The sequence below is a fragment of the Callorhinus ursinus genome, unplaced genomic scaffold (assembly GCF_003265705.2).
Source record: "Callorhinus ursinus isolate GAN/ISIS: 27379988/994484 unplaced genomic scaffold, GSC_fseal_2.0 scaffold10, whole genome shotgun sequence".
In the NCBI taxonomy this organism is placed as follows: domain Eukaryota; kingdom Metazoa; phylum Chordata; class Mammalia; order Carnivora; family Otariidae; genus Callorhinus; species Callorhinus ursinus.
In genome coordinates, this window is record NW_027397072.1 from 34,411,126 (window position 1) to 34,483,214 (window position 72,089).

General features: G+C 37.7%; 2 pseudogenes; both read left to right on the forward strand.

Moving 5' to 3' along the window:
• The first annotated feature begins 7,818 nt into the window (after positions 1 to 7,818).
• LOC112820627 (small ribosomal subunit protein eS8 pseudogene) lies at positions 7,819 to 8,532 on the forward strand (annotated as a pseudogene).
• A 5,290-nt stretch (positions 8,533 to 13,822) lies between these two features.
• Positions 13,823 to 42,145, forward strand: LOC112821290 (peptidyl-prolyl cis-trans isomerase H pseudogene; annotated as a pseudogene).
• Positions 42,146 to 72,089: the final 29,944 nt, after the last annotated feature.

The window sequence follows — 72,089 nt, forward strand, 5'->3', positions numbered from 1 at the left end:
CTGGGTCCTGGAATGGGAAGATAGATGGAGCTCATCTCAGCTGAGCCCAGCCAAGACAGCTCAGCCACCCTTCAGCCCTCTTGCAATATAAGTTAAAAATAAATGTTTGTTCCTGTGGAAAGAGCCAAGATGCCCATCGACAGATGAATGGATAAAGAAGAGGTGGTATATATACACAATGGAATATTATGCAGCCAGCAAAAGGAATGAGATCTTGCCATTTGCAACGACGTGGATGGAACTGGAGGGTGTTATGCTGAGTGAAATAAGTCAATCAGAGAAAGACATGTATCACATGACCTCACTGATATGAGGAATTCTTAATCTCAGGAAACAAACTGAGTGTTACTGGAGTGGTTGGGGGTGGCAGGGATGGGGTGGCTGGGTGATAGACATTGGGGAGGGTATGTGCTACGGTGAGCGCTGTGAATTGTGCAAGACTGTTGAATCACAGATCTGTACTTCTGAAACAAATAACGCAACATATTTTAAGAAAAAAGGAAAAGAAGAAGATAACAGGAGAGGAAGAAAAGGGGAGTATGTCAGAGGGGGAGACGAACCATGAGAGATGATGGACTCTGAAAAACAAACTGAGGGTTCTAGAGGGGAGGGGGGAGGGGGATGGGTTATCCTGGTGATGGGTATTGAGGAGGGCACGTTCTGCATGGAGCACTGGGTGTTATGAACAAACAATGAATCATGGAACACTGCACCAAAAACTAATGATGTAATATATGGTGATTAACATAACAATAAAATTTTAAATAAATAAATAAATGTTTGTTCTTGTAAACCACTGAGTTATTGCGATTATTTGTTATCACAGCAAAAGATATGTCACCTTTAGAAAACAGATAAGACTGTTTAAAATTTCTAGAATCTTTGGAAATGTTGCTATTTGAAGTTCCTTGAGGCATACAAATTAAAAATGATTTACACTGGGGCGCCTGGGTGGCTCAGTCGTTAAGCGTCTGCCTTCGGCTCAGGTCATGATCCCAGGGTCCTGGGATCGAGCCCCGCATTGGGCTCCCTGCTCAGCAGGAAGCCTGCTTCTCCCTCTCCCCCTGCTTGTGTTCCCTCTCTCGCTGTCTCTCTCTGTCAAATAAATAAAATCTTTTTAAAAATAAATAAATAAAAATAAAAATGATTTACATTAATCATTGTCATAAACCTGCATCAATGTTTGAAAAACATTGCCTATTAGCCCTTGGCCACTAAGTAATTTGTAGACATACATGAGCCTTTGTAAAGTCCTTCTAATAATGTGCTATACAAGATATAAAGCATACTTTCTTTTTATTTGTCTCCATGGGCTATTTAATAGCCATACAGCCACAGTCTCCCAGTACTTGGATTTACCGTGGAAAGTACTTTTCCTCCCTGTTATTGTTGGCAAAAGCTGCATCATTCTGGTCTGTTCAGAACTCAACCATCTGTACTGCCAATTGTGCTATTACAGTGTCTCTTAAGATTTCCACCACTGTTCCTTTATTCTTGGTACTTCCTTTGTGATTTATGAGTTGTTTTATGGCATTGTAATGTGGCTCTTGACATATACTTGCAAAACACTAAATTACCCCAATTTAAATAAACAACTTAACATGTGAATGTATTGAAGCATTTTTAAATGTGGTATTTTTTCCCCTTGATTTGGCCTGAAAAGCCAATGGCATAAAAGTTTAAAAACACCCTGTCCTAGCTTATAATGTGCACAATGTTTCCATTGCTTCTTCTATTCATGATGTTGCTGGAGACTAAAATTGTGTGTTTTTGAGGAAACATAGTATATTGCTTTACAACATGAGGATGTCTTTCATTTACATCACAGTGTTTCCAAAATCATATGCATGCTTATGCTTGTATAAGCACACTTGTATAAAAATATTGATACTTGCATAAAATATTGATAATTCAGTCTTTAATGGCGTTTCATATCAAATAATAAAGATGCAAAAGGTCAATAATGAACAAGTGTACACTATTTTCCTCATAAATATTACTATCCCCGCTCTCAGTGGCCAGAAGCGTGTTGCTGATAATAATCTGTTACATCCGAAAAAAGAATGAGATTGAAGACATGCCCCCAAATGTGCTAGTATCTTGAGTGCAAAAGTCGCATTTGTTACCACTGTTGACTCAGGTAAGGAGGCAGCAAATGGCACAATGGGGGCAGCCGTAACGTCCAGCAAGATACAAAGAGCCTAGTATGGAAATGGTAGTGAGAAGATGAAAGGGATTCTTAAAAAATGAAAACTCACCAGCTTTCAAGACAAGACAAACTGAGGAGGGAAGGTTGTCAGTGGGAAATACATCAGATCTGCTTCAAAAAATACTTTAATAAAAGGAAATCTGGATTCTTAGAAAACAGTACCTGTCCAAATATTCTTTTCCCTGCTTTTATTACTTGGAAGTGTTTAGTTCTCATTCCTCATTAAATAACAGTACTACCTGTCTAATTGTGTTCTCAAGAGTGTATTTAATTACAGTTTCTACATTCAGTGGTTTGGTCATTAAATCAATACACTCTGACATCATGTTTCTACTAGAGCACACTCAAAAAGCATAACCCACTCAACCCTTGGATTTTCCTTTTTTTCTCCTGAAAACATTCCCTTTCTATACATATGGGAAAATATGGCATTTTTTTAAAAGATTTTATTTATTCATTTGAGACACAGAGATACAGAGAGAGAGCACACGTAGGGGGAGAGGCAGGGGGAGAGGGAAAAGCAGGCTCCTGCAGAGCAGAGAGCCCAACATGGGGCTCGATCCCAGCACCCTGAGATCATGACCTGAGCCAAAGGCAGATGCTTAACAACTGAGCCACCCAGGCACCCGAAAATACAGCATTTCAATTCCACTGTAATTTCTTCCTTCAGCAATGAAGCACCTGTAAAATTGCCTTGAACTATGAGCCTACTCACTCTTTGAGCCTTCACAGAGAGGCAGCCCTGAGCTCTGAATCCCATAAGATTGAGTGGGAGTCGTACTTGAGCATCTACCTCAATTCAACCTCCATATTCAGTTCTTAGTTCCATTGTGGAGGCTGAGAAAAACGGGAAATTTTTGACCTTAGCAATTCATTTTCTCAAGTATCTCCACACATCAATAAAGCTAATGATTTATTTCTCTCAAGTGTTTTTTTTCCCCTTTCATAGTCTAGAAACCCTAAGAGACCAAAAATTAAATTTCCTACTAGAAACTATCAAATGTAACAATGCAAGCTATTTTCTGGTATAGTTCTCCAACAAAATTTTGGAAACCATGAACAGACAACACCAAAAGCACTCATCTTGTAAAATTCACAAAGGACCTATTTCAAGAATTAGTAAGGTAAACAGGAGAACAAGTTAAAGGTGCCAACCCATATCATGAGGTTAGGTAAAATTCTACTTATTAATTTCAGCACACCATCCTTAGCAACTTTTGCACTCGAGATAGTAGCACATTTGAGGGCATGTCTTCAATCTCATTCTTTTCTCAGAAACTAAAATGTGTACTAACATTTCCCCTCTTCTTAACGAGTTTAGATGTTTAAGCTCAAATACTAAGTATAGTCATATTTAAATAATCAAATTATCAGTATAAAAAATAAAATTGAAAAGATTTTATTTCTTTAACTGTCAGAATTAGAACTACTTACATGACAGCTTAGGTTCTCATATCCTTTCTTCTGCTTCTATTATTTCCTAAGATCCACAATTTTCTTTCTTGTCGGCATAGCTTCAGTGTTTATAAGATTTTATATAAAGTACTAATACTGCTTCTGAATAAAGACATATGTTATATTTTCAGATTCCTAAAGATACTGGTAAGTTCTAGGTTTATTTAACATCAATATTTTAATAAATGTATAAGCAAAGCACATACACAGGCTTAATTGAAAGTCAACAAGGTAGCTTGTGTGTTAGGTGCTGTCATCACCATTTTACAGATGAGAAATTGTAATTCAGTGAATTTTTTTTAAATTTTGCTTTAGGTTAAAATTAGTAGGTGAAAGCACCACCCAGATTTGGCTCTTTTTGCCTCATCACCTTTCCTTCCAGATCTGTTCTGTCTAAAGATCCACTGTCATCCCCTGATGCTTCTCACTGCCTACCTCACCTCTACCCTCCAAACTCATGACCATCAGGCCATATTAAACTGCTTTGCACCTCTGAGCCTTTTACCTCACTGTTCTGGAATTTCTCACTCTGCTTATGCCCGCCTGAAAACGAAATAGTTTTGGAAAAAATCACAGCTCAGAAGTCACCATCTCTCAGGAGAGCTTCCATGAACTCCCTCTTATATTCTGCACCTACTACACCACATTGTAATCTTCCTCCCCCCACCTCTTTATCCCTTCTCTTCCTTGTCCTGAATCTCCTCCCAGATTGTGAGCAATATGAGGACAGGGACTAAGATTATTCATCTCTGAATCCACAACACTTAACTGTTGAAGACATCACTGGCCCTAACTGAAATTTGTTAATTTAGGCCCTCAACTGTGGACAACAACCATTAGTGGCCACACTAGCGTTAACCTTAACAACCAGCTAGTGATTCAGTCCCATTCTGAAGCAGGGTCTATATAAACAGTGGTGGATGTGACAGAAGATGGTGTTTCCAGAAGAAGTAAAAGAGACTTGTATTTTGTATCCTTAATGATTTGATAATATTTTTTAATGTGCTATTCTCCATTCATAAGTAAGAGAAAAACTTACATCCCCTTAAACATTTCTTGTCTCACAAAATAAGAATGGTGTCAATAGATAAGTGGTCCTACTATCTAATGACTGTCAGAAAGTATTACAGATCAGTTACTTCAAACAAACGCATTTTACTCAGTTTACAGCATATACTTTCATATGGCAAGGAATCTTATTTGTTTACCTATGTGTTCATATTTGTACTAATTATCTACTGCTGTATAACAAATTACCCAAAATTTAGTGGCTTAAAACAAAGTTTCTGAGAGTCAAGAGTCTAGGAACAGCTGACTTGGGTGAATGTGGTCTCTCATTAGGTAGTAGTCAAGCTGTTGACCTGGGTTGTAGTTATCTCAAGTCTCAACTACCACTGGAGGATTAATTTCCAAACTCATTTCCAGGGTTATTGGCAGGCCTCTTAGTTCCTAACTGACAATTGGCTGGGGGCTTCAGTTCCTTGCCATGTGGGCCTCTCCACAGGGCTGCTGAAAACAGGGCAGCTTCTTGCCCCCAGAGCAAGAGAAATGAGAAGGAGGGAGGGAGAAATGGAAGGAGAGAAAGAGAGAGGGAAACAGAGAAAAAAGAAAGAGAAGAGAACACTCAAGCTGGAAGCCACAGTCTTTTTTATAACCTAATCTTGAAAGTGACATCTATAATTTCCACCATTTCCAGTCAGTTAGAACTGAATAAGTCCAGTACATACTCAGTAGGGAGGAATTGAACAAAGACATGAATACATGGAGTGAGGGGATCCTTGGGGGCCATCTTAGAGGTTATAATGTTACAAGTTTATCCTGGAGTAGTCACCTGGAGGATACACTGCTTAAAGCTAGATGTATTTTGGAGATAAAGATATTTATGGCCAAGTTGGACTTCTGGTTACACCTATTTTAATTTTGTTTAGCCTAAAATTACTGCAGTCATACTTTATATTATTGAAACTTGAGTTCTAAGTTATTAGTTGATGCATGTTTTTAGACTAAGTCCCAAATTAATTTTTTTAAAAGCTCTTAGTACTGACTCTAAGGGCTTTGATTTGAATACAGTCTTGTTTCATTTTGTCTTGTAAATATTAAATAACTTCTTTAACCTTGAACTTGGCTAAATTATTAAAGATATGGCTCCATAATTAACTGGCAATACAGACCAGCCAGCCAAACTCCAAATACTGGCTAGGAAATAACAATCTCCAATTGTATGCACGAAACATTTTAGCCCAGCTGAGAGAAACCAAATTTTTGGATGACTGACTGAAGTATATGGAATCCATTTGTTCCTCTAAAGATTCTAAAACAGTGTTTTTCAACTGTGGTTCATAGACCTCTTGTACCATCAAAGACGCCCAAGGTGATTATCCAAACACAAATTCTAGGAATCCACTTCCAAACTACTGAGTCAGAATCTCTAAGCGGCAATAAGGATGGGAGAGATCCATGATACTATACTTAAATGAACTACCCATGACCTTTGCTACATTAGGCCAGATCATTAAAGAATGATCATATTGGTCCCCTAGAAAACAGATTCTACTGAATTATATTCTAGCATCAGTGCTACTTTCCAACACTGATGAACCTTATGAGAAATAAATCTACAAGACTCGATATGTTGCATATCTAAGAATCCATAGGATAATTTCCTCAATGGTCTCAGTAGATTTAACTCCCAAATGAATGACTTGATTCTATGTTATTGCCATTATGAATCTTGTCACCAAACCTTTTCTTCTTCTGACTGATCACTAGAAAGGTCAAAGTCAATCTGTAGCCCACTTCTGGCCCGCCCATAAAACTTCACAGCTTGAACTTGATGTACTATTTTCATTCCTGCCTTCATTTTACTTGGCTGGCTTTATCCTCCTTTACCTCGCTTTTCCTAAAATAATTTTAATCTACTTAACCTTTCTATATTTTATGCTTCATTGTAAGTTTATTTAAAGACTTACTGGAACCAGGAGGATTAAATGATTTAAAGACATGACTATTTTGAATGAATGAATGAGAAAAGCATATATAATTTTTTTTATTTTACCTTTCTAAACTCATTATTTTATCTATCTATCTATCTATCTATCTATCTATCTATCTATCTATCTTTTACCAAGTCTCTGAGCCAAGGTCTAAGTTACTTATGTATCCTGAGCCTTCCTTGAGAAATGTTAGCTTGGAAGTACATTTATTATGTGGTTTCCCATCTATATTATTTCCCTTTAAATTTGTACTGCTTTTCCTTATAAAATAATTTTACCAACTTATAGAATATACAGGAATTCTTTATGCTTTAATTTTAGAGACCTAATTGGTTTTATTAAACAATTCATGAATCAGGCAGCATCCCAGCTAGCAGAGGGGCGCTATCAAGGAATTGTTTTTAAGTCACTCAAGATCTTATCATTTGAACATAGCTATTATTTTTGTTTTGGTGTATTTACTTCGAGTCACATTTTGTTAACCTATAACACTTTTCAATTTTACTCAGCAAATGTTTTCTGAGTGCGATGTGCCAGTCAGTATGTTACATACTGGGATGCAAAGATGAAGACAAAGTAATGACCTTCAGACAGCTCCCAGTCTGGCAAATTATGTCAACATGTAAATAAGTAATGCAATGCAATGTGACAAGTGTGTGGAGATCTAGAACCCTCCACAAACCAATAATCCTTAAGTCAGGACCTAAAAGATGATGAAGACTTCTGTTGGTAACCATCGGAAAGAAAGGCATTTCACACTGTCACAGTTTGATGGTTTGAGTGGAGCAGTTACAGGGAATGAGGCCAGAGAGGTAGAGAGGGAGGGACCAGGATTGAAGGGTATTTACATGCCAGGAAAAGGAATTTGGATATTCATTCTAGAGACAATTGCAAAACCAGAAAGAGTTCTAAGTGGAAGAGTAACATGATCAGATTTGCATTTCAGAAGTCATTTTGGTAACACCAGAAAGGACTATTTGGAAGAAGGGCTGCCATTAAGACAGATAAGCCATCCGGGAGGTCATGGCAATGGTGGCAAGAGACAGTCTGAACTGTGTCAAAATAGTAAAAGTGAAGAGTCAAGGGACAAAACTGAGAAATGTTTAAAGAGAATCAACATGACTCAGTGACTATACAACAGGAACCATACAGCTCTTTCGCAGCCAGCACCAGGAAAGATGGGCATCTCTCAGGATAACTGGCACAAGCGCCGCAAGACCGGGGGCAAGAGAAAGCCCTACCACAAGAAGCGGAAGTATGAGCTGGGACGCCCCGCTGCCAACACTAAGATTGGCCCCCGCCGCATACACACAGTCCGAGTCCAGGGAGGCAATAAGAAGTACCGTGCCTTGAGGCTAGACGTGGGGAACTTCTCCTGGGGCTCTGAGTGTTGTACACGAAAAACAAGGATTATTGATGTTGTCTACAACACATCCAACAACGAACTGGTCCGCACCAAGACCCTGGTGAAGAACTGTATTGTGCTCATTGACAGCACACCGTACCGACAATGGTACGAGTCCCACTATGCACTGCCTCTGGGCTGCAAGAAGGGGGCCAAGCTGACGCCCAAGGAGGAAGAGATTTTAAACCAAAAACGATCAAAGAAAATTCAGAAGAAATACGATGAAAGGAAAAAGAATGCCAAAATCAGCAGTCTTCTGGAGGAGCAATTCCAGCAGGGAAAGCTTCTTGCGTGCATTGCTTCAAGACCAGGCCAATGTGGCCGAGCAGATGGCTACGTGCCAGAGGGCAAGGAGCTAGAGTTCTATCTGAGGAAAATCAAAGCCCGGAAAGGCAAATAAATCTCCTTCCTATCTTCGGTCATGTAATAAAGGTGTTTATTGTCCTGAAAAAAAAAAACAAAAAACAAAACAGGAACTATACAATAGGGGGCCAGGTGGGAGCAAGGTAGGAAAACTGAATCTTAAGTGATTTCAAAGTTTCTAGTTTAGGCTGCTGGAATGACAACATTGCCATTAACTCAGAAAGGAAACATCTGTTAAAAAGAGTAGAAACAGGATTGTGGGGGAAGGGTAGAGACTAGTGAGAAGATGAGAATTATCTGAGACATCATCCAATTTGAAGTGCTAATGGGGCTCAGAGAGACAGCCTTTGTGGCACTTGCATATACAGAGTTGGTAGAGATTTGGAGAAAGAAATTTGGGAGCATTCCATAAACAGCTGGTAATTAAAACTTGCTAAGCCTTTGTTAGGGCTGATTTAATGTGTACTGGAGGGAGGAGGGGAGGAGGCAGTAAAAACCTGATGGAAATGGATGGAATGGTTAACGAGGCACAAGGAAACAGAACCAGCACAGACTGGAGCCAAGATTTGGCTATAACTACAAAGACATACAAAGCCACAGGAGAGACTTCTTTAATTCAAGATGAGAGAGGCTAGAGTATATTTTTAGTTCACAGAACAAGCACTTACACTTACAGCAGACAAGGATGAGAGAAAGGAGAGAGGAATTAACCAGTGGAGTAAGAGCACAAGGGGGGAAAGGGATGGGATCAAGAGACAGATGCAGAAATCACCCTGGAATTGGGGAGGAAATGCTTCTCATAAGAGGAAAGGGAAGAAAGAGAAAATGGGTAGTGACAGAAATAATATTACAAGCGTGGAGTGGAGGTTTAAGGACCTTCAGATACATTAGCTTCTTGATGCTCAGGAGATGATGTCACCTGCTGGTCATGGACAGGGTGGGCAAGGTTCTCAGAAGAATCATAGAGTGTGGGGCACCTGGGTGGCTCAGTTGTTAAGCGACTGCCTTCGGCTCAGGTCATGATCCCAGGGTCCTGGGATCGAGCCCCACATTGGGCTATCTGCTCGGTGGGAAGCCTGCTTCTCCCTCTCCCACTCCCCCTGCTTGTGTTCCCTCTCTCACTCCCTCTCTTTCTCTCTCTGTCAAATAAATAAATAAAATCTTTAAAAAAAAAAAAAAAGAATCATAGAGTGTGAGTGGAGCTACCACAGGAAGGGAAGAAAGCACCCACCAATGGCAAGGGAAAGATCGCCCAGCACCATCCAGGCATCATTGCAAATTTACAATAGCAGTGAATTGATTTATGATTTGCTTCTAGCCATACTTGGTCAACTGAGTAAAAAGGAAGAGAACCCATATGTAAGCAATGATTCAGAGTTGGGAACTATTTTTAATTTTTGGTAAGACAGGGAACAATACATAACAACCTTTAATGATAAAAGCTAGTTTGCAGGATGGCCGAAAATTTAGGGAGTGCTAAACAATGTGAGGCCTCCCCCTTCACTTCAAGGAGTGCAGCAGAATGTGTGCTCTCCATAGGCAGGCAGAGTTCAGAAACAAGGAGTGCAAGCTGTCTCTGCAAGCAGGCAAATCTGAAAAAGGATCTAGAAGAAGTTAAGCATGCTTAGATCTTCTTCCAAAATTCATCATCTAGGTAAGTCATTCCTTGTCTCCTAAAACGAATCCATGCAGGAACAGAAGCCAGGAAATTTTATTCTAGTGGAGGTCTGGCCACAGGGAGGAAGAAGAGGAGAGAAAGTGTCCCTTGTGCCTTAACAGAAGCTAGAGAAAAACAGGGGATAGAAACTGAACATGCTAGTGAGAGTGATTCTAGTGACTGTCCAGCCTAGAATAGGAAGGAAGCACAGACAAGAGAGGCTGATGGACATAAAAAAGAGAACTGCAAAGGGTGATGATATATAAGAACAGGTTTGATAGGAGTGAGGTAGATTTGGTGGAAAAGAGGGAGTTTGATAGTCCAATTTTTCTCAGCAAGTAAAGGAGCTCAGAACTTCAGAAAGCAAACAGTTCTGATGACAGAAACAGGAGGGTGAAGTGGGCGTGGCTGCAGGTCACACTGCAGTTGAAAACATCAAGAAACTAAGAGGTGAGGTACTGGATAGGCTGACTACATGGACACTCAGATAACTCCCAATGTTGGCAAGACTCAGTGTAGAGAAGAAGACAGTCAAATACCAGAGTCCTTAAAGAATGTGAAGCAATGAACTACACTAGGTAAGCAGATGACACTAGCTGCTGGGATGATCCTAGCAACAAGTACAGGGATAGGTAACATAAATGTTGGATAAGCCTGGAGAAGACTTTGTTTCTAGTCTGCAAAAAAAATGCCTTAGTAACAACAGGAGAGCATTAAGAGAATGCATTCATTGCCTCTCTCCCCTGTTATCACTGGACCAAAAAGAATGAGCAACTTTAACTCAGGGCCTACGAATGTGAAACCTCCACTCTTCCATACTGTCTTCTTGAGTGTCCAGGATAAAACAGAATGATAGAGGAGTGGTAAAGGACCATGGATATCTTTCCAAATCATCTTCCCTTACAGTATACCAGGTCATGTTCCTACATAGTACATCCACTCTAAGGCAGTCTCGATAGCCAGAGAAGAAGACCTACAACACAAAAACCTGTTTAATTTGCATAAACCAAGAGTTTCCTAATGATGTGATTAAAAGAGTTGCCCAATGGTTATTAGTGAGTTAGTAATACAATCCAGGTCCTTCTGAATGTGAATCCAGGGGTCTTTCCAAGCATCCAGCTGTGCTTTACCTGTGTTCCTTGGAGTCAGGTGCTGAGAAGATACCTCAGAAGCCACCAGATGAGATAAAGAGGAGACCGGGTAGGTGGAGCTCCAGGTATACCCTGCCATTTCACTCAAAACAGCTTTGCCTTTGTCTGTTTTATATATCGGTGTTCCATTTAAAGTTTGAAATTATTTAATGTTTTAAAATACTCTACTAGGCAGATGCATGTTTAAGATGGAAAATCATACTTTGATATAGCTAGTTGGGTGATTTTGTTTGGATCAAAAGCTCTAACCACCCAAACAAATTAGAGGCTCCTTAAAGGTCAGAATTTTGTCTTAAACTTCTTTGAATCTACTGTTACCCCTCTTACCAAGGGGTTTACACAAAATAGATGACCAGAAAAAATATTTATGAATGACAAGTTTGATGCCTAGACACTTTATTACTTAGTGGCCTCTTCCCAAATGTCTCCATTAATAAACAGAAGACATAGGGAAAAGTCTTGTGCTAACAAAGGATCTTCATTTCCTCTAAGTGTGAGTGTAAGGTGGGGCCCTTGAGAACAAAGCAAGTCTTGTTTATCAGCCAACGTGTTCCAACACCTGAGCAAGACAGGAAGCATGCGATGGGACCTGTGGTTGGAAGGTCAGAGCTCAGCCCCTTCAGTGGCCCAGAAACTAGACCCCATGAATATAAACAGAGAAAAATTAGTTCAGAGTGCCTAAGGAATTTCTCCTTTATTTTTACAAGAATCAGTACCACATGGTAGAAGGGAATGAGATAGACATAGATATAAAACCTGTTCCATGACTTAATAACTATGTGACTTTGGTTAAGTTCCTTAAACTGCCCCATCTTCAGTTTATTCATCCGTAAAATGGGGTGAACACTACATGCCTCACAGAGATGCTGAAGATTAAACAAGGTAATGTGTTTAACATGCATTGCACTATATAGTATCTCTACATAGTGCACGTAGTTATTTCTCAATAAGCAGTAGCATTATGTAAGAAACAGCGCAAGGTATAGTAGGAAAGATTGGTTTTCGGTGCCAGGGAGGATGGGAGGGACACACTGAATCTGATCTCTATCTTTGGCTCTACCACACTGATGGTGGGTCCCCTGTTCTTTATATGTATAGTAAGTTGGCGACACCTAATTCCCTCACCAAGTGATAGATCCCTGAGAAGGATTAGAGATCTGGAATCTTTTCTTTCATTTTTTTCATCTTTCCACAACAATGCAATGCTCATAAACCCATAACCCATGTAGTCTAGGTTGTAAATCATGCAGCATTTAAGAAAGCAATTGCTAAATCTAATTTCCAGCTTTATTTTCTTCTTTCAAAATTAGCCATTATTTCATATCTTCCAGCACTGCATCATCATCCCTGAGAGCCTCATATTCTTCCCTGTGAACTGGTCCCCGCCATCTTGTCTCCTCCATCATATCTCCCCCTCTGTCCTCTCAACCCAGCACATCCTCCGTTGCACGCAGTCCCCCAGGTGGACAGTGTATCCTTTGAATTTCCTCAAAGCTGGAAAGGAAGAAGCCGAGTGGTACTGTCTAAGGCTTTTCTGTTCTTGTCACATGGGGTATGGGAAAGGCTGTTTACCCCTACATGGAAATGATTCTTTCTTCTTTTTTAAGATTTTTTATTTTTATTTATTCATGAGAGGCAGAGGGAGAAGCAGGCTTCCCGCGGAGCAGGGAGCCTGATGCGGGACTCAATCCCAGGACCCTGGGATTGTGACCTGAGCCAAAGGGACGCTTAACCATCTGAGCCACCCAGGCACCCCAGAAATGATTCTGTACTATCACCAAGAGATGATATTATCTTGTCTTCTCTACCCAGGGTCTATGAATTTGTAATTTTGTGCCTGTGTGAACTCAAAGCATAACAACACTTGGCTTACGAGCTCACACTCTGCTCCCTAAACATATACCATGGCATGGGCTGAGAAACAGGCATGTTTTTACTAATTCTTCCACTTACTAGGTTTTGTTTTGTTTTGTTTTTTTGTAATTCACAGAGACACCGTTTGTGTTAGGGACAGCTCTGGCATTGCTGAAGAGTTCATTCTAGGGCAGTGGTTCTCAAACTTTGATTCACTTTTATCTTTAGAGGAACCATATGCCAAATCAAATCAGAATCTCTGGAGGTAAGATTGAAGCATCAGTATTTAAAAATCAAAACCAAAAAAAAACCCAAAAACAAACAAACAAAAACATCTCATGTGATTACACTGCATACCCAAGTTTAAGGAACAGTGTTCTAGGGCAGTGCATCTCAAACTTGAACTATATAAGAATCCCCTAAAGAGGTTTGAAAAATTCTAATTCCTAGTCCCTATACTAATTATATCATAATCTATGGGGCCAAAGAGTCAATATCTTTTAAAACACTCTGTGTGATTCTATGTGGCCCATTTAAGAAGTACTGTTCTGTCAAGAGAATAACAAACCACAGACTGGGAGAAAATATTTGTAAAGCATATATCTAAGAAAGGACAACTACCCAAAATATACAAAGAACTCGTAACTCAACAGTAAGAAATTGAACAACCCAATTAAAAATTGGACAAAAATCTGAACAGACACCCCAGCAGATGGCAAATAAGCATATGAAAAGATGTTCAACATCACATGTCAATACATCTCAGTTCCAACCAGAGATAATTCTCAATCCAGCTCTGAAACCAGCAATTACTTAAACTGTATGGAACTAGAGAAAGAGGAGGAAGGTGAGAAGGCAGAAAACAAGGAGGAAAAACATCCTATAAGGACTTTGGTTGAAGTATAGATGTACCATCCTTAAAGGATCAAGTGGCCAATACCCCTTCCAGGAAAAGATGATCCAGCAATTCTCAAAACACAACTCCTCACACCTACATCACACGCAGATTCCTGGGCCCCACCTAGACTTGCTGAATCTGAATCAATAAACATGAGGTAGAGAAATGAGAATTACTTTAGCAAGCATGCCAGAAGATTCACATGCCCAAAATATGTCTGTAAAATACTGATTTAGAGGAAAGCGAGTTCTACTCTCATAATGCCAAGTCATATAGCTCTCTTTTCAACTACCTGGAAAAGTAAAGCTTAAGTCTCTGATGGCAGAATGAGAACAAAGCTCCAGCTGCCCTGAATGGAATTTGACACACAGTGCCCTTCCCAGGACTGAAGGATAAAGATTCCTATCATTCAGACATTTTACTGAATTGCACCCAGATGAGACCCAATCAGCTTACAGTAAGAGATGCCATGAAAAACAGGAATTTGGGGTGCCCGGGTGGCTCAGTTGGTTAAGCATCTGCCTTTGGCACAGGTCGTGATCCCAGGGTCTTGGGATCGAATCCCACATCAGGCTCCCCGCTTAGCAGAGAGCCTACTTCTCCCTCTCCTCCCTGCTCCTGCTCTCTCTCGCTATCTCCATCTCTCCCTCTCCAATAAATAAATAAAATCCTTAAAAAAACAAAACAAAACAGGAATTTGTTCTATCTCCTGCAATGAAGGCTTTGAAGATGTTGCTGATTTAGAAAATGAATTCTCTTTGTAAGACACTCAGGAGACATTTCTTTCTTACGTTGTAAATAGTGGTCCATCTTCTGAACAACTAGATTTTTTTTTTATCTTTGGAGGAACTGAATTGCTTAAGTAATCAGAATCACCTCTGTACATTGACCAGTAGAACATTTACAGTTTAGTCTGAGGCTTATGCCCATCAAACGCCTAGAATTTAATAATGTGTATTTCTGAGTTAATTTCAGTCCTAACTCTTTTTATGATCTTTCTCCTTTTTCCCCCTTGCCTTTTTCACCTACTTCCAATTTGTTATCTTTCTTTTATGTATCCTTATAAGCCACTTTAAAACACTTTTTTGAAACAAAGCATGTTCTAGGCAAATAGATGGGTAGACAGAAAGATATAATCCTTACGGACCTCATTTTCCTCAGTTATAAATGAGGGATTCAGACCAGGTGATCATTAATGTATTCTTCCAGGTCTAAAGCCCAAAATGCTTACATAAGTTTTGGTACAAGAATGAAATCTTCTTTTATTTTTTTTTAATTTTTTATTGTTATGTTAATCACCATATATTACATCATTAGTTTTTGGTGCAGTGTTCCATGATTCATTGTTTGTGCATAACACCCAGTGCTCCATGCAGAACGTGCCCTCCTCAATACCCGTCACCAGGCTAACCCATCCCCCCACCCCCCTCCCCTCTAGAACCCTCAGTTTGTTTTTCAGAGTCCATCATCTCTCATGGTTCGTCTCCCCCTCTGACATACTCCCCTTTTCTTCCTCTCCTGTTATCTTCTTCTTTTTCTTTTTTCTTAAAATATGTTGCGTTATTTGTTTCAGAAGTACAGATCTGTGATTCAACAGTCTTGCACAATTCACAGCGCTCACCGTAGCACATACCCTCCCCAATGTCTATCACCCAGCCACCCCATCCCTCCCACCCCCAACCACTCCAGTAACACTCAGTTTGTTTCCTGAGATTAAGAATTCCTCATATCAGTGAGGTCATGTGATACATGTCTTTCTCTGATTGACTCATGAAATCTTCTTTTAAACATACCATATTTCTAATGTGTTCTTGCAACATTTTGCTAACCAAGAGCTTAGTCAGAAAAGTGAAGGAATATCAATTTCAGAAAGGATTTTATATCTACATAATGTAACTGCTTTTCACTCCATCTGATTTTAGGATAGTGCTTTATGACTCTATGAAACCAACTGAAAAAGAGAAAAACTACAGTGTCAGTAAAAAAAAAAATCTTAATTTTAATCAACTTTGCTTATTCCACCATCTTCCCCCATATTTTTAATCTTGTTGTTCCATCTTTTCCTTCTACCAGTAGATATAGATATGAAATTTTTTAGAGGCAATAGTTACAAAGTTTTGATTTTCAGACTATAACAACATCAAATATCGTGAATGTATTCACAGTACATTATATGCTTACAAATAGTTAAAATGATACATATTATGTATATTTCACCACCATTTTTTAAAAAAACAAAAGTTAGCCATTATCAATCACAAGAGGTTGCTACCTTTAAACCTTACCCTGTGCGTTAATATCTTTGTATTATTCTTTCTAATTTATGTTTGAATATTTCCTATATTCAAAAAACTATAAAATGGCAGTGTTAATTTGTAAATTCTAATTTCTTTTCAATAATGTTGCTATCTAAAGAAACATAAACAGCAGTTCACAGAATACAGCTGCCACAGAATTACCAGGGAGATACTGTTTTCTCCTAAATAATTTAGACACTTTTTAAATTTATTATCATTAACTTATTTGAATAACATTCGAGAGTGTTTCCTAGGATATACTTTCACTCCAAAACACTTCAGTGAGACTTCCATAAATCATCATCCCTGCCTAAATAACCCACTAGGTCTATTTTCAGCCCCTCTGTCCAAACATTAAGATCTTATTCACATTCCCTAAACAAAAGTCTCCTTTGTTTTACCTCAAAAAAAAAAAAAAGTGTAAAGTCGTATATGTAGATATAAATGTAGCTAGACAGAGACACAGACATAAAGGTGACTGTTACTGCCAGATTGAAAATCCGCATTTAGCAAGCATGGGAAGCATGGAAAACTCAAAAAGGTGAGAGACAGTAGGAGAGAATTTAACCTGATCTTTATCAAGACCTTTTGTGTTTTGCAAGGTGTTTGAAATAGAAAGTCTCATTGAATTCTTGTCCTCTGGTCTCAAACCAACAACACACCACTAGCATTTGAGACAGACTTGCTCATCTCTTTCCTCTGTCCTCCTTCTACCTACTTTAATACCTTAGTCCTAGTTCTAAACTGTTGGTTCTGTGGTGTCACTTCAGGCCCCACATTTGACCCCTTCAGATATGGCATTTGGACCTTTCCTGTAACAGAGAAAAAGCAGCACAATGCAGCCTCACCACCTGCTTCCTGCTGACCCCAAAAAGGCTGAATGAAGGTACAGTTCCACCCACTACACCTTCTCTGAGGCAGGCTTATTTTTTTTTTTAAGATTTATTTATTTATTTGAGAGAGCGAGCACAAGCGGAGGGAGGGGCAGAAGGAGAGGGAGAGAAATCCTCAAGCACTCCCCGCTGAGTGGGGAGCCTGAGGCAGGGCTTGATTCCAGGACCCTGAGATCATGACCTGAGCCGAAATCAAGAGTTGGTCGGGTCGCCTAACCGATTGAGCCACCCAGGAGCCCCAAGGCAGGCTTATTTTTTCACGTGTGTCTGCTGACGGAAAGCACCACTCTTACCAAACAACCACCTACCCTAAAGGCAAAAGGAGAACTGGCCCCTTTCTGTACTTGCAACAAGTGGAATGTTGGAAATGATGGAATATTTTGGAAAACCACAGAACTAGAAGTAGCAGTCACTGGTCTCCCAATCCACATCACGGTAAATTCAAGAATCCTGTGGAGTTTTATAGACTTGACCTTGGTCCCACCCAAAATGGTCCCATGTAAGTGCATTAAGTGGACAGAGGCTCCTTCTTAGGAGCCAGCCACACAAGAAACCCTCTATACACATTACTGATTCTTCCCTTGGCCTTCTGTCTCTCATGGTTGGACCCCATATGCTACCACTGATCAAACAGTCCCGCCCTTCATTTTATACTTGGGTTCTCTCATTAGCCCAGATTTGAGATGTAAAGAATGTGAGCCTTCTTAATACTCCCAACCTACATTTCAAATAAATTTAACTGGCTGTCAAACCTTACTTTATCAAGTTATCACTACCGGAGACTTCATTTCATATAACTCATGGTTATTTATAAGACTTTATATTAAAGCAAACACCCGAAACAGGAAAAAGAAAGAGCAATAAACAGATTTTAAATATATAGACTAAAGCCTATAAGAATAGCTTCTTTCAAAGTCCTTCTGAAGTCTTACATTGAAATAATCATTAATACAAGTTAATTCACTAGCATAATGACAATTAAAAGTTGTTACAAATAAGAAAAATGAGCAAGTCACATTGTTACAAATATTTTTGTTGCCCTTTTAAAGATTTGTGAAATATAAGGTTGAACACAGTAATTTAATGTCTTTTAAACTGTCACCTAAATATCATGTTCCTTTTAAAATTACAACCTCTCTTAGTCCTAATGAATCATAAATCCATTACTGTTAAACTCATGACTGATTCTAGGCTAAAGAGCACCCCATAGTTGGCTTACATTTTATTATGCCCCGTTAAATTGCTTTTGCTATGTTCTTTCAAATTTTTTAAAGTGTGTTTTTCATTGAATATGCAGTAATTTTATATAGTTAGAAAAGAGGCAATTTTTTAAATGAAAATCTTAAGTTTTATTTCAGGATGCACAAGCTTCATCTTAATCGTCTTTATTAGACTGGTGCTTAGCATAGAGCCTGGCATATTACTGGCATCTAATAAATGCTGATTGAATTAAGAAAAAATGTTTTTCACACAATCAATTCCTGTATATATCTATGCTAAAGTTGTGCTATGATCATGACACTATTCTCTAGGCCTGCCCATGAAAGACTTGAAACTTCTAAGAGGGCTGTTCAGTTTTGCTTTTTTGCTTTCTTCTGGTTTGTTTTCCTCTTAGTGTGTTTAAGATGACATATTTCTTTAATCCTAAAGTTATATGGATTATAAAGGAAACATCAATTTAATAATAGCTTTTCAGGTGAAAAAAGAAAAAAAAGGAACTACCCAAGTGAATGTATACATCGATTTTATTATGTATCCCAATCTTACAAATGTGAAAACACAAAAACTTTGTGTCTTGGAACCCAGTAGATAAAGCATAATGGTGGTGACTTGTCATGTTATTATGAACTGTCTTTGTTCTGTTTTCCAGCCCATCAAATGAACTTATGATGGAAGGTGTTCTCATGATGCTGTTTGGGAGAAGTGTAGGGGCAGTACAGAGTGTGGTGGGTTTTTCTACTCATGACACTGTTTGGAGGAAGTCTATGGGAAGTATTAGATCAAAGGCTATATCTTCCCATAGCCTTTTGTTCAGTGTCTATTGTACCATGGATTCCTAACAAATATGAAATAGCAAGCATCTCATGCAACAAGGGAAAGGGTAATACTTTTCACCAAGGACAAGTACCAAGAGTACCTTGAAAGAGAATTTTGAAATGTGTATATGGAAATTTATATAATGGAGGTGTTTTTATCTAAATAATTATGAGAGGAATTAAAGTTTAAATTGCTCAGATTTCTCCTTCCTTATAACCCAGTCTAAATGACTCTATTTTGAAAACTTGAAGTTCAAACAATTATCAGGTTTATAAAGGCAGGTAAAAATAGCCTGGGAGAATAATAAGGAATGGAGAGACGAAGAAAAGAAGAGAGAATCAAAGGTAAAATATAGGTTAAAAAAGTTCTTGGGAGTTCTAGGACATTCTAATACAAATCATCAACTGTTACTTGTCCAACATAAAATGCCTGCCCTGCATTTATTTCTGGAATTGTAAATGGCCTGAAATAAACATCCTAACAAGGCGCATGAAACAAAGCATAAAAATGCTGTCACTGAGTCTCCTAAACAAGATGCTTTATTATGCCCAGATGATTTTTAATTCAACTTTTAATTCTTCTCTGCCTTTGAGCATGCTTCTGAGTTGTTTTTCCCTAATAAGAGTTTTCATATATCCAGGAAATGCAAGCTAATTTTAATTTCCATCTAAGCAAATCAAAGAGGAAGATAAGCATGATCCTGAAAATAAAATAATATGATGTATCCCAAATTCTCATCTAAATGATAGAAGGCTGCTACTATTTTTATTTGTGAATGTGAATAAGCAAAAGTTGATTATACAACAGTTGGAAAGAAAGGATTTTTTAAAAATTTCCATCATCTACTTACTTAATGCCACTATTTATATTACATTTAGAATGATTTTGTTAGTAGAAATTCTTTGTAGCAAATATAATTCTCAAATGCTTATCTGCTCTAAATAGAAAGCAACTGTGTTTGAATAATGATCATAGTCCCACTGGCACAATTCCTAATTTTTTATTCCAATTAATGATTATTGGAATACAAAGGTGATGGTTTTTTACAAACAGAGCTCTGATTTAGTAATGAAAATAAACACTCAGTATATCAATGTAGAAATTACATATTCATTCTAGTATAAACCGTCAGAAGATCATTTAATTCATTCCCCAGGTTTCTATGTAAATGATACAAAATAAATTATAGTTGATGATGTTCTTAAACATATCTAGTGGAGATTCTACTTTTTTTTTTTAAGATTTTATTTATTTGACAGAGAGACAGCGAGAGAAGGAACACAAGCAGGGGGAGTGGGAAAGGGAGAAGCAGGCTTCCTGAGGAGCAGGGAGCCCAATGCGGGGCTGGATCCCAGGACCCTGGGATCATGACCTGAGCTAAAGGCAGACACTTAATGACTGAGCCACCCAGGCACCCCAGATTCTACTTTCTTGAACAATAATTAGTTCTAGTGACACATTTCTGAGAATTCTTAAAAAAAAGTAATCTACCCCTGGCTAATCTAAATCCCTTCTGAAATGTTAATCCTATTTTTTTCTCTAGTGTCAAGAAGAGCCCAACTGGTGAAACTCTCTAAAAATGCATTTATCGGGACGCCTGGGTGGCTCAGTCGTTAAGCATCTGCCTTCAGCTCAGGTCATGACCTCAGGGTCCTGGAATCGAGTCCCACATTGGGCTCCTTGCTCAGTGAGGAGCTTGCTTCTCCCTCTCCCTCTGCTGCTCCCCCTGCTTGTGCTCTCTCTCTCTCTGACAAATAAATAAAAATCGTTAAAAAAAGAAAAATGCATTTATCTTCTTCAATATGCACCAAACAAGACTGTGATATGAAATCAAGAAAGGTTTTTTTTTTTGTCTTAGCTTCTAAGTTATCTAAGGATAAGGTGTGTCATTACATCTCCATAACCCTGGGTGAGACTACAGGTATGTAGATGTGCATATTTGTATACAATGCTTACATCCTGAGTTAGTTGTTTTGTTGTTGTTGTTGTTGTTTTTCATGGATACTTCACTTGAAAAAATCCTTTTCTGAGTGCCTTGAGTATTATAGCTGTAGGGTACATTGGAAAAGAGCTACAAAACATTACTCACAGTTATTGTTCCCCAAATAAGTAAAACAAGAGTTGGGAGGATTTAGAGTGTATCACTATCAGAGTTTCTCCTCCACCAGAATTATTCTGAGAGAGTAAAAAAAAAAAAAAAAAAAAAAAAAGATTACATCTATAACTGGAAAAAGTTTGATCATGAGGGTTTTTTTTTTTTATCCCCAGGAATTGAAGAATACATTACAACTTCTTTGAAATCAGTAAGGTGGATTATTACCTAAGGTTAAACAAACATCCAGAATTGAGCCTTGAAGGAAAAGCTACCTGGGATTTGAAGCCAATTTAGGATTCACAGAGGATAGAGAAGAAAATAAAGCTTTTAATGTGTATAGTAAAAAGAAAGGAGGAAAGAAAGAATGACGAATATCACATGAGAAAGAACACCTGTATATATCAGAAACTTTGTTTTGACTCAACAGGCTGCTCTACAATACTTCAAAGTTTTGGAATTTATTTAATACTTAAGTTTTAGCAATTTTAAGAAAGTCGGTATTTTTTTTAAGTAATGTCTACAGCCAAGGTGGGGCTCAAACTCATGACTCCAAGATCAAGAGTCGCATGCTTTTCTGACTGAGCCAGCCAGGAACCCCTGTATATTTTTAATTGTAAGTAATTTGTGGTTAATATTTCTAAAAATTTTCTCCAGTGAGAATGAGCAACTAAAATACCCTGCCACCATCATGACACTGAATGTGTACTACAGTAATAGCTCCAGTGAAGAGAAATCTCACCACTAGACTATAGAAACCGCAAGATAACTTATAACTGAGAAATGGCACTTCAGAACTGTAATAAATTTTAGGATTCTGTTTTCTATTTTTGTAAAAAATGTCACTGGGATTTTGATATGAATTGCATTGAATCTGTACGTTGTGTTTGCTAATCCATGAACACAATTTCTTTGTATCTTTTTAGATTTCTTTCATCTATGTTTTACAAATTTCAGTATACAAGTCTTTCACCTTCTTTGGTAAGTTTATTCCTAAGTATTTGATTCTTTTTGGTACTATTGTAAATGGGATTGTCTCTTAATTTCCTTTTCAAATGGTTCATTGTCAGTGTATAGAAATACAACTGATTTTTGTGTTGGGTTTGTATCCTGCAACTTTAATAAATTCATTTATTAGTTCTAACAATTTTTTGTGCAGCTTTAGAGTTTTCAATATATACAATCTAAAATTCATATGGGAACCACAAAGAACCCCAAATAGTCAAAACAATCTTGAGAAATAAAAATAAAGCTGGAAGCATTATACTTTCTGATTTTAAAATATATTGAAAAGCTACAGTAATTAGAACAGTATAGTGCTGGCATAAAGATAGACATGTAAATCACTGGCACAGAATAGGAAAATAAACCAAACATGTATAGTCAACTGACCTTCAACAGGGTACCAAGAATACATAATAAGGAAAGGACAGTCTTCTCAAACAAATGATGCGGGGAAAACTGTATATCCACATGCAAAAGAAAAGGACACAGTCCTGGGACGCCTACGTGGCTCAGTCGTTAAGCGTCTGCATTCAGCTCAGGTCATGATCCCAGGGTCCTGGGATCGAGCCCCGCATCGGGCTCCCTGCTCCGCGGGAAGCCTGCTTCTCCCCCTCCCACTCTCCCTGCTTATGTTCCCTCTCTCACTGTGTCTCTCTCTGTCAAATAAACAAAATCTTAAAAAAAAAAAAGACACATTCCTTCCCTTCTAGAGTCTTTGAATGGCCTAATAATTAAATTGATATAAGACAGATTAATGGTAAAAAATAAATTTAATTTCATATGTACATGAGCTCATAAAAATATGACTCAAACAAATGACCAAAGCAAACAGCTTTCATACCTTTTAGACAGAGAAATAATGAATTTTTGAAAAATTGACAAAACAGAGAAGTTTGAGCTTGGGGTAGTAAATTAGCGAAGAAGTAACAAGGTTTGTTTATATAGCATTCACAGGTTATATAATTCCTTATCTTTGGTAATAAAGATGTCTTTATTAAATTCCTTATCTTTGGTAATAAAGATGTCTTTCTTTTCTCTGGTACAAGGAGGGTACCTTCCAGATGGGAAATGTATTTTCTGCATTCAGGAGAACAAAGAAAGACCAGTGCATTTTTCTTGCACCAGCTGTTTCTTGAGTAACTTTAATTCAAAATAATCAAAATGCCAGGGGTGCCTGGGTGGCAGAGTCAGTTTAGCATCCAACTCTTGGTTTCGGCTCAGGTCATGATCTCAGGGTCCTGGGATCAAGTCCTGCATCAGGCTCCATGCTCAGTGTAGAGTCTGCTTGAGATTCTCTCTCCCTCTCCCTCTGCCCCGCCTGCTTGTGCTCTCTCTCTCTCTCTCTCAAATAAATAAATAAATCTTTTAAAAAAATAATTAACATGTCAAAGTGGAATATTTTTGGGTAGCTTGCCCTGAACCCCATCACACTATAGGCAAAAATCAACTCAATATGGATTAAAGGCTTAAATGTAAGACCTGAAACTGTAAAACACCTAGAATAAAACATAGGGGAAAAGCTTCAAGACATTGGCCTTAACAATGATTTCTTGAATATGACACTAAAAACACAGGCAAAAAAATCAAAAATAGACAAGTGGGGCTACATCAAACTACAGTGTTTCTGTACAGCAAACAAAACAATCAACAGAATAAAAAGGCAACCTACAGAATGGGAGAAAATATTTCCAAACCATATATCTGGTAAGGGGTGAGTATCCAAATATACAAGGAACTCATATAACTCAATAGCAAACAAACAGAAATAACTAGATGAAAAAAAAAATGGGCAAAGGACCTGAATAGACATTTCTCCAAAGAAGACACACATAAGATTAAGAGGTATATGAAAAAATGTTCAACATCACTAATAATCAGGGAAATGCAAATCAAAACCATAATCAGATATCACCTCACATCTGTTAGAATGGCTACTATAAAAAAAAAAAAAAAGGATAGCAAGCGTTGGCAAGGATGTGAAGAAATTTGAACACTTGTACCCTATTGGTGGAAATTTAAAAAGGTTTTTCCACTATGGACATCCCTCAGAAAATTTTAAATAAAGCTACCATATGATTTAGCAATAATAATTTAGAAGAACTGCAATATAGATCCTGAAGAGATATTCGCAGTCCCATTCAACACATCATTCACAACAGCCAAGATGTAGAAACAAGCTAAATGTCCAATGACAAATGACTGGTGAAAGAAAATGTGGTATGTACACAGAATGGAATATTGATTGGCCTTTAAAAAAAAGGAAATGAGGGGCGCCTGGGTGGCTCAGTTGGTTAAGTGACTGCCTTCGGCTCAGGTCATGATCCTGGAGTCCCGGGATCGAGTCCCACATCAGGCTTCCTGCTCAGCGGGGAGTCTGCTTCTCCCTCTGACCCTCTGACCCTCTGACCCTCTTCCCTCTTGTGCTTTCTATCTCTCATTCTCTCTCTCTCTCATTCTCTCTCTCTCTCAAATAAATAAATAAAATCTTTAAAAAAATAAAAATAAAAAATAAAAAATAAAAAAAAGGAAATGTTACCCATATGCAATTACATAAATGAACCTGAGGACATTATGTTAAGTAAAATAAGCCAGTCGCAAAAGGACAAATATTGCATGATCCATTTATATGAGAAATCTAAAATAGTCAAACTCATAGTAGCAGAGTAGAATGGTGGTTTCCAGGGTGCTGGGGAAGGGGGCAGTGAGAGTTGCTGTTCAGCAAGTATAAAGCTTCAGTTATGCAAGATGAATAAGTTCTAGAGATGTGTACAACACTGTGCCTGTAGTTAACAATACAGTATTGTACACTTTAAAACTTTTTTAAGAGGGCAGATCTCATGCCAAGTGTTCTTACCACACACACCCACACAGAACTGTAATAAAACCCATTTACAGCAAACCTAATTATTATAAGAAGATATATATATATGCACGTGTGTATACATACATATGTGTTATATGTAGAGCTAGAGTTCTGAACGTGTTTCTTTTATGTTTCTTAGAAATGAAAATTGAGTAGTACTTTTTGAAAATCACAACAGACTCAAGCACTGACTTTTTTTTTTTTAAGATTTTATTTATTTATTTGACAGAGAGAGAGAGAGCATGAGAGCAGGAACACAAGCAGGGGGAGTGGAAGAGGGAGAAGCAGGCTTCCTGCCGAGCAGGGAGCCCGATATGGGACTCGATCCCAGGACCCCGGAATCATGACCTGAGCCGAAGGCAGACGTTCAACGACTGAGCCACCCAGGCACCCTCAAGCACTGACTTTTGACATATGATTGGTAGCTCTTTATAAACATTTCTAAGAGAACTTATAGAAGGAATGGACATTCAGAACTCTATTTCTACACACAAGTATATACACATAAACATATATGGAAAGATATATACGTATACACAACATACACACATATATGTAAATATACATATATATGCTTGCACACATATAAATGCATATAAATAAATGTACATACCACAGGTCAAATCAAAGCTAAATGAAATAAATATCACATCATAATATGACATTATAAATGACATCAATATCCCCTTCACCATGCTCTATCCTACTAAAAGGGGCATTTTTTTCAAGTTTTTATTTTAATTTCAGTTAGTTAGCTTACAGTGTTATATTAGTTTCAGGTGTACGACATAGTAATTTAACACTTCCATACATCACCCTGTGCTCATCATAACAAGCATATATGTATGTGTGTGTATGTATATATATATGTACATATATACACACATATATATGAATATATATATGAATTAGTGTTTTTGTATTCTTTGGGTAAATATCCAGTAGTGCGATTGCTGGATCATAGGGTAGTTCTATTTTTAACTTTTGAAGAACCTCCATACAGTTTTCCCACAGTGGCTGCACCAGTTTGCATTCCTACCAACAGTGCATAAGTATTCCTTTTTCTCCACATCCTTGCCAACACCTGTCGTTTCTTGTGTTGTTGACTTTAGCCATTCTGACAGGTGTGAGGTGATAGCTCATTGTAGTTTTGATTTGTCTTTTCCTGATGATAAGTGATGATGAGCATCTTTTCATGTCTGTTGGCCTTCTGTATGGCTTCTTTGGAGAAATGTCTGCTTATGTCTTCTGTCCATTTTGTAATTGGTTTATTTGCTTTTTGGGTATTGAGCTGTATACATTTTTTATATATTTTGGATACTAACCCTTTATCAGATATATCATTTGCAAATATCTCCTCCTATTCCATCAGTTGCCTTTTTATTTTGTTGATTGTTTCCTTTGCTGTGCAGAAGCTTTTTATTTTGACATAATCCCAATAGTTTATTTTTGTTTTTGTTTCCCTTGCCTCAGGAGAAATAATGTAGAAAGAAGTTGCTATGGCTACGATTGATGTCAAAGAAGCTACTGCCTGTGTTCTCCTCTAGGATTTTTATGGTTTCAGGTCTCACATGTAGGTCTTTAATCCATTTTGAATTTATTTTTGTGTATGGTATAAGAAAGTGGTCAAGTTTCTTTCTTTTGCATGTTGCTGTCCAGTTTCCCAACACCTTTTGTTGAAGAAAGTGTCTTTTTCCCATTGGATATTCTTTGCTGCTTTGTCCAAGATTAATTGACCATATAATTGTGGGTTTATTTCTGGATTTTCTATTCTGTTCTATTGATTTATGTGTCTACTTTTGTGCCAGTACCATCCTGTTTTGATCACTACAGCTTTGTAATATAACTTGAAGTCCAGAATTGTGATGCCTTCAGCTTTGTTTTTCTTTTTCAAGATTGCTTTGGCTATTCAGGGTCTTTTGTGGTTTCATACAGATTTTAGAATTATTTGTTCTAGTTGTGTGAAAAAATGCTGTTGTATTTTGATAGGGATTGCATTAAATGTGTAGATTGCTTTGGGTAGTGTAGGCATTTTAACAATATTTGTTCTTCCAATCCATGAGAATGGATTGTCTTTCCATTTCTTTGTGTTGTCTTCAGTTTCTTTCATTAGTGTTATATAGTTTTCAGAGTACAGGTCTTTCATCTCCTTGGGAGGTTTATTCCTAGGTATCTTATTATTTTTGGTACAATTGTAAATGCGATTGTTTTCTTAATTTCTCTTCCTCCTGCTTCATTATGAGTATATAGAAATGCAACAGATTTCTGTACACAGATTTTGTATCCTCACACTTCCTTGAATTCATTTGTCAGTTTTAGCAGTTTTTTGGTGGAGTCTTTCAGGTTTTCTATATATAGTATTATGTCATCTATAAATAGTGAAAGTTTTACTTCTTCCTTACCAATCTGGACCTTTCTTTCTTTTTCTTGTCTGATTGCTATGGCTAGGACTTCTAGTACTATGTTGAATACAAGTGGTGAGAGTGGACATCTTCATCTTGTTCCTGACCTTACAGGAAAAGCTTTCAGTTTTTCCCCATTAAGGATGATGTTAGCTGTGGGCTTTTCATATACGGCCTTTATTATGTTGAGATATGTTCCCTCTAAACTTACTTTGTTGAGAGTTTTTATCATGAATGGATGTTGTTCTCTGTCAGATGCTTTTTCTGCAACCATTGAAAGGATCATATGGTTCTTATCCTTTCTCTTGTTGATGTGATTTATCTCGTTGACTGATTTGCAAATACTGAACCACCCTAGCAATCCAGGGATAAATCCCACTTGATCATGGTGAATGACTTTTTAATGTATTGTTGAATTCAGTTTGCTAGTATTTTGTTGAGAGTTTTTGCCTCTATGTTTATCAGGGATATTGGTCTGTAGTTCACTTTTTTAATGGTGTCTTTGTCTGGTTTTGGTATCTGGGTAATGCTGGCCTCATAGAATGAATTTGGAAGTTTTCCTTCTTCTTCTATTTCTTGGAATTAACTCTTCTTAAATGTTTGGTAGAGTTCACCTGTGAAGCCATCAGGTCCCAAACTTTTGTTTGTTGGGAGTTTTTTGATTACTGATTCAATTTCTTTGCTGCTTATTGGTCTGTCTGCTCAAATTTTCTATTTCTTCCTGTTTCAATTTGGTAGTTTAAATGTTTCTTGGAATTTATCCATTTCTTCTGGGTTGTCCAAATTGTTGGCATATAGCTTTTCATAATATTCTGTCATAGTTGTTTGTATTTCTGTGGTGTTGGTTGTTATTTATCCTCTCTCATTTGTGATTTTATTTATTTGAGTCCTTTTTCTTTCTTGATAAGTCTGGCTAGAGTTTTGTCAACTTAATTAATTTTTTCAAGAACCAGTTCCTGGTTTCATTGATCTATTCTATGGTATTTTTAGGTCCTGTATCATTTATTTCTGCTCTAATCTTTGTTATTTCTGTCCTGTTGGTTTTAGGTTTTGTTGTTGTTCTTTTTCTAGCTCCTTTAGGTATAAAGTTAGGTTGTTTATTTGAGATTTTTCTTGCTTCTTGAGGTAGGCCTAGATTGCTATAAACTTTCCTCATAGAATCACTTTTGCTGTATCCCGGAGGTTTTGGACAATTATATTTTCAATTTCACTTGTTTCCAGTACTTTTATTTCTTCTTTTATTTCCTGGTTGACCCATTCATTGTACAGTACCATGTTATTTAACCTCCATGTATTTGCATTCTTTCCAGATTTTTTCTTGTGGTTGACTTCTAGTTTCATAGGTGTTGTGGTAAAAAAATATGCACGGTAAGAATCAGCTGACTTTTAAAGCTCCAGGCTCCAAGTCCTACTAGTTTTACAAACTCATGGAATTCAGCCTCTCTGGTTTCTAGAGCCAAACATTATGGGGATTAGTCTTCCTCATGTGAGCCCCCTAGTAGGAGGGCCCATTTCTCTGCCCTCTCCCCACACCCTGCTCCCCACCTCCTGCGAGCAACCTCCCTATACCTTCCTGATCTTCCTAAACTTTCAGATGCAGCTTCTTCTCTATATTTAGTTATGGAGTTTGTTCTGTCAGTCTTCCGATCAAATTGCTCTTCAGTTTCTTGATTTTGATGTGGATGATATCTAGTTGTAAACATGAGATGGAGTGAGCTCAGGGTCTTCCTATTCCACCATCTTCCCAAGCTCCCTTCTAATAGAGGCACTTTTTAAACATTCACAAAAGTGTAACAAAAAGTAGTGTGAATAACTTTTCTTCATGACACAATTAAAATGACATTCTTTTTAGTCATAAATTTTGGCTTACATTGAATTTTATGTTTATGCATCTAAGCTCCCAATTCTTATGTTTTTATAATCTATTTCTATATCTAATTCTGCTATAAAACTCTGTTTTCTCTTGGTATAGGAATTTACATTTTTTTAATGTTTGTAGTCTTAACTTAGTCTTTCAGACAACAAATTTATGCATTCATTTCATTTACTTTTGAATATATTCTGCCTAATTTTGTCAAAAATCCCAAGAACATCTTGGAGAAAAAGTAGACCATTTACAAAATGAGAACACATGCAAATATTTGTCTTGAGGTCATAAAATAATCTAAGCATAAACCATAAAGATGCTGCTGATCAATTTTTAAATCTTTCATTTACACACACAATTTATTTAAGGAGCTTCATGGTATCATTACACATGATATAGATGAAAATTCCCTAGATAAGAATTTATGAAGTTTGTTAAGAATGATAGTAGAGCTTTCCTCTGATAAGACTAGCCACATCAAAACTTTGATAGGTTTTTGTGGGTAAAATACTTTGAAATTTCTCATGTGTTTTGAAGGCAGGACACTGAGCTATAGACTAATTGTTAAACAGCTCATTTGTCATATACTTGAATATCATAATAAGGACAGACCTGGGAAATCACACATACCATGTGCCACCTTTGAAATATTGTTATTCACTCTTTATTTTAACCATTTCTTAAAAAAGAACTATTAAAGGAAACCATATGGTGTATACCAATTGGTTAAGTATTACTATAAGCATATTCCCCAGAAGGCATGTCTTCCGTGGGTTCCTGGGCTAAAGCAGACAGAAATGTTCGGTCTGGTGGTATGATGAAGTCTAAGAGGTGCTAGCTGTGTGTGTATCAAGTACTTATCACATTTCACAATCTCCAGCCCACTAAACATAAGAGATGAACGTGGGGAGGGAACTGTGCTAAAGACTGCAATCACAGGGGCACCTGGGTGGCTCAGTCGGTTAAGCACCTGCCTTTGGCTCAGGTCATGATCCCAGGGTCCTGGGATCAAGCCCCACATCAGGCTCCTTGCTCAATGGAAAGCCTGCTTCTCTCTTTCTCCCTCGGCTGCTCCCCCTGCTTGTGCTCTCTCTTTCTGTCAGATAATTTTTTTTTAAATCTTAAAAAAAAAAAAAAAGATTACAATCACAGTCTCTGCCCCAGTTCAGAAATGTATATCCTCTGGGACCCCATCTAATGATCTAAGTGTCTTTTGTGAGACTTAGAAATCTTGTGATAGGTTACATGCTCCAGTTAGCACTGAAAAAGTTCCCCAGTGGCTTTTGGAATCTCCAAAACCTTGGCACAAATGTGATAGCTTAGATTCAAATATTTCTCCCCAACATTCAGCCAACACCAAGACTGTTTAAATTCTAAACACTCTGCTTGATCCATATAAATCTAATTCAACCACAAAAGGAGACTATGCATTGCTCTGGAATAAAGGAGAATGGAAGCTTACATAAGGCATCAACAATGCATCACAAAGGCACAGTCTCCCAAAAGGGAAAAGAGAAGGGAAGTTGGGCTTTCAAATCTCTGTCTAGTATAATCATCACATTTCATTTCCCAAACACACTGGACCTCCAACATTTTAGTCCATTAGCATAGCAAGAAGGGTTCATTCTTCAGCCAGCCACTCACCAGTCCATCCATATCTCCGCACTCAAAAGGCCTTTCATTCACACATACACATACGACACCCGTATATTCCTACATCTCCTCCAGTAACTCATTCTCTTCTCTCTGCCCCGGTTATACCATTCCAACTTTCAAAACCATTCAGAAGGCCACCAAGAAACCAAAATGCTCCAGTTAATGGTAACAAACTTGAAAGAGAACATTATTATTCTGTTAGAAGTCAGACTTAAAAGAATCCTGATCTTGGTTCTCCTTCTAATTTAGACAATGCTCTTACCATCTGTTTCCTTTTTTAAAATGTGCATTCAAATAGGGATGTGTGGTAGAGATGGCTAGCTCTCTACCTCTTTCATTGTTGCCCTACTTCACACAGGGCAGTAATGCACCAGATAAATGACAGTGTTCCCAGATTCCTTAACATTCAATACCGTGAAGGGATTTAGCGCTCAACACTGAAAGAGGATTGCTCTGTGGAATTCCATGGAGGTTTCTTAAAGGGCTCCGACTGAGCTGGTAATTGCTCCCCTTTTGTCCCCCTCCCTTCTTTTGTGTTGCTTAGAACACAAACATGATGACTGGCATACCTGCAGCCATCTTAAACCATGAAGTGACAGTGGAAGCCATATTCCAAGACAGTGGAGCCAAAACATAGAAGTGTCTGGCTCCCCAATGACAGAGGAATGGCCACCCCAGCCAGGGACATCATACCTCCAGACATCTTTCACTGGAGAAAGAAACAAACCTCTATTTTGTTTAAACCTCTTCTGCTTTGGATTTTCTGTTATATGTAACTGAACTTAATCCTATCTGAAACAACATTACGTTTCTTTCTGACTTGAAATTATATTAAGTCCCTAAGTGCTGACTTATTGACATAACTATTGTCCAGAAAAATCATATTCACTATAGAAATATAAAATTATTCAATAGAAGATTGAGTAGTACTTCTGCAAAATCATAACAGACTCAAGTACTGACTTTAGACACGATTGATAGCTCTTTATAAACATTTCTAAGAGACATTACAAAAGACATTCAGTACTCTAGCTCTACACATAACATTGCTTAAATGAGGGCCAAAGCAGATCTCTGATAAAATATGAGGTTAATTCATTTGTTAACACATTGTCAGCATCTTTCTCATCATTTTAGTACATTTTCTATCCATTTTAATAGTTACCTTTTTAAATTTTGATCTCTCTATTCTTTATCTATATTTTCTTTTTAGATGTCATTTCTGCTAAAATTCTGAAATGAGGTATGAGTCACACAGACCTAACTCTGTTAACTCAACTATGCCAAAAAGCAGGAACACACTGCTTACATACCAATTAGTTTTCCTGAATTAAGGCCCTGAGCCCTGTTCAGTAACATTCTTCTCTCTGGAAGATGCACATTGAGATGTCCCTCTGTAAAATAAATGTGATCAAAGACTGGGACCTGGACAGAAAGCAGGAGGCCAGAGAAAGGAAATGTTTCATTGAGAAATGTTTTGGCAATTAGGATTGAATATTATTAATGTTTCACAGAAGCACTTCTTGTATTTTAGAATACAGGTCTCCAGGATAAGTACAGTGAAATTCACCAATCTCTATTTCTGATCTCTCAAATGTGCAGTTCCTTGACATTTTGTCCTTGACATCCAGAACTGGAAAATGAGCTTGATTTAACTTCAGGAACTTGAGTTGCTGAAGCCTAAAAACTATAAAATCTACATCATCCTGTATAGTTGGAACATAAGACATGCTTATCACCCTATCAAATTTTATTTTAGTGTTAGTAGTCAGTATGAACCACTTCCTCCAAATTAGAAACATTTCACTGATTTTATAAAAGCATCTGGACTAAGATTTGGCATCTAAACACGTTCATATTTCCCACCCCAGTACTCAGCTCTAGCATCTTCAAGATGCCAATGCTATACACAGAACAAAACCTTTCAGATACCTCTCGACTTCCCCCACTTTCCCAGGATTCAACCAGTGAAACAGAACAGTAGGAGATATATAATATATTAGACAGTTATTGCAAAAAATTGGCTCACACAATTGTGGGTGCTGTCTGGGCAAGTGTGAAACCCACAGGGCAGGCCATCAAGAAAGACTGGAACTCTCAAGAAAGAGAGAAGTTACTGTCCACAGGCAAATTTTTTCTTATTAGGGAAGACTCAGCTCTTAAGGTCTTTCAGCTGTTCGAATCAGATCCACACAAATTATCTAGGATAATCTCCCTTACTTAAAGTCAAGTGATTATAGCCTTTAATCACATCGACTAAATACCTTTACAGCAATACCTAGACTAGTGTTTGAATAACTGGTAAAGACCATCACACCCTCCTCCACAAACTCTTAGGCAGTTAGGTAGAGGGTTCACCCTCTGCCCTGGATTTTGATCCCTGTTAACAAATACTGACAATACAGACAGGCTACAGCTATTAGAAGTCCTGATCTTCACCTTCTCACAGAGTGTTATGTAAGAGGGTTTCAAGAACCTGTCATTGCACGCGTCACTTTTCACTTTTTTATCTTCTCATATATGCTTTAGTTTCCTTGACTAAGATGATTATGTAGTAAGTTCCCAGTTTAATACTATCCCAACTGAGACCTATGACACAGGAAAGAAAAACTCCACCTCCTATGGAGTAATTTTCTCAACTGTTATCTCAAGGAGGAAAGAGGAGAGCACAGCAAAGGTGTGACCTGGTTTCAATCCAGCAAACTGGTTTGACTTTCCTGGAGGCAAAGGCCATCAAAAGTCTTGCAGGTTCTCTGACCTCCTCTTTTCCCCTCTTCTTTTGTCTTTTACCACAGCAAAAACACACCCATTTTTATCTTGTACCTGCTATCCCTGGGGCTTTTAGTCTGCTTTCCCCACAGAATCCCAGCATTTTTAGCCAAAATTGTTGCATGCTGGGGCAAAGGAACAGAACCCTTAAACAATGATGATTTACTCTAAATAAAAATTTGCCATGACAAAGGTTCAGTGGTTGAGTTAGAATTTCAGGATTGAGGAAGAAAAGAGGAGCGGCTTTTTAAAAATATTAACAAGGGGGTTAAAGTAGTGAAGTTTATCTTCAAAGACAGGCTTGGGTCTAATTTGTTTCCTTTATTAATTATATGACCTTTGAAAAGTCTCAACCTTCTTACGTTTCAGCTTTCTTGCCTATAAATAAGGGGAGGAGACCAACTTCTCTTACAGTTCTATTTTTCTTTGATCCTATGGACATAAAGCAGCATAACATGGAGAAGAGCTGACGAGAAAAAGTATAGAAGAGTAACTTAAAGTATAAAGTAGCATGAAATGCTCACTCTGGAAGGAAGGAAGGAAGGAAGGAGAAGGAAAAGAATAAAGAATGAGAGAAGAAAAAGCTGGGGTACAAAGGTAAAGTGTAAGAACATACAGGTACATACAAGGAGAGAAAGGTGGGAACTGTGGCAAACTGGAGAGTTCATGGCCCCTTACAAAAAGTAGCTACTATTCATCTCTATCCAACAGCTGGTGTGGGAAATACAGATCTAATGGTGCCAGGTTTTAGAATTTTTCCAAAAAGCCATAAATTTGGATTCTTATCTGACAACTCCTAATTTTTAAATGTGGACAAATTAGTTCAATTTTTAAAGAACAGTATGCAAAACAAACACAATATATAATAATTTTTAAGTAAAGATTATTGCAAAATAATGCATTAACAACAAAATATCAAAAATTGTTTTATACATTTTAAACAGCTTTATTGAAGTATAATTTACATATCATAAAACTTATCTCTTATGTATTCATAATTTTTAAAATTTTAATTCCAGTATAGTCAACATATTAGTTATATTAGTTTCAGCTGTACAATATAGTGATTCAACAATTCTATACATTACTCAAGTGCTCATCCCGATTAAGTGTACTCTTAATCCCCTTCACCTATTTCACCCATCTCCCCACCCAACCCCTCTGGGAACCATCCATTTGTTCTCTCTAGTTAAGAGGCTGTTTTTTGGTTTGTCTCTCTTTTTTCTTTGTCCATTTGTTTTGTTTCTCAAATTCCATATATGAGTGAAATCATGTGGTATTTGTCTCTCTCTGGCTGACTTATTTCACTTAGCATTATACCCTCTAGGTCCATCCATGTTCTTGCAAATGGCAAGATTTCATTCTTTTTTATGCTGAGTAATATTCCATTGTATATATCTACCATGTCTTCTTTCTCCATTCCTCTATAGATGGATACCTGGGTTGCTTCCATAATTTGACTATTGAAAATAATGCTGCAACAAACATAGGGGTGCCTGTATCTTTTTTGAATTCGTGTTTTTGTATTCTTTGGGTAAAAACCCAGTAGTGGAATTACTGGATCATATGGTAATACTATTTTTAATTTTTTGAGGAACGTCCATACTGTTTTCCACATTGGCTGTGCCAGAAACTATCAAAAATTTCAATAAAGACAGGCTCTGACCCTGCATTTGCACAATTCACATCCCTGGCCTCACCCCAATCCTGGCTCTGTACCCTTGATAGCCTCTGGGTTAAAGGTTTACAACAGGGAGCCTGGTATTGCCATAAATGCAAATAGAAAAGAGGAAGAAAAGCAGGATTGGGAGTGGAGATAATGAATTCAACAGCAGGAATTCTATCTGAGGTGCTGTGTGGGCATCTAGATGAAGGAGACTCTAAGCATTTGAGAATAAGGAAGTGATATCAGTAAGTGGAAAAATTAATACTTGGTGTCTGTTATATGCTGGACAGTCTACATATATTACCTCATCCACCAACAGTTGTTAAGATGACTCTTTAATTATGAGGTTTAATCTCCATTTAAGATATTTTTTAATGGATATTAAGGTCACAGCCCCAAGATCATACAAGTAGCCAATAACACAATTGAGCCTGTCTGAATTCCAGGTTTGTCTGAATCCAAAATCCATCCTTGCCGACAAACTGTGCTGCCAAGAGAAAGACACATACAAGTGCATGTCATCAATAAACCTGGAGATTGGATGAGATTCCCAGAGAGCGTAAATGACCCTTGCTGTTCATCAAGGCTGTGTTATTATCCTAGTGACCCTCTCAGGGATGGGGGGGGCCTTCCCTCTTGCTATTCTCAGGACTGGAGCTGTTCTTTGGACTGGAGCCTTTCCATCCACTAAGAAATTTCCCCTGCAGCCTTCTGGTCTGCAAGTATTATAGCCTCTGAATTCTAAGCTCTACTCACATGTAAAGACCCCTGGCTCTCTTCCATATTTACTCACACCACTGCAGCTTTGTTAAAAATTACAACCTGTTTCCACACTCTTTGGAACCTTGTGACTTGACCACCAGTTTCTCTTAGGACTTGCATATGAGTCCCTACATTTTGGCAACATTTAGTTTCAGGTCATAACTCTTACCAAGTGTCCTGTTAATCAGGGCAAACCTAGCCATGTCTCAAGATAGGACATCCCCAAATTTCTGGTTCAGTCTTACTTCCCTAGCATTTCTTAATAGGTGATTGACTAAGGAAATGAATTATTTGTTTCTCAAATAAATTTTATATCTTCCTTCTCCACTCATTTCTTACAGTCATGTCTTTCCCTTAGACCATCATATTCCCTCCACTACTCCAGTATGAATCTTATCATACTTCTAAGAGTAGCTTATATTTTACTGCCTCGCAAAATGTTCCTTCACCAGCCCAGTCTGAATCAATCACTCTATCTATGAACTATGACAGTGTTGATTCATTGGACACTTATGTGCCATTTTTAATCAACAACACATCAATCGTATCTACCTAACTAGAAGGAAAGGGGCCAATGTTTTATGCTTTGTTAATATTCCCAAAACTTCACACACACTGTAGGGGCTCTGATAAATAGCCATTGAATGATGTGTTTCTAAAGCATGGAAACCTGAAGTTTTAGTCCTGTATATTCCTGACGGCCCTTAATTTTTCTCACTGGCCTCTTATTTCTAAAATAGGGATAGCATTATATGAAATTCCAGGGGTATTATGAGGAAGAGTATAATGAGGATATTTTAAAAATATCTACTGATATATTTTCCTTTTTGATCTCTTTCCTAGCAATCCTTAATCATTTTCTGCCCCAGTTAGGAGAGGGCAAATCCAGCTAAGAAAATAGAAGGATTTGACTGAAAGAAGTCCCAATGAGATAAGAGGAGAAAGAATAAAGCCCTTTTGACCAAGGGAAAAGGAACCAAATAGAGAGAGAAAGGGAAAAGAGCTTATTCACGAGTGTCCTCCCATCTCCTGCTTTGTTTCCAAAGTATCCTCAGCACCAGGGCCAAATCTAAGGAAAAGTGGTAGGAAGAGCCCAAAAATGCCAGAGAAACCAAAAGCAGGTTTGTGGCATCATTCCCATCCGGGACTCTAGAAGAAGACCACCATGAAGAAAGCTGTGCATTAATATAAAGCAAATATAGCAGAGTCGGGATGCTGTGTTTTGGCCTATGTCAGATATGGAGATGGTGTAGAACTCCCAGCAGGTCCCAGAGAAGATGTAAAGAGTAGCTGAGGGTTCCAGGTGGTGAGCTCACTAATAAGATTCTTGCAGGAAGAAGACAAGGGATTCTGTAATAGAATATTTATAGGAAAGACCATCTAAGAAAATGAGCAAATTGGAGTCTCAGCCAGAATCAAAGAAAGTACTACCAGCAAGACCTGAAGACAAGAAAGGGTCCACCATTGCATCTTGACCGTGCCAAAGAAAAAAACCAAGAATCACACCAGACATGGACCATCATGAGCAGATGAAAGAGAGCAATCACACCGATTTTGTTTTCCAGAGACCATTAAGATACACAACTCGGGTGCCTGGGTGACTCAGATGGTTAAGCATCTGCCTTCAGCTCAGGTCATGATCCCAGGGTCCTGGGATTGAGCCCCACGTCTGGCTCCTGGCTCAGAGGGGAGCCTGCTTCTCCCTCTGCCTCTGCCTCTCCCCTGTTCATGCTCTCTTTGTATCTCTCTGTCTCAAGCGAATAAATAAAATCTTAAAAAAAGATAAACACCTCAATGGAAGAACAATAAATGTGCATGGGGCTCTCATTCAACACCATGTGGGAATTGGTTCTTCTCCATTTCCCAAGATAAGAACAGAAAAGACTTGAACTATTTGTCAATCTCCTCTAAAAAATTAGTTTTGACTAGGGAATAACGGAATTAGTTTAATTGACAAATTAAGTTTCCCTCTCCCTTTGTGAGATGAAGGGCTTGAGGGCAAATGAGAACAGTGATAACATAAAGAAAGATAGTTTTCTTTATACATTTGAATTATGGTGGGCCCATCCTGACATATATCTCCCCTCACAATAAATTTACAATGAATATTTTGTATTAACTTAAGAAAGCAACTTATGCTACAAAACTAAGGACAGTGCATCACTAGATGTGCTTTAAACACTTATTTTCCTGACTGCCTTAAAGTAGGTTAAGAAAAAAATCTTCCCCAAGTAAGAAAAGAAGACAAATCATTATGACACAAGACTTAACTGAAATTCTGCCCTATTAGATTTTGCTAAGAAGAGAGAAGTGCCAGATGAGGGGATTTCAGGGATAAGTTATTATATTTGCAACTTGGTATAATGAAAATTACCTAGGCAGTACCATGAATTTAAGTGAACTGTGATTTTTTTTCTTAAATTTTAATATAAAATAATTGTTCATTTCTTCCAAGAAATAGTTAAGGTTGCTGACTCTTTTGCATAAATCAATATGCTCTGAACAATAAAGCTAATAGCCCAGTAAAGCCACGCAGGTGCCCCTAAAATGTAGCTATGTAGCTGTTTCCAGGGCTTTATTCCAGGGGCTAAACAGCAGTTTCCATTTCTAGTCAACTGCTGTCTTTATCAAATTACTTCCTTCACTCAGGGACAGCTTTTTAAGACATCTTCTAAGGGAAAACTTTAATTTCTCATCTTTGTTCTTAAAGAATATAGTTTTTTTTTTTAAAGATTTTATTTATTTATTCATGAGAGACAGAGGAGGGGAGAGAGAGAGGGAGAGAGAGAGAAGCAGAGGGAGAAGCAGGCTCCCAAGGAGCAGGGAGCCCGATGCGGGACTCGATCCCAGGACCCTGGGATCATGACCTGAGCCGAAGGCAGACGCTTAACCATCTGAGCCACCCAGGCGCCCAGAATATAGTTTTTAAAGTAGTAGGATTGACTACTATATATTTTTGAGGGTTTCTGATAATATTAAAAACAATTATGTACATGTAAAACTACTACAAAACATAGTGACTTTGTTATTCATCATAGAAACATGCACGGTCTTACTAATTTTACTAAGAAAATGTTATCATATTTCATAGTTATCTAAAGTGTTAAGTTCTTTTTTTTTTAAGATTTTATTTATTTATTTGACAGAGAGAGACACAGCGAGAGAGGGAACACAAGCAGGGGGAGTGGGAGAGGGAGAAGCAGGAAGCCTGATGCGGGGCTGGATCCCAGGACCCTGGGATCATGACCTGAGCCGAAGACAGTTGCTTAACAACTGAGTCACCCAGGCGCCCCTAAAGTGTTAAGTTCTAATATAAGCAAACAAAAGTATTTTAGTCCAATGACAAATAATTTGTTTTTAACCTTGTGTTCTTAGTCATGTAGCCTTTCCAAAAAAGAGATCCAAAGAAACAAATATAAGAAAGCACAATCAAAGAAAAAGCTTCTACTGAGAATGGGGTTAACAGTCTCAGAATTTTAGATTATTATGTTAAATATATCTTATTAGATATAAGATGGTAATGCTAATGGATGTTCACCCCTCAGCTTTCTCTGTGCAACAAAATTACGAAATGTGTTCTTAATGAATAAAGCACACTGGTTATGTTTATCTGACATGAAAATGGCTTAAAATATTACGTGGAGGGGCACCTGAGTGGCTCAGTTGTTAAGCAACTGTCTTCGGCTCAGGTCGTGATCCCAAGGTCCTGGGATCAAGCCCCACGTCGGGCTCCCTGCTCCACAGGAAGCCTGCTTCTCCCTCTCCCTCTCCCACTCCCCCTGCTTGTGTTCCCTCTCTAGCTGTGTCTCTGTCAAATAAATAAATAAAATCTTTAAAAAAAACTATTATGTGGAAAGTTTTAACTAATAATCCAAAAACACTTTAATCAAAAAAATATTTTATATCTAATTAAAGTACATTGTTGCTTATTCTTATTGTAACTCTTTAAAAAGCTAGAATAAATTGATCATTATGAATTCTGATGCCACAGTAATTTAATGTCCTATAAAATTTAAACCAGATTTGTTTTCCATTCTGTATATAAGCAAAATGAATTAGATGAACTCCATGATTCCCAAGATTATCTGCTGGTTTACCTAAAATTTTCATGCTAGAATTCAGTCATAAGGCATATCATTTATCTCAAAAATTTCTTAAAATACAGAGCAATTGTGGCAGACACACAGACTGTATGAGCTCAGAGTAACCTGAGACTTGAACTGTCCCTCTGGCATTTTCCCATTCTAAATATGGAGTGGCTTGATAATCCCTTTGGTTTCTAAATTGATTGAGGATGGTCTGAAAGGGAATTGATTTAATTCATACCCTCTGGTATAGCTTCAGAGCAGTCCCTTAGGGAGAGAGCATCAGTCCGAACCCAGACCCCAGGACATTCTGATCCATCTCCCAATCTGTCTAGGAATCCCAAGACACTTACAGGGAAGTTACCAAAGCTCAGCTCCAACAGGGTATGACTAATTATTTTTTAACAATTTAAGAAGGGGTACATGTGTTTGTACACATACACATACACACATACATACAACTTAATGATAAGTTGTCCATTCTGAGTATTCAATTTTTTATTTGTAGAATGAAAGGAACACACTAACGATCTCTAACCCTTTGCCGGTTCAAAAATTCTATGATTCCTCAAATTAGATCCCTTTCTCCCCATCTCCCTTTAAAATGGTGATGGATGAGACATAAAATTTTTCAGTAAGAAGAGAGTACTAAAAGTTTGCGTAAAAAGTAAAAATCTAAAAGGTGTATTATAAAGAAAAAAGTTTATATTAGGCATAGAGTTTAAAGGAATAAATAACATTAGTTGTTAAAATGAAAGAAATCGGGGCGCCTGGGTGGCTCGGTCGGTTAAGCATCTGCCTTCGGCTCAGGTCATGATCCCAGGGTCCTGGGATCGAGCCCTGCATCGGGCTCCCTGCTCAGCGGGAAGCCTGCTTCTCCCTCTCCCTCTGCCTGCCTCTCTGCCTACCTGTTCTCTCTCTCGGCCAAATAAATAAATAAAAATCTTTTTAAAAAAATGGAAAAAAATCAATGTGAATGCAGGACTTAGGGACAAGTTTTTTTTTTTTTTTGCATTTCTGTCATTAAAAGTAACCCAACTCAAAATGTTTGCTCATCAACATTCATGCACACCTCCTTGAAGCAAAAAGACAAGGAAACTTGGAAGATAACCAATTCCAAGTAAACTCTCATGAAAGAAATGCAACACCTTGTTGTGGTTAAAAAGTAAGAACATTTTCAAAACATATGTGATATTGGGTGACTAAAGAGACATCGGCCGAGAATTTTAGGCAGTTCTTCACTGGAGAATTCAGAAAAGATGGGGTTCTGATAGGATACAAAGGGAGCACCTTCCACAGGGTCATAAAGGATTTCATGATTCAGGGTTGGGGATTTTGTTAATGGAGATGGTACTGAAGTTGCCAGTATTTACCGGAGGCCCATTTGCAGATGAAAATTTTAAAACTGAGACACTCAGCTCCAGGCCTGCTTTCCATGGCAAACAGTGGTCCCAGTACAAATGGCTGCCAGTTCTTCATCACCTGCTCTAAGTGTGATTGGCTGGATGGGAAGCACGTAGTGAAAAATCATTGATGGACTTCTAGTGATGCGAAAGATTGAGAATGTTCCCACAGGCCCCAACAATAAGCCCAAGCTGCCCGTGGTGATCTCACGGTGTGGAGAGATACAGTCCAGAGCAAGGCTGATCAGGCCTTCCCTTGCTCTGGGTGACGATCTTGAGTAAGATAATCCGGATTGGCCCCTGTGTTTGCTTCCCTGCCTGCTGCAGCCCTTTCTGATCAAGAGACCTTGGAAATGTCACAGATTCAGAACCCAAGATTTTCTGTTTAAGTTTTCAATTGTAAATAAAGATTTGTTTTGGGCGCCTGGGTGGCTCAGTTGGTTGAGCGACTGCCTTCGGCTCAGGTCATGATCCTGGAGTCCCGGGATAGAGTCCCACATCGGGCTCCCTGCTCAGCGGGGAGTCTGCTTCTCCCTCTGACCCTCTTCCCTCTCATGCTCTCTATCTCTCATTCTCTCTCTCTCAAATAAATAAATAAAATCTTTAAAAAAAAAAGATTTGTTTTGTTTTGGTAAAAAAAAAAAAAAGAGGGCACGTACTGAATGGAGCACTGGGTGTTATGAACAAACAATGAATCATGGAACAGTACACCAAAACAAATGATGTAATATATGGTGATTAACATAACAATAAAAATTTTTTTAAAAATGACAAAAAAAACTAATGATGTAATGTATGGTGATTATAATATAACATAACATAACATAGTAACATAACATAATAAAATAATATAACATAACATAATATAATAAAACATAATAAAAATAATAATAATAAATAAATAAATAAAAATAAAGAGACATCTTACAGGAACTCTCATTGGCTAACCTGCAACCATCCAAGGGTGAAGAATAGTCAATTGACCAACCTGAATAATTAAATGTCCATTATGTTATTTTTTTAAAGAAAATTAACATAAAACTACACAAGAAAAGTGATCCTAGCAGAATAGAATTACTTTGTATTAACTGTAATACTAAGCAATATGTTAATATGAGTATTCTGTTTATTAATTATGTAACACATGCAGATGTACTGTCCTCATCTCGCGTAAACAGGGTAGATACAAGGAATTGGAGTAAGTCATACTGTCCCATTAATGGCAGAAACTACTCCAAGAGCAAGAAAGATTCACCACTAGTGGGCATTTCCAATAACCAGGTGAAAAGTTGATCCAAAGTTACTCAACATTGCTGGTCATGTACAGCATAGCAACTGTGTTCCAAGATGATAAATTAGCCAAATATCCTAAAAAAGAGATGTTTTTATGCAAGTTTCATCCCTTGTCTCCTGGGAGATGAAAACTTGATGGCCTTACTAATTAAGGCATTAATATATGTATTAAGGATAATTTTCCAGTAATACCTGCAAAGGAGGTCAAAATATAACAATTTCAGGACGACGAATATAACATTGTCTAAATGGAACTTAAAGAATATACCATTTGGAGAAAAACATGAAGTTCCAAACAACTAAAGCCTACAAAAAAGGGATATATTGAGTTTTTTAAAGCCCCATTGATAGAGCAGCTACATTCCTATTAAAAAAGGGCCGAGCCCACAGCATGTCATCTCAGATTGGGGAAATTGCAATTGGACTCTAATAGCTAATAATTCAATATCCCAATAAAAAAGCAGTTGCTTGGTAATTCAAAAACCTATAACCTTGGAAAGTTCAAGGTAGGATTTCTAACCCTAGGAAGGAAGATATGACAATAATAATATGTTCTAAGCTAATAAAGCAATAAACTGAACTTCATAGAATCAATACCTCTGTAATTCATTTAATAAGTCTTATAAGAATTTTGGCAATGTTTGTGCCTTTTTCCTGATCTTTAAGGTATTCAAAGCTGTTTTTAAAATATGACCGTTAAGCTCTTAATTTTAGATAGGAGAATTTGATTAAATAGTTTTGTAATCCATGTTTTTGTCTCTGTAAAATTTTAACTTGATAAAGGTATAAGTTTTAATGTGTATATAATGTCTAAAAGTTTAGAGCTGTGTAGTCCAATATGATACCTACTAGCTACGTGTGCTATTTAAATGTAAACAAATTAAAATTAAATACAATTAAAAATTCATACGTTTGATCACACTAGCCACATTTAAAGTGCTCAGTAGCTATAGGGCTAATGGCTAGCATATCTGACAGCACAGAGATTGAAGTATTAGCTTATTTTTAGATGTGTTAGTTAGGATATGGACTGACCAACTATATTTAGATAAGAGGCTCAAAAATACAGGTTCAGGGCGCCTGGGTGGCTCAGTTGGTTGAGCAACTGCCTTCGGCTCAGGTCATGATCCTGGAGTCCCGGGATCGAGTCCCACATCGGGCTCCCTGCTCAGCGGGGAGTCTGCTTCTCCCTCTGACCCTCTTCCCTCTCGTGCTTTCTATCTCTCATTCTCTCTCTCTCAAATAAATAAATAAAATCTTTAAAAAAAAAATACAGTGGTTCACTCAACTCAGTCAAGAAAGAAGTTCCTTTCTTTCTTATCTAACAATCTAGAATTGGTGGGTGGTCCCAGCATAGGATTGGTAGGTAGAAAGGCAAGTTTAGCCCATGAGGTCTCCAAGAACCCAGGTCCTTCTTTCCTATTTTGTATTCTGCAGGACTGGAACCGCAACATCTTCTCTGCATGTTCAGTGTCAGAAGAGGAAGAAGAGAAAATGAAGGGCAAGAGATTTCCTTTACAGAGAATTTGACAGAATGTTGCACACATTACTTCCATTCACACTTTGTAGCCCACATCTGGTTATTACGGAGGCTGGGAAAGGTGGTCAAGTTGTGTGGCTATATGCCCGTCTACAACTTGGGCCACGGCAGTGTTATTTCTAAAAAAGATAGGAGAATGGTTATTGGAGAACCACTCTTCCACAAGGGAATACTGTTTAATGGATTTATGATGGGGGAGGAGGAGATGTGGAGATTAAACAACATTTAAACAGTAGAAGATGTTCTCCTCACTCAACAGTCTATGGAAAGTAAAACTCCAATCAATAGCCATTCCACTGGTTATATAAATTCTACTACTAACACATTTTGTTCTAGATGAAGTAATGTAAACCAGTTAATAGAAAACTTACAGTTTCATTTAAAAACTCACTAAAAAGTAAGTTTTACTGTCTTGGCTATTATAAAATAAATATTAGCATTCACTTTTAACTCAATTTCTTTATAGGAAAAAAATTCTTTAAAGAATGATGCTATCTGTAAAATCTGTAAAATAATGTACTCAAATCAACACTGCATAATTATTAGGTCATAGAACACTCCAGCCAAAAACAATAGTTAAACTACATATATAAACAAATTTAACAATATGACAGGCCTGTTTTATAGATTAAACTTAAAAAGTAAATGTTTTTAATACTTGATTTTGTGCATGAACTAAAAAAGGACATTATTAAAATACACTAAAATAAAAATTCACTCTTCTTTAATAAAAGATGATTTGCTTTTGAGCTTCAATCCTAATCATTTTTAACCTGCCAATGAAAGTGGTATTATATAATAGTGGTTTATATACTTACCTTCCAATTGTGAAAAATTGCTTCTTAAAACCACATATACTGTATATTAAATATTTAAATTATATATTTTAGGCAATAGAAATTATCAAAAGGACAGTAAAAATTACAATATCACCACCATCTTTTAAATTGCATCTAAAAATTCAAAAATGTGCTTCATAATTGTTGACAGTAATCTCTTCTGATATGCTTTTGCTCAAATGAAAATGTATGAAGAACTTTAAGAACAAATTTCAACTATTGGCTGAAAACATTTCAAAAATCAAAACTGATCAATTTTGCATCAATAATAAAAGTTTCTCAGACCAATAATTCCCATGTGGTGCTAAATTATATTGATCAGATACCCCTAGTACTGGCAAGTCAATGTTTATGTTAGTCAACAGTGTCTGTAAGGCAATTGTGTGCATTTCATTACCTATTAAAGTGACCTTAAATAATATGTTAAATGTACTATTTGTAAAGCAAATGAATTCTATTTTAATTTCTTCATCATTGGATTTAAGCAGGCAGTTTGAGAAATCAGTTTCAATAGCAATCAAATATTTTCCCTTCTTACTTTCTCTTATCAACATCTAAGAGGAAAGAGTACAATATGAGGGTAGAATCCTCTCAAGCATCCTCACCCTTTCTTTCTTCATTGTCTATTATTAGTTTTTGAATATTTTCCCTTCTGACCCATATGGCCCATTTACATGCACATTTCTAATCTGTTAGGATTAACCCCAACAATTTCCAACCCATTCAAGAAACAACATAAAGCAAGGAAGACTGACATTTTATAATGATTATTTTGTATCTGTTCTACAGCTTATTTAAGAAAAAGAAAATACTTCACTCCTTATTCCACAATATGAGTCATCAGATATCTTGCAAAATCCTTAGAGTATAGAATACTTTAAAAAGCTGGATTCAGGGGGTGGGGGGGAAAGCAGAAAAAAATCTCTAAAACTGCACAAAAGAACTGACAAGAAATTGAAAGCAATCCTCAGAGGCCAGAAATGACAAGCAGAATCCAGAGAGAGAACAAAATGCTTATGTTGATACCTGTCATGGGAACATCTGCTGATCCCGAGAGGCCTATATCTTCATGCTTACCAAGCTGTGTGACTAAAGAACAGGAATAAACCTAGGGACTAAACCAAATGGGAAGTTGGATTAGACTCTCATAAAAAAAATAAATCCCTGAGAGCTGATATCTTAGTGAAAGAATGAACTGAAATTTTTTAAAAGACTCCATACTGCACAAGGAGAAGATAAAGATACTTGCCTATTTTATTTCTCTTAGCTCTGGATGAGAAGGAATGACCATCTCTTCTGAAAATTCTTAACCAGAAACCTAATCTCAATTGGAATGGAGCTGAAATCATATTACTTGCTTCTGAGGCTCCCCAGAAGCCTTAGGTAATAATTTAAAGTAGTCATGAATTAGGGCGCCTGGGTGGCTCAGTTGGTTAAGCGACTGCCTTCGGCTCAGGTCATGATCCTGGAGTCCCGGGATCGAGTCCCACATCGGACTCCCTGCTCAGCGGGGAATCTGCTTCTCCCTCTGACCCTGCTCTCTCTCTCTCTCAAGTAAATAAATAAAATCTTTAAAAAATAAATAAATAAAGTAGTCATGAATTAGTACTATGCCTTGACACCAAGCAGAGGCAAACTCAAGTACTCTAGAAGAGAACACCTTAAAACCAAAACTTGAAAGAATTTTCACAAACTCCCACAGAACATGAACTCACAGTCAAAAAAACTGAAAACACACAAGGAATCAACCCACTATGAGCAAAAATCAGTAGAAATAACACATAAAATCAGACCCACTTAGATGGCAGATATTAGAATTACCAAGTAAAGATTTACATATACATGTTTACTCTATTTAAAGATTTAAGAGACTTGACATAGAACATATATCTAGAAGGGATTTTAAATTTTAAAATTCCTAGAAATCAATATAAAAAACAATCTATTTTTTTGTTTTTTTATGTCCAAACATTTTATTTTATTCTTCCCCCTTTTTCTCTTTTTTAATTATATTCAATTAGCCAATATATAGTACGTCATTAGTTTTTGCTGTAGTGTTCAACAATTTATTAGTCACATATAACACCGAGTGCTCATCACCACACATGCCCTCCTTAATACCCATCACCTGTTACCCCATCCCCCCACCCCCTCCCTTCTGTAACTTTCAGTTTGGTTCCCAGAGTCCAGAGTCTCTCATGGTACAATCTAGCTTTAAAAAAAAAAAAAAAGAGGAAGAAGAAAAAGAAAGAAACATAAATGGTCAATGAACACATCAAAAGGTGTTCACCCAGTGAAGTAATAAGTAAAATCAAAGAAAAACTACATTACACATCAAAACACACTGGCAAATTTTCAAAAGTCTGACAATGTCAAATTTGGCAAGTATGTAGAGCAAGAGGAATCTCAATCTCATATATAACTGGTAAGAGAATAAACTAATACATACACTTTGGACAAGTCTGGCATTATCTATTAGAATGGAAAATACCCCATACCCAATGTAATTCCATTAATGTATGAATACTCGAGAAAAACTCATGTACACTTGTATGCTATACAATAATGGTAATAGCAGCATTATTCAAAATATTAAAAAAAAACCCAGGAGACTAAATGCCCATCTGTAGCTGACCAATGGAATGAACAAACTATAACTAGATCCAGGAACACAGATGAATCTCATGAAATAAGCAAAACAAACAAACAAACAAAAAATATGTACAGTATATATAAAGTTCCAAACAAGCAAAACTAAACCATATTATTTAAGGATGCATTTATAAGTGAAAAACCATAGAGAATAATAAGGAAATGGTTATTATAAAAGTCAGGATAGTAGTTATCTTTGGGAGTAGAAAAATTATGATGAAGAGAAGCAAATGGTATGCTTTGGAGTGCTGATAATGTTCTTAACCGCGGTGGTAGTTATATGCAAGAATTTCTTATCATTTATTAAGCTGTACATATAGTTCTATTTTGCTAATACATTTATGTGGCAAAACAAATTTATAAGTTAATGTAGAAATAGAAATTTAAAACAGAGATTTTGCAGAGATCATTATTATTCACTGATTATTCCATGTGTTCCTTTACATTTTCTAGGCTCCTCTGAAATTTGGTTGTAGCCAATGTGAATATTTCTGGCTAATGGGCTATTAGCAGAACTCATATATGTCCTTCCAGTCTGAAGCACTTAAAATAGACCTAAATTCTCCATACTCTCTCTTCCCCTGCTGTGGCAAGCCTTCAATCCCCATTTTGAGATAGTAAAGCCATAAAATGTAAGCAAACTAGATTCCTGGATCCCAGTGTGGAAAGGAACTGTTTTGCAGAAACACTGGACCCTCAGACCAATTTGCATGAATGGGAAATAAAGTTCATATTTAAACCTATTAAAAGTTTAACATTTAAATGTTTCTGCAGCATAACCTAACCTAAGACCAACACAAAAGAATTCAGAGCAAATAAGATAAAAATAGAACTAAACATATTAAACAGTATGCTCCCCAAAAAATTTTTTCATGGAAAATGTGAAATAGAGGTAAAGTGACATGGAGAATAAAATGAGAATTACAGCTCCAGAAAATTTTCCACAGAGAAGGAAAGAAGTAAAATTCATAGCGGTACTGGCTCTGGATCTTTCCAAATTATTTAAAGAGAGGATTCCTCAAATTCAAGAAACCCTATCATGTCAAGATGAAGAAAAAGAAATCCACACCTAGACATGTCATATGGAACTGCATAACATCAAAGACAAAAAAGAGATCTAAAAAAGTAGTCAAAGAACTAAAATCAAAACACAATAAACAACAAGTGTTGTCTTTTTTATGCTGCTTCTACCACTGGACAAGAAGGAACCCTCGTGTACTATTGGTGAGAATTATGTAAATTGGTGCAGCCATTGTGGAAAACAGTATGGAGGTTCCTCAAAAAATTAAAAATAAAAATACCATATGATCCAGTAATTCCAATACTGGGTATTTACTCAAGGAAAATGAAAACACTAATTCCAAAAGATATATGCACCCCTATACTTATTGCAGCATTATTTACAATAGCTAAGTTATTACAAGCAACCCAAGTGTCCATTTATAGATAAATGGATAAAGAAGACACACACACACATTGGAATATTACTCAGCCATAAAAAGGGATAAGAACTTGCCGTTTGTGACAACATGGATGGACCTAGAGGGTATTATCCTAAATAAAATAAGTCAGACAGAGAAAGACAGATACCACATGATTTCACCTACATGTGGAATCTAAAACACAAAACAAATGAATAAGCAAACACACAAAAAGCAGAAACAGACCCATACAAAGAACAAACTGATGGTTGCCAGAGGGGAAGGGAGTGGGGGAATTGCCAAAACGGGTGAAGGGGACTGGAATCTACAGGCTTCCATTTATGGGATGAGTAAGTCACAGGAATAAAAGACACATATTCGAGAATATGGTCAATGGTACTGTAGCAGTATTATACCATGACAGACAGTAGCTATACCTGCAGTGAGCATAGCATAACATACAGACCTATCCAATCACTAAGTCATACACCGGAAACTAATGTAACATTGTATATCAAATATACTTCAATTTTTTTAAATAGTAGCCAAAAAGTCACACTATCTATAAAGGAACAATAATTTAGTCTGTCAGCTGACTTCTACAAGCTACAATGACATCCAAAATACAGTAGAATAATGTCTTCAAAATACTAAGAGAAACTAATTGCCAAGGTATAATTCTATACTCAGTGAAACTACCATCAAGAGCAAGGGTAGAAAAAAGAAATTTTTCAGACTTTCAAAAATAGAGAATTTATTGCCAAACAATTTTTAGCAGGCCATTGATCTGTCACAGGTGGGACTGCTGAAGGGAACAACCTGGCAAGGCCTTCAAAAATATCAGTCACCTTCCTCTGGACCAACAATCCCATTTCTAGGAAATGTACATCTTAATGGATGGTTAAAGCCAAACTCTGACCCATCTTTGATCCCCTTTCTCATCTCACAACCCATATTCAGTCATCTGGAAATTCTTTTGTCTCCCCCATCAGAATACTTACAGAAGTGGCCATTTCCCACCATCTTCATTGATCCTACTCTCAAGTAAACCAATTCATATATCATCTGAATTATGGCAATGGCTTCTAAACAGATCTCCACGATCTGATACCTTACGCTCCCCAGAGACCATTCCCACCATGGCAGTCCCACCGCTCTTTGTAAAACTTACAGTCAATCAGGACCCTCCTGTTCACCAAACCCTCCAGTGTCTCCCCATTTCACTCAGAGTAAAAACCAAAATGCACATAATGGTCTAATGTGAACTGGTTCCACTACTCTTTAAAGCTCTGTTACTACTAATTTCCATATTGCTCATCTGGCCACACTGTGGTTCCTGCTGTTTCTCAAACACACCAACCACATTCTCCCCCTTGGTCTGCGGGCAGACTGGTACCTTCAGCTGGACTTCTCCTCTCCCAGATAATCACATGGCTAAATCTGCCACTTCCTTAGTCTTGGTTCAAATGCTACTTTCTCAAGGAAGCCTACCCGATATGAAACTGCAAACCCTCACCTACAGCTCCAAATACTTTTTACCCTGCTCCTTTTTTATCCGTAGCACTTATCATCTTGAAAATACTGTATAATTTACCTTTTTATTTTATCTATTGTTTAGTGTCTCCCGCACCAGAATGTAACCTTAGTTTGTTTCAAGCAGACCCTGAAATAAAGATGTGAATGCAAGTAGTTCCTTTGAAAGGCATTGCCAGAAAGCATAGTGAGGGGTTGGGAAGTGAAAGAGGAAAGAGAAGAAAGCCAATATAGTGCACGATACTGATCAGGCTAATACTGGAGAAACAGGTGCCATCCTACTGGGGACCCTCAGAAAGACTGTGTGGGTGTGCTTCAGAATCATTCCATACTTCACTGGTTGAGGATCACTCCTAGGCACTAACTCTACAGCATTTCTGGATTACCCACATGACCAAGCTTGCTTTAGTGGCTAAAGAACATCCTCTGGCAGGGCGCCTGGGTGGCTCAGTTGGTTAAGCCACTGCCTTCGGCTCAGGTCATGATCCTGGAGTCCCAGGATCGAGTCCCGCATCGGGCTCCCTGCTCGGCAGGGAGTCTGCTTCTCCCTCTGACCTTCTCCCCTCCGATGTGCTCTCTCTCTCTCTCTCTCATTCTTTCTCTCAAATAAATAAAATCTTTAAAAAAAAAAAAAAAGAACATCCTCTGGCAGATAGATGCAGAAAGACATGAGCATATATGGGCCCTGCCTCTGAGACCTCAAAGATAAGCAGAGATATGGGTAGGTACCAAAAGCTCCACTACCATAGAGAATTTTGTCATCTGTGTATTTGTTTTAATAGATATACCCCAAAGGTCTAGAAAAGACCCTGGCACATAGTGGGCACACACAAAAAATCTATGTTGAATGTTGATGAATAAAGGGCCAAAAAGAAATCACACAAATTTAGAAAATACTTACAACTAAACAAAAGAGAAAATCCCACATGTCATAACATGGGATACAGCTAAAATGGTACGTTGAAATAAATGAATAGCTAGAAGTACTTGTATTACTAAATAAGAAAGGCTAAAAATTAATAATCTAAGCATTCATTTAAGTCCTTAGAAAAAGAACAATATAGTAAGTTCAAAGAAATACAAATAAAGAAGTTAAAGACAAGAACAAAATTTAAACAGACAAGAAAAGTATAAAGAAAATGATATAAGCCAAAAGTTGGTTTCTAAAAAAGAATACTAAACTGATAATATTAGCAATATTTGTCAAGAAAAAAAGAGAAAATACAAACAAAAATGTGATTAAAACAAGAACACAACTGCAGATAGAGAATGAAAAGAACAAAATGAATTTAATCAGTAACTAAGCATCTTCCTACAAAGAAAATACCAGACCCGGATGGCTTTACAGGCAAGTTTCTACCAAATGCTCAAAGAACAAACCATCCCAATTTTGTGCAAACTTCTTCATAGATGACCAAAAAAGAGGTGGTGGGAGGGATTAAAGAGACTACTTAATTAGCAATCACTGCAACAGTGTTCAGTATTTTACAAGTGACCGTGTGATGTTGATACAGAAAGAGAAATATAGATCAACAGAAATGAGCAGAGTCCATGAAGAAGTCTGCATCCATACAAACATCATATGTGATGGAGACACAGGAACAGGAAGGACCATGTAGTAAATTGTGCTGCAGCAAATGGTTTTTCATATGGGGGGGGGGACAAAAAGTGAAATTGGAGGCTTAGTTACTACCTTAACTATTATTAATTTTTAAAAATTCCTACCTCACAAGTAATTTCAACATACCAATACACAAAACAGCAGTTATGATCTTGGCATTGGTTCAACATCACATGCAATTGCCAAATTGCAACAAATGAAGGAAAGAAGGAGAAAAGAAAGCCCTGTGCTACCACGGTTCTCATTGGTGTAGGCTCAGCCTTCTCAAGTCATTACTGGTAGTAGCTCCATAAAGTTCTGGGTGTTATTATATATGGAAACCTCTGTTGGCTGGACTCTTCCTGATTATAATGATCAAAATAACTGGATCCCACAACAGCATCCTACAGACTGAGTTTTGTCTTAGCCAGATGTATTCTCTGTAGGGATGCAATATATTACATAGACACATCAAAATATATTTATAGTTTTTTACCCTTATTTGAATTAAAATTTAAGTCTATTTGGAATAATATATCAATTAGATTAAGTCTATTTTTAAAAAACTCATATCAGAAGCTATTAAGAAAAATTGCCACATCAAAAAAAAAAAAAAAGAAAAGAAAAGAAAAATTGCCACATCAAAGTCTGGCTGTAGGATGCAGCTGGGCAGTTCTCACATTATTATAGAATAAAAAGGCATTAGTTCTGTCAGTTTCTTTTAAAGTTAAGTTTAACAGTTACTTATAGAACTAAGTATTCATCTACCCTATGACAGCAGTTGCACATCTACATATTTACTTAAGAGAAATGGAAAATTATGTCCACAAAAAGTATGTGCATATGTCCACAAAAAGGCTTGCTCAAACAGCTCTTTACATAATAACCAAAAACTGAAAACAATCCAAATGTCCATCAACAGAAGACTAGATAAACAAATGGTGGTATATTTATACAATGAAATATTATTCAAATTTTTTTACTTTATTTATTTATTTATTTATACACAGAGAGAGAGAGAGTATGCAGGGGGGGCAGAAGGAGAGAGAGAATCTTAAGCAAAACAGGGCTCTATCTCATAGCCCTGAGCTGAAATCAAGAGTCAGACACTCAACAAACTGAGCCACCCAGGCTCCCCTCAGATTTTTTAAATTAGCTACTGATGCACATAAAAATGTGAATGAAGGGCGCCAGGGTGGCTGAGTCGGTTAAGCGTCTGCCTTCGGCTCAGGTCATGATCCCAGGGTCCTGGGATCAAGTCCCACATCAGGCTCCTTGCTCTGCGGGGAGCCTGCTTCTCCCTCTCCTCCCCACTTGTGCTCTCTCTATCTCCGTCTCTCTCTCTCTCAAATAAATAAATAAAATCTAAAAAAAAGAAAATTTTTAAATGTGAATGAATCCTAAAACTTTATATTTAGCAAAAGAAGCCAGATACAGATTATGCATTACATAATTCCATTTATATGAAGGTTCAAAAGAATTTGAATTTAATCTATAGTGATTGAAATCGAGCAGTGGTTGCCTATGTTACCGGTAAGGGAATTTACTAGAAATGAGCACAAGGGAATTTTCTGGAGTGACAGAAATATTTATCACCTCAATTGTCATTGTGGTCACATGGGGTGTATATTTATCAGAAGTCAACAAATCAGACACAGGAGGTCTGTTCATTTCTCCATTTTTAAATTTTACCTCAACAGGACATTAAGCTTTGAATGTTACATATTAAATGTAAAAGAAATGAAATATTTTATTCTGGCAAATGAACATCTTGCAGCCTCTAATCTCAAATGAAAAAAATTTTTCCTGCTGTATTTGGCTCATTACAAAGGTATTTTTCAGGCAGCCTTTTAAGAGAGAAGGTACCTGGGGAAATTATGTATTGATACACTATGGTTTATTTGAAAAGGCATACAAAAGCTTTGTACATTCATTAAAATTTATAGTAAATAATAGATTCAAGAGTGTTTCATTGTTGGCATAAATCACTGGAAATGATCTGCTGTCATCAAAGTTCTCAGCTAGTCATGAAATGGAAATGCATAAGCAAACTATACTCTATACATGTTTACTCAACAGTAGAAGCTAAAAGGCACACAGAAGAAAATCAGCATAAGAGAGGAGAAACTCAGAAGGCCTAAAACCTTTAGTTTTATAGAGTAGTTGAAAGAACTGTTCTCCAAGTGGAAAATAGTTGGTAAAATATAATGAAGACAATATAGTAGGTAGAATTCATTGTAAACATTCTCTGCAAGAGTTAACACTGTTAAGATAAGAACAAAATCTAAAGGCAAAATACAAGATACTGGGTAGGTCCACATGTGACCCGGTGTTGTATGAAGGAAGCTACTCTAAAATTGGAATCTGGCCTATTCCAACACCCTTCCCCACCTCCAACTGTACACAGAAACATAAACACACACACACACACACACACACACACACACAGAGGCACGCAAGGCTTATTAGGCATTTCCAGATGCAGACAGGAAATTTAGTGACTGCCTATTGAAAAATGAAATTGGGTATAAAAGGCCCCAACTTTCTTAGCAAGAGAAATAAAATTAAGCCCCACAGTATACTCTGAAACTAATATCTTGCTGCAGTCAAAAAGCACTTCAAATATTATTTGTTAGTGATGACTTGTGTCTATTGCTAAGGACTAGGTTGATGTTATTTTTTCAAGATTCATCACTCTGTGCCACTCTGGATGACAATGGATATAGAGTATAGGCCCCATAGGAGACAATTAGGACCATTGGACAGAAGTTAGGAGCCACCAACATCAGGGCAAGATGAGGAAGACAATTCTCACACTCAGAGAATGAGCTGCCCTAGACTGCCATGAATTCCTGAGTCAAACCTAACCCATATGGCACAACTTGCAGGATTGTTGCAGAGGCAAGAACTGTAGTGGTTAAGAGCATGTTCTTTGGAGTGACAGAGTCCTCTGTTTAAATTTGGCCAAGAAACGGAACTTACAACTCCAAATGTTGTTGTCCTCATCTTGTAGGATTCTGGCGTGGATTAAATGAAATGGTATGTGTTGAAGGTCTAACCACAATGCGTGACATGGGTAAGTAGTCAGGAGTGTCACGATCACAGGGAATGAATTCCTTACCTGAAGGAGGACCAGCAGGTGAGGAGATGAGGCTACACATCTGATATCCAGGCCAATTCCAAGAATACATGAATCAGTGAAACAATGCCTTGCAGATGAAGTATGTATTTTGAAGAGTGATGAGGAAGTGGGTTTTTTATTAGCTTATGAATAACATTTTATACATCAAAAAATAAAGAGATATGGTTATTTTATTTAGAAAGAATTACGTGAGTACAGTCGTTATTTAACTGTAAGAACTAATCTTCTTGTCTTCAATTTACTGAAAACAGAAGTTTGCCCAAAGTCGTATTGGACAGACGTTAAATAGCTAAAGGATTCTAAATGTGCAGTTTTCATAAAGTCAAACCTATGCGTCCAGTGACAAAGACCAGTACAGCCAGAGGGCTAAATGGCTTACTAAAAGGACTACAAAGAGGCCAAAGGGAGCAGAAGGGCTTCATGAGGAGCCAACCTGGCCTCGAGGACACTTCTACTGGGCTTGCCTTCAGCCTCAGGACGTTCAGCATAGCCTCTCCTGGAACACCAGGGCAAATGATTTGCCTGTTCTCAGCTTTGGGTTCTCCATGAGAAAACTGACTTGACAAGACCACTCCAGTTGCCTAAGGATGGATTTCATAAATCACAGGCTAATGTTGCTAGATTTTATCTTCTCCTCCACTGTACTCTCTCTTCAAACACTCTGTGTTGCAATACTGTTTCAGTATTTCTGACTATGTTCAGGATCAAATCTTAGTACCATCTCATTTCACTTTTATCAAGGAAGGTATAACTTCAAGCTGAATTGATATGAGGAACCTGAACTGATAACGAGAAGAGGTAACAGAACCCACATGAGGGCACACAGAAAATCCTACGCCCTCAAATTTAAGAGTAAGAAGGAGGGAGAAATTTAAAGAATTAAATATATGGGATCAGTTCATTCACTTACTCAATAAAGATTTGTTGAGTGTTTAAGTACTATTAAGCCAAGTACTCTTGGGTGCCTGGGTGGCTCAGTTGGTTAAGCGACTGCCTTCAGCTCAGGTCATGATCCTGGAGTCCCGGGATCGAGTCCTGCATCGGGCTCCCTGCTCAGCAGGGAGTCTGCTTCTCCCTCTGACCCTCTTCCCTCTCGTGCTCTCTATCTCTCAAATAAATAAATAAAATCTTTAAAAAAAAAAAAAGCCAAGTACTCTTCTGTTGATAGTACATTCTGTAGAATGTAGTTTACATTCTAGCTGAGGACAACAGATGATAAATAACAAACATAAATAATTAAACCACATAGAGTATAATGTAATAAGATATTCTGCCCCTCTGGGGGGAAAAAGTAGAGTAGGGTGAGGGAGACTGGGACTGGGACCGTCAGATTTGGGTGGGGTTAAGAATGCTAGTCAAGGCAGAGCCCACTGAGAAGGGAGAGTTAAACAGACACTTGGTCAAAGTTTCAGTCCTCAGTAGTAAATCATTCACTGAATAGCCAAAAAGAGATGAAAATTATAAGATAGGTGTTTTGTCATAAGAATTGTGGCTATAAATACATACCTACATATATTTTTTCTCTCAATAAAACAAAGCTTTTGCTGTAAGCATTTTGATCTAAATGCTCTTTTATGGGCTATATTTTTAATCTGATGTTTTCAACCTGACCTTTTATTAATGATACTTGTTACATCACGGATTGACCTAAAAATACGAAATTTTAGTATCAGTTAACGTTTGATTTTTAAGAAAATCTGCTATGCAGAAGTAGATGACATAAACATTCAGTCTACACACTGAACCTCTACTAGATACTGTGGATACAGCAATTTGAAATATACAGTCAATGACCTCAAAGACTTTACAATCTAGTACTTTTAATTGTTGATACTTATTTAAGTGTTATATTTGTTACCACACCAGGCACTGCTCCAAGTGTTTTATGTATATTAACTCACCTTGCCTTCAGGACAAGATTATAAGGTTGGTCCTATTATTAGCCCCTTATTTTGATGAGGAAACTGAGGCCCAGAGTAGTTCAGGGACTTGCTCAAGGCAACAAAGCTAGTTAGTGGAAGAGCCAGGCAGTGTAACTCTAGAGCTTGCTCACCTCCACTCCCCTAAGAGGATATAGATCAGTTAACAAACACATTCAGCATGATGATTCTGAGATCTGCCTAAAATGGGGCAGGCGTCGGCTTCTTCTTTCAAATTCATGTGCCCATTTTTTTTTAAGATTTTATTTATTCATTTTGAGAGAGAGAGAATGAGAGAGAGAGAGCACATGAGAGGAGAGAGGGTCAGAGGGAGAAATAGACTCCCTGCTGAGCAGGGAGCGGATGCAGAACCCGATCCCGGGACTCCAGGATCATGACCTGAGCCAAAGGCAGTCGCTTAACCAACTGAGCCACCCAGGCACCCCCATGTGCCAATTTTCAATGGAAGCCCACCCGTCAGCATTTTATTTAGCCCTAGTCCGCAGCAGAGGTGGTAAGAGACTGAAAGAATTTCAGGCCACCTAACGCTGAAGTAAGGAGCATGGCTCCAATGGCCTCAAGAACTAAAGAGCCTGAAATGGTTAAGATGGTAAAGAGTAAAAACAAACAAACAAAAACTTTTAAAGAGCCTGCAGCCTCTTCTGCCACCTCTCACCAGACCCATTCAAGTCTAATGCCCTGATTCCACCACAGGCCAGTCCCCGCCAGAAATACTCTGCCATGGACCATGTTTAAGTCATGAAATGACATCTTACTGAGTAATACGACTTTCTCTCTTTGCACATTTACCTGGCTTTTATTGTACTTGTTAAAAATGTTTTCAATTTTAAATTCTCCTGGATATTATGAGTACTTTATGTATTCAATCAATTATTTCATACAAAGTTAAGAAATTTCCCCCCATACCATTGTTTCAATATTTTTAATGAGAGCTAGTAAAGTGGTCATAAAGTTCAAACAGCTTTAGAGGGGAAAAAAAAATATTAGAATTTGTGTTCTAAGATTACCATATAAACACTATTGATCTGCTCACCAAGTAACACATTAGTACTTTTTTATAATGGCAGAGTAGACATAATTAAAGATTAAGTCTTGGATAAAGAATTTATAGAAATAATAAATTAAAACAATTTATTAAGTTGACATTATCTTATTCCTTGTTGCAATCTGCTATTTAACTGTGTTATTGGTTGCTGCTCCATAGAAGAAAATCTCATACAAAAAGAAATTCCAAGTTGCCACATTTGTCATATATATTTGTGCGTTATTCAACACTTATCATCAGATTGATAGATAAAACCAGAAGCAATATTTTTAAAGATTTTTTTATTTATTTATTTGACAGAGAGATAGAGAGAAAGCACAGATAGGCAGAGCGGCAGGCAGAGGGAGAGGGAGACGCAGGCTCCCTGAGCAGGGAGCCCGATGCGGGCCTCGATCCCAGAACCCTGAGATCATGACCTGAGCCGAAGGCAGCCGCTCAACCAACTGAGCCACCCAGGCACCCCTGGAAGCAATATTTTTAAAATAGCTTCACAGACTTCTTTTTAAGAGTGTATTACTTACGTTTTCATAGTAATATCCAATGTGTTTAGGAGTCAGACTTCTGACAACCTGAACCATCCAGAATACATCAATAAATTCAATAAAAGAGGCTGTCCAAAGACCAAGCACTTTGTACCACAGGCCAGGTGTGTCCCGCAAGTAACTCTCTTGGTGGAGGAAACAAGAAAGTATTAGAAGCCAGTGTACTGAGGAGGCAGAACAACCAAAGAGAAAGAACAACAAAATAAACTTTAAAAGGCTGGTAAAAGGGGTACCTGGGTGGCTCAGGCAGTTAAGTGTTCGACTCTTGATTTCGGCTCAGGTCATAATCTCTGGGTCATGATCTCTGGGTCGTGAGATCGAGCCCCGAGTCAGGCTCTGTGCTTAGCATGGAGCCTGCTTAAGACAAACCAAATCATGTTCTTTGTTGTGATAAACCCAGAACGAATTAATCACCAACTTGCTATCCTTTAATACCAGCAGCTTTGAGATGATCCATCTGCTTTAGCCTTTTGATTAAAAAGTGAAAGGAACTTCTCCCCCAACCTCCACCCTCTTCCTCAAATGTCCGCAACTTAATTCTATAACCGTCTTTGACAACAAAGATCTCAGATTGAATGTGCCTGAACTGCTTGTCATTCCTACCAGAAATCCCTCAGAGAGGATACTGGACATCCAGAATGGGAACCAGACACAGAGCAGCCAGCAGGAAGAAGCAGAGGCTTCCATGGGGCAGCCTTGGGACAGTAAGGACAGCTGAGGGCACTTAAACCCACCTCTCATATCAGCACTGTGAAGAGGTCTGGGAGAAGGGAGGGATGAAGATAGGTTTAAGAGACTGCATGCTTGTCTCAGTTTTCTATTGCTGCCCTAACAAATGACCACAAAGGTGGTGGCTTTTAAAAAGATACATTTATAACCTTAGAGTTCTAAAGGCCAGAGTCTTACACAGATCTCACCAGGCTAAAATCAAGGGGTCACGTTTCCTTCTATAAGCTCTAGGATCCACTTCCTTGCCTTTCCCAGCTTCTAGAGGCTGCCCACGTCCAGTGGCTCGTGCCCCTTCCTCCATCTTCAAAGCCACCAAAGGTAAGTCAAATGTTTCCATGTGCAAGAACTCCTGTGATAAGGGTGGGTCCACCCAGATGATCCACAACACTCTCCGCATGTCAACTTCAAGTTCCATCAGACTTTTATTCAATTTTTTGCAATCATAGCTGCAAAGTTCCTTCTGCCACGTTACATAACATATTCCCAGATTCCAGGGATTAGGACTTGGATGTCTTTGCGGGGAAGGGAAAACATTATTCTGCCTACCACAGGGCCGTAGGTAGGAGGTGACTTGGCAAGAAGTCATCACTGTTTTCTTCCACTCTTGCTCCCCTCAGTCAGCTTTCCACAGTCAAAGCGCTTAAAAAAACACTGATCACATTGTGTCTCTCTCTTACTCAGTTTCCTTCAATGGTTTCTTGATGTTCTGAGTAAATCCCACCCTCCCTAACACAACCAACAAGGGTCTACACACTTTAGCCCTGTGTATTTGAAACTTTTAACACTGGTATCCATAGTAACATCCATTTTAAAATCATAGCCTAGCATGTATGTGTGTGTACAGTTCCACAAACCAGTGCTTATCCTTACCATACACTCTGAAACTTTAAATTCTGACCCAATCTTCATTTAATTTATTTTTAATTCTGCTTGCAACCCTCTAGTGACCGGTGACTCTTGGTTTGGAAAACTCGCATCTGGCCCTACCTTTCAGGCTGTGGCTCCTACACTGTATCATGCTCTCTCAGACCTAGACACACCCTATCCTCCCCCTATCTCCTCCTCCTATCTCAGGACAACCACTGATGTAAATGTTTTCCCTGGAACTTCTCAGGGCCCGCTCCCTCACCTCATCTGGGTTTCTGCTCCATTGTCCCCTCTCAAAGAGGGCTCCCCTGACCACCCCATCTCTACTAACCCTTCCCCCACCCCCAGCATCCTTTTCTATCTCTTTAGTTTTTTTTACATGATCTATTTTTTAATTTATATATAAATAATTTATTATTAGTTTTTATTCACAACCCTTATTACTGCTTTGCATATTATTTCTGATTCTTCTCTCCCGCTAGAAGGAAAGGTCCAGTAGGACTGTCTTGTTCACAATACTAGTGAAAATAGGGCTACCTAATACACAGAAAACACTCAAACATTTGTCATGGAATGAATGAATAAAGTATGAATGACCCTCCAAATATAGTCTTAGGTCTACCAATCCATTTATTAATGGACTGGTAGACCTAAGACTATATGGGTTATTGTACAAAATTTTAAGTATTATTACATTATAATTCATATAATTAACTACAAACACTGGTAATTATCATTTTTTGATTATCTATGCCACGCCAGACACTAGGCAGGGCCTCTTAAATAAGTTATTTCTAGTTGTCACAACAGTTCTGTGAGGCAGTTATTTTTACAGATAGGGAAACTGAGGTTCAGAGAAGTTAGGTTTCTGGTCCAGGGTTAATATGGCCTGTAAGGCATTGTTCAAAGCGTTTTAAATGGGGGCACTGTTATTATTCCCATTTTACAGACTGGGAAATTCAGGCGTAGGACTTGCTCAAAGTCAAACAGCTAGTAAGTGGTGGTACCAGAAATCCAACGCAGGCAGTCTGGGACCAGAGTCAGTTCATGACCTACACACTCTTGATGTTCAAAGTGGATCCAAGCACCACCAGCAGCACCTGGGGGCTTACTAGAAATGCAGAATGTCATGCCCCGTCCCAGGTCTGCAGTCCACTAAGATCTCCAGGTGATTTATATACACAATCAAGTTGAAAAGCTTTGCTCTAAACCATACTGTTTCTCAGGTAGACAAGCAGAGATGGACAGAAATAATTTTATGACAGTAGAACCACCACACAAATAATATTTAACTGGAGGTATTAAATGTAATTTTATATGAATTTAATAAAAGTAAAATAATCTGAAATAAAATGAAAGAAAATTGCAGAACTTCTGGTAAATGACTCTTCACTCCCAAAATATTATATTCTATTAGGTAAGAAAAAAATATCACAAAGTTCCTTAAAAGATTGGAACCATTATATTTTCCTTATTCTTAACCTCATATTTCAGCTTGAGATTGTATCAACTGCCTCCTTGCTATGAACAATAAGTGGTCAAAATTGCTCCCTTCTCCCTTCCTACCAGCTTCCCCTACCTCCACATTTATCTGGGTACCTTACTATTTTTCTTCACTAAGATGTATAACATTTCCATTCTATTGTACCACCATAATCCCCTAGTTATTTAGTCTTAATTCAGTATCTCTTTGGATTCAGTGATCCTACATGTGCCTTTACCACATCTTCCTCATCTCTGAGTACAATACATTGACTCATCCTTTGTTGGCTGGGTCTTTTTGTTTTGCTTTGTTTTTTTTTTTTTTTGTCAAGTGGTGATTTTTTAAAGGAATCATAGGCAACATACTCCATACATTCTTCATCTTTAAAAATATTTACCTGCTGCCTTTATAAGTCAAGGAAAACTTGGCCAACTATATTATTTGGGAGTCACACATTGCTTCAGAACTCTGTAGATGCTGCTCCCCTGTCTCCTAACACTGAATTCTGGGAAGAAGTATGAAGCCATTCCAAGCATTGACCTCTTGTAGTCACTGTTCACTACTTCTCCCAGAAGTACTTCTTTTTAATCTTTGACATAATTCATAACTTAAGCAGAATATGGCTTGATCTAGATAGCTATATATATTTTTTTCCCTGATAGATTCTATCTTTTCAACATGCTCATTTAGTTTTTGTTTTGTTTTTTTTTAATTTCAGGAGACTCTTCTTGAATTATTGTTCAGAACACTTTTTCTCTTCCATTTGATGGTTTCTCTATTTTAGGAGCATAATCTCCTGTTAGGAATCCTTTGTCTACCACAGAGAGCACTTTCTTTCTAACTGTTTTAGTTTCTTTTTTCTTTGTCTTCCCTGACATTGAAACTTGAGCTTCTCCTTCATGCTGGTGATTGGATTTCAAGCTTTGTCTATTCTGTCACTTCCTATCTGGGGTTTATTCATTATCTGTAATGGAATTGTGTCAGCACTACAATCCCTCCTTCCTTCTACTGTTTCACCATAATACCTTGGGGCTCCTGTTTTACCAAATTCAGACCCTTATTAGATTTTTCCAGAACACGAAGTACACTTATATAGCATAGTCTTCTCTCGCTTATGTTATGCTTAATTTCAGACTCTCTTCAGCTCTCTTTTACATGTTATGTTCTGGTTTGTTTCCTTTTGACTATTTGATAATGGCATCATTGTCCTGCCATTTCTTTTCCCCTGCCTGAGCCTCCAGTGATTCAGAGCAAAAATGTCTTTGACACCCATCCCATCACATCTAGAGTCTGCTTCCCTCCACCCCACCTTCCACCTTTCTAATCTACAATTTGAGGGCTAAGGAGTTTATAATATTTATTTTTCTATGGACGAGCAGGATTAAGGAGAGTGGAAGAGTGCACTCAAGCTAAAGACAGTCCTTAATGGGGGACTAGTACTGAGCTCTTGAGAATGTCTTTACAAGAGTGGCTGAAGAATGAGTCATGAAACTTTAATTACTATCCATGCACACATCCACCTTCTGATGGATGTAGCTTCAATCCCCCACCTGACCCCTATGTTGATGGTTTCCATACCATACTTTGTTATGAAATAGCCAGCTTCCCTAACTATACTGGATTGAATTGGATACCAGGGAATTAGAAGCCCATTCATCTTTGATGTGTTTTCAGAGAAAACTGCCAATAGGCATGCATACAGATGATAACCCAATTTCATCATCTCTCTGAGGTATACAAGTGGTTCCTCAAACTCAGATTGTTTTTCTCAGTAATGTCTATCAATTTGTCTCCTTCTCTCTGAAGCCCATGGCATATCCCAGTGTTAACTGTGGGTGCTATGGCATGTTTCCTTGTATCTTTATACTCAATCTCCATTAAAAACAAGGACTGTAGAGTCATAATTTCCTGGGTTCCAATCTCAGCTTTACTGCTTACTCTCTGTGTCACTACAAGCAAGATAAAGCCTCCCAAAGTCTCAGTTCTCTTGTCTACAATCTGGGGTTGATGATATCTATATAGTTATTATGGAGATTATATGAAATAGCATATAAAAGGCACTGGCATATGCCTGTCATATTGTAAGCACTCAATATATTTATACAGCTATTATTCTTACACATATTCAAAGTATCATGGAGGTACTAAGGAGGAGCATCTTCTTATACAGATATATTGGAGGCACACTGTAACTAGGGAGGCTTTCTAGAAAAGGTGACATTTAACTACATGTTACTCGTTGCAGAAGAGTGAGCCAAGAAGGAGAAAGGAATGTCAGCTAGAGGGAACAGACTCCACTCACACATTTATTCATTCAATTTAAGTATTTATTAAACATCATCTCTATACCAGGCCCTATTCTAGGCTTGGGGGGGGGCAGGGGGCGGATACAGCTCTGAGCAACACAGACAAAACAGTTTCTATTGGTGGAGATAATAAATAAATAAATGCCCACTCTAATGGCAGATGCTGGGAAGCATTAGGAAAATATAAGGTAAAGAGATAGGATAATGGAAAGAAAGGGCTATTTTAGATAGTGTGGTTAGGGATGAGTACTCTCAGCAAGCAACATTTAAACAGAGGCCAAAATGAAGAATGAGTAAAGCTTTGAGGTAAGATACAACATGAGGAGGAAAAAAAAACAAAAGCTTAGCATTTCAGGACACCACAGTCATTCAGTGTTGCTGGACTGTGAGAGGAAACCTGGGCAAGTGCAGGTATCAGCTATGCTAAGCTAATTGATCTTTACTCTGTGCTGACCAGGAGCCACTGACAGGTTTTAAGCAAAGGAAGGGCACCGTTCTACTTGTGCTTTAAAAAGACTACTCTAGAAATGGTATGCAGGATAGATTTGAGACAGAGTGGTAGGGATGGAGGGGAGCCTATTTGGAGGCTGGAGAAGAGATAAAGACTTTGAAAGTTATTTAGAGGTAAAACAAGGAGGAGTATAGGTAGATGGATTAGCTCAGCCTATCAGATTCCTAACTCTGAGAACCAGTATTTAGATTGAGATCTGGCAATTTGCAAGGAAGAGAACAGGGGGACGATGTAGGTCCCAGGAGCTCATTCTGGATCTGACTGACAGGAGGAGAACAACATGGGGGCCAAACAGTAATAAGTAGACCATTAAGACTGCACGTCAAGGAAAATTTAATTCCAAACCGTGCCAGAAGACAAATCAAAACTATTAATATAAAGCCTGCTCTCTAGCCCTGTCCAGGACTGGAGTAAACCTGAGTTTGTTTCTAAAGACTGTTATTTGATTTTGTTTACATGGGATGAGAAAGCAACAGGTGGGGAGAAACTAGAAAAAAAAAAACAGAAAATGGCAAAAACCTTCCTTCAGGACTTTTAAAAACATAATAAAATAATTTTAAAAAAATACATCCCTTAATTGGCCTCTAATTTTTATATGCACCCTGACATCATCTTGTTATTTACCTTAGTGATCCAATGATAGATTTTATATTCTTCCCCAAGATGTTCTCCAATTTTTTCCCTGACAACACATTAGTGGAAAGAACATGGACTCCAGGAGTCAAAAGACCTGACTTCCAGTGCTGGCTACACCATAGATTAGCCACATGACCTAGAAACCAAGCCACTTCTCCTGTCCACATCCCTGTTTCTTCACGAGGAAAATAAAAGACTCAGAGTGACTTCTGAGGATTAATTAAGGTAATGAACATGACAGTACCTGGTACCAAGCCCAACACACAGTGGGTGCTCGATCAATGTTTATTTGATTTAGCTCAAGCTTGGGATGCATGTGGAATAGGGGAGGGGGAGGAGATGAGAAAGGATCACAAAAATTTAGTTTTATGTCAAACTAAAGCATTAACGGGGATTCATCTAAGAATTTTAAGAAGGAAAGAAACAGATTTTCTTGCAGGGGCCAAGCTAGAACAAGGAAATCAGTTCGGAAATATGATAATCCAAGTAAGAAATAATGAGCTCAGGCAGTGCAGTGGTAACAAGACTGAAAAGAAAGGACAATTTCTTTAGATATTTAGGAAGATGGTTAATTAGCAGTGAAAGGGAAGGAGAAAGAAGAGTCTAGGAGACTCCCAATTTCTGGCCTGAAGTACTGAATCCAGGTCCTATTCAAAAGGAACACAGGAGGAGTAGCAAGTATAAAAAGGAAGATAAGGAAATCACGCACGGGGCGTTCACTTGTTGAATGGTTCCTATCATTCAACAAATATTTGTGGAATGCCTACAATATAAGAGCATGGAGCATACAGCAATGAACATACGGAGACTTATGGAGCTTACGTTGCCGCGAAGAGTGAACTACATAGAAAGGATTCAAGGAAAGCAATCCAGGGAGAGACAATAGCATATGTGAAAGTCTTGAGGATGCAAAAATATCACCTTCAAGGATGTAAAGGAGTTTCAGGCTCAAGTAAGGAGAGTGAGGCACAAAATCAGGATAGAGGCATTTTCTAGATCGGACTATGTTAAAGAGGTGGGCTTTATCTTTATAGTTTGTGAAACCACTGATGAATTTTGAACCATAAACTGGGATATGGTCAGATTCATATTTGGAAACTTCACTCTTACTGCAGGGTAGAGAATGCTTTAAGGATATCCATGTACCAGGGTGCCTGGGTGGCTCAGTCAGTTAAGCATCTGCCTTCGGCTCAGGTCATGATCCCAGGGTCCTGGGAACGAGTCCCACATCAGGCTCCCTGCTCGGCGGGGGGCCTGCTTCTCCCTCTCCCTCTGTCTCCGCTCTGCCTACTTGTGCTCTCTATCTCTCTGTCAAATAAATAAATAAAATCTTTAAAAAAAAAAAGAATATCCACATATCAGACTAGAAGTTCTGAAAAGCCCACTTGCCACAGTATATCCAGATATTGGAAAAAAAAATAATGCAAACATACACTTAATGCATTGCTGGACTGAGAGGAAAGAAAGAGAAATCCCCAAATCTCATGAAAAATAACAATATGCTGAAACCAATGGTAGGCAGACTCTGAAGCCAGAGATGCCCTGGGAATGAATGTTAATAACACAAAACTAGAGCTTTGGGAACTAATGGCTATGTGGGAGAACAGGAGTTTAAACCCTGGGTCCATTGAAAGTCCACTGAAACCTTGGGTCCAAACTGTAACTTTGGAGTTATCCTTTCCACCAGACAGAAATTATTTGCATCTCTATCAAGTAACTTTTTCATATAGCCAATTTTCTACAAATAAACATGAAAGTGGGGGCATTAAGTTTAAAATATCTACACTCAGTGAAAAAGTGAGCTAAAAGAAAATCCATCTACCTCCAAAGGAAAAGATAAGGAGACCTATTTATCCCAGCTGCAGGTAAAAACCATGACTCTCTACAAATACAGATTGCACTTGCATCAAAGATTTACTTAACTGATTAATAAGGAGGCCAGCAGGATGGACCCGGTGGAATATGATTGCTGTATTAGTTGATATCCTGCAAGGCAATAAAACTCTGGGGTTACCTTTTCTACCACACAGAACTCATTAGCATCTCTACCAAATAACTCTTCTTTATGTTTTTTCTACAAATATATAAAATACATATATAATTTTCTACAAATAAACATGTAACTTCATGGAGTCTGAGCCCCAATTAATAATAAGTCAAACAAAGGTATGTTCCCCAGAGCTACACTGTCCAATGTAGGAGCCACTACACGCATGTGGCTATATAAATTTTAACTTAAATTAATTGAAATTAATCTTAATCTCAGGAAACAAACTGAGGGTTGCTGGAGTGGTGGGGGGTGGGAGGGATGGAGCGGCTGGGTGATAGACATCGGGGAGGGTATGTGCTATGGTGAGCGCTGTGAATTGTGTACGACTGTTGATTCACAGACCTGTACCTCTGAAACAAATAATACATTACATGTTAAAAAAAAAAAAAGATAGTAGGAAGGGAAAAATGAAGAGGGGGGGAATCGGAGGGGGAGATGAACCATGAGAGACTATGGACTCTGAGAAACAAACTGAGGGTTCTAGAGGGGAGGGGGGAGGGGGGATGGGTTAGCCTGGTGATGGGTATTAAAGAGGGCACATTCTGCGTGGAGCACTAGGTGTTATGCACAAACAATGAATCATGGAACACTACATCAAAAACTAATGATGTAATGTATGGTGATTAACATAATTTAAAAGTAAAATTAAAATTCAGTCCCTCGGTTGCATTCATCACATTTCAAGTGTTCAATAGCCGTGAGTGGCCAATGGTTTCCAAAAGGACCACTGCAGATTTATAGACATTCCTATCACCACGGAAAGTTCTGGGCTGGGCTACCCTAGAGAACTAAATTGTCCTTGGGTAGGCTTCGTAGACAATGCTCCAGTAGGACACTGAAAGGACATGTCATCATCCTTTTATCTTATTTCCAAGTTTTGGATAATTTTTCTTACCAGCGGAAATATTAATAATGACAATTTTGGAGACCCTGAGAATTTATCATCTTATATTTGTTTCTGCTTTCTTTCAGGCCTCGATGTCATAGCACCCTCACTGTAAGGTGGTACCCTAAGTTGAGAAGTTAAAGTGACCCCTGGTTGGTAGTACACAGTGGGGTCTGGCAGAAACCATATAATTCTTTTCGGAATTTTATTTTTTAAACAACCTTATTGAGGTATTATTAACATACAAAAAGCTGAACCTATTTAATGTATATAATTTGGTGAGTTTGGGGGAAAGCCTATACCCATGAAAACATCACCACAATCTATTCCATAAACACATCTATCACCTCTAAAAGTTTCCCTCTGCCCTCTTTATTTATGGTTGTTATTTTTGTGTGTGTGACAAGAATACGGAACATAAGATCTGAGCAAATTTTAAAATATACAATTTTTGAAGGATACAATACAGTACTCTTACCTTACTGGACAATTTCACGTGCACCACCTTATTTTATTCTCTAGTCCAAGGACACTGTGAAAATCTCCTAATAAAGTTCTTGTGCCACTCTTTGGCATATAGTATGTTACCCGAAAATTTATTGATATCAATTTTTTCCATAAAGTTTCCAGGAAGCACAAGGACTTCTGGGCAACACATAAAATTAATGATAATACCTAACATGTTACATGATTTATAGTTTATAAAATGCTTTTAGGAACAAGACATACAGCTATTCTCTCTTCTGGGAAAGCTTGATTATCTAGCATCAACTCTAGAGAAGTCACATGTGGCCTCCTCTACCTGTTGCCTCCCAGAACTGCCCAATGAATGACCAAATCAACAACACCTCTTCCCCTTGGATTTCTTGTACAGATTAGGCATTCTATCTCCTCTGTTTAAAGACCATTTCCTTTTCCATGCGTATCTCTCTATTCCAGCATGAAAAGAAATAGAGATGAATTCTCTTTCCACAGCTTGTAAGTTGTGTGACTCTATGCAATAACTGATCCTCAGTTTCTTAACCTGGAAAATTAGGAATAGAAACATCTACCTCAGAATTGCTCTGAGGGCCAAATAACATAAAGATTTGTTTATTCTCACATGGATTTTATTATGTTTTTTACCCTCCTTACCATCCTCAACTTATCCATTCTCCAAAAACAGAAAAGTCCTTCCATGGGATCATCCTTTTAGATTTAGGCATATTATTTTTCAGTTTACACATAAACAGAGTTGTTGCTTTTGAGGATTTTTAAATTACTATTTTGGTATCTTTTTTGTTATTGGTACTAATATTATTATTATATTATAGTTGTAGTACATGATCTGTATGATAGGTATTCTTTGGAATATATTAAGACTTCACTTTGGACTAAGTATGTGGTTAGTATTTATAAACATTTCATTTGTGCTTAGAGAGAATATCATGTTTTTCTACTTACCTATTTCAGAAGAAGTCAATTAATCACCCACTATGACTATGAACTTTTATCAGTTACTGTTGTATTTCTGTCAGTTTTTAGTTTATATATTTACATATTTTGAAACTATGTTATGAAGTGAACTGCATCTAATAATTCAGTGCATTGACTATGCTTCTATATTGGGATAGCCTCCTGGTAAACACTCTCTTTTATCCACAATTATGCCTTTCATTCCTAATATTGTTCTATGAGTTAAAATCTTATTTATTTTGAGATTAATATTGTTACATCAGGTTTCTTTCAGTTCCTATTTGTCTGATATGTGCTTTTCCCAACTCTTTACTTTCTGTCAGGCTTTAGCTATGTCTCTTAAAAGGAGGAAAAAAAATCTTCCTTTCAATCTGAGGTTTCTGTCTCTCAGCAGACAAATTGAATCTATTTACACTTATTATGATTAATGATATTCCTGCCTTTATTTATTTCATCTGATTCTGCCTTCTCCCCAATTTGAATTGGATCTCAATCACAAAGAGTTAATCACATTTTTCATTTTACCGCAAATTATCACTAGTTGTATACAATTTTTTTTGTCCCATTTCCCTCCTCCATATATCACCCATCTCCTGTGATTAGAGCCCATCATTAATAAGCCTAATGTGAGGGGCACTGGGGTGGCTCAGTCAATTAAGTGTCTGCCTTTGGCTCAGGTCATGATCCCAGGGTCCTGGGATGGAGCCCCATGGCAGGCAGGCTCCGGCTCAGCGGGAAGTCTGCTTCTCCCTCTTCCTCTGCCTCTCCCCTTGCACCCCCACCCTTCTCGTGCTCTCCCTCTCTCTCTCAAATAAATAAATAAAATCTTTAAAAAAATAAGCCTAATGTGATTATAAAATATATAGCTGTGTTTTGAATAGGTATATTTTCAGTTTACATAAATAGCATTATATACTAACTTTCATTCTGTTTCTTGCATGTTTCACTCAACATTGTTTTTAAGATTTATCTATGTGGCTGTATGTACATCTAGTTTTTTATTCTAAATACTATGTATTATTTCATAATATGCAACCATTGAATTTTACTTAGCCATATAAGCTTGGGGACCCCAGGTGTCCTCCACTTTCTGCTTCCACCAACAACATGCAAAGAACATTTTCATGTGTGTCCTCTTATAAACTAGAGTAAGAACTTCTCTGAGTTTTGGCATTACCAGGTAAATCAAAATTTGCATTTGAATTTCACTAAGAACTGACTGTGAATTATTTTCCGGAATGGCTGGAAACTTTGAACTTGTACCACTAGTACATGAAAGCTTGTCTCCACATGCTTGTTAACACTCTGTGTTAGCCACCTGTCTAGTTTTTACAATTTGATTGATGTAAAATAATATCTTATTATTTTTTATAATTCTCTGATTATTAGTAACTTTGAGCATTCTCTCTTTGTATATTTGTGGTCATTCAGAATTCTTCTGTAAGTTGCTTATTCATGTACGTTGCCTATTTTTCTACTGGACTTCCCATATTTTCTCATTGGTTTGGATTTTTTTATACATTCTAGATATTAACTTCTTGACAATTTTAGACATCACCAGTAAATTTTCCAGTCTTTCACCTGTATAATTTTGTCTATACTGTCCTTGATGTGACAATCTATCAATAGATCTTACAGGGTTTTTACTTTCAGGAGCTTTCCAAAAAGGTCTTTTTAACCCTAGACGAACAGAAATATTCCCTTACATTTTCATCTATTAGTTTTATATTTCTACCTCTACTTCAACCTATAGTTCTTTAAGCCATCCAGAGTGCAAGGATCCAGCTTTACCTTTTCCATGTGGTGTACTAGAATAATTTTTCCACATCTACAAAAC